The 72,089-nt window shown below is 33.0% G+C and overlaps 2 protein-coding genes across 2 annotated transcripts; one reads left to right on the top strand and one right to left on the bottom strand.

Moving 5' to 3' along the window:
• The first annotated feature begins 24,215 nt into the window (after positions 1 to 24,215).
• Positions 24,216 to 44,300, top strand: LOC129220190 (40S ribosomal protein S10b-like). The gene is made up of 5 exons (XM_054854551.1): positions 24,216 to 24,350; positions 31,614 to 31,939; positions 36,401 to 36,457; positions 39,869 to 39,927; positions 44,231 to 44,300. Exons 2-5 carry the CDS (start codon positions 31,621 to 31,623, stop codon positions 44,267 to 44,269), a joined length of 474 nt encoding a protein of 157 aa, XP_054710526.1. The 5' UTR covers positions 24,216 to 24,350; positions 31,614 to 31,620; the 3' UTR covers positions 44,270 to 44,300.
• A 3,483-nt stretch (positions 44,301 to 47,783) lies between these two features.
• On the bottom strand, positions 47,784 to 68,658 carry LOC129220201 (protein FAM133-like). Its single transcript, XM_054854566.1, has 8 exons — positions 68,518 to 68,658; positions 66,407 to 66,504; positions 61,754 to 61,832; positions 60,291 to 60,353; positions 59,434 to 59,466; positions 55,252 to 55,305; positions 51,061 to 51,141; positions 47,784 to 48,473 (listed from the first exon to the last, which is right to left on the bottom strand). Exons 1-8 carry the CDS (start codon positions 68,539 to 68,541, stop codon positions 48,420 to 48,422), a joined length of 486 nt encoding a protein of 161 aa, XP_054710541.1. The 5' UTR covers positions 68,542 to 68,658; the 3' UTR covers positions 47,784 to 48,419.
• Between the last annotated feature and the right edge of the window lie 3,431 nt (positions 68,659 to 72,089).

The following is a 72,089-nucleotide window of genomic DNA, read 5'->3' as shown; positions in this document are numbered from 1 at the left end:
TTAGATTATGATACCAGACTTAATAGGCTTAACATGTATAGCCTGGAGCAAAGGAGAGTCAGAGGGGACATGATTCAGTTATTTAAATTTATCAAAATGAAAGATGTAAATGGATTAAATTTTTGCGGGGAAAGCAGGACAAGGGGTCATTGTTTTAAGCTATTTAAATCTCAGGCCAACTTGGAAATCAGGAAAAACTATTACTTTAGCCGGGTCGTGGGCACTTGGAATAGCTTACCGGAAGAGGCGGTAATGAGCAAGGGAGTGGATAGCTTTAAGAGGGCCATTGATCTTCATTGGGGACTAATTAATTGACTAGGACCAGCCTAGCTGGGCCCAGAGCCTGTTGCTGGTCGTCACATTTGTATTTGTATTTATTTGTATAAATAATTCCTCAGTACAAAGGCGGTAAATAACAATCAGAAAATTTATTCCAATGAAACAAATACAAATATGCTTTACTTGAAAAACGGAACAACATCGAAGAAAGATTTTTTTCTTCAGTTAAAAATGACTAACGGCTCTTCTCTTGGGACCATCAACTCACAATTCAGTAAGATTTAAAAGTACGAATTTCAAATAATTACTTTTAAATTACATGTGTTAATATGGCCGAACTTGCAATTTCATAAACTAATCACAGTAAAATATTCGAGTAATTTTCAATTTCATTCTTCGCTTTAATAAAATTTTGATACAGCGAAAAGTAATTTCGTTGCCTCAACTTCAAATTTTATTTATTCACTTATTTTACCTCCAAACTCAATTTCTTTTTGGGCATTTAATATGTTTCATGGTCATGTTTAAATATTGAATGGAAAAACATCCGTAAAAAATCTAGTTTGTTTCTCAGAAAGGAGAGAGAAGTTTCTCAATGTTATCTTGAGCTAAAAATAAGACACAAACGTTCAAAAAAAAAAAAAAAAAAAAACGAATTTTTTTCAGAATTACAGCTCAAAAGTTGTAAGCTTCTGGGTACATAAGTAATCTATTATTGTTAAAAATAAACTAAAAGTTTAAATAAGATTATTAATCAAAATATAAAATGAATCTGAAATGAATCATCCCAAAAATATAAAGAGCAAAAATAAATTAATTAATTATTAATGTTCATTTTTTTCTCATCCTCAAACGGGCCTCTGCTATTTGGGAACTCCCAAATGGCTAAAACTGTATTAGCAAACGGCAAAAATTGTGATGTTTGACTACAAGGGTGCCCCGAAAAGTGTTCGGCCTGGGCCCCCCGATATCTTAATTGTCCCTATCTCTACTTACATTTATAAAGAAGTGCAAAGTTTTGGTACTCCAGAACCTAAATAAGCTTCTCAAACTAAGTTTGATTCACCGAAAAAATGTAATAAAATTGAATGAAAATAGAGCTCAAAATTTTGCAGGCCCCTTCTTACTCCGCCCCCACTACGCCCTAGTTACGCCACTGGGCTATTGGGGTTTATCCAGCTCGAAACAGAAGGTGGGCAAGGGCGGGGGTGGGGGGGAGAAGGAATTTTTATGTATATGATCGCATAGACGTATTGTGCGTAATGGATTACTGGGAGTATGCCCTCAGAAACATTGATGGGAACATCACTGCGTATTACCACAACCAGGATGGATCAATTTACTGTTTTTGTGGGGGGGGTCTTGCTTATGCTAGGGCTATTGCTTATCCAGCTTGAAACGGAAGGTGGGCAAGCGGGGGGGGGGGAGGAATTTCTCCCAAATTTTGGAAACAGTTCAACGGACCCTATTCACGGTTTGGCAACGGACACTTCAGTTGTCGGTCTGCGGGTATTTTGACTAACGACGCAGTGCTATAGTAGTGTTAAAAAAACTCATTTTATTTAATGATTATTGGACTTCCTACGCATCATGAACATGCTTAGGGCTTGTACAGACTTACGACTGCATGAAAAATGCTTAGAAAAGGGGGAAAGTAAAAAGAGAATTTGAGTTTTAACTCTATGTTTCTGATGAAGAACCATAGAGGATTAAAACCATGAAAATACGATTTTAAAGAGAAGTATTTCATTTAATGAATCGTTCATTATTCTTCTTTATACCCACAATGACGTCAGTTGAATAGGGTTCGTTATACACAAATGAATGCATTTTTTCCCCCTTATAACATGCCTTGATGATCTAGCCTTTGCCCTTCCCCCGTCTGGAAAATTCCGTAATGACGGGCCTGAGCGAGGGGGGGGGGGACCTTTTGAAATTTCAGATGCTTTTTCACTGTGCATGTGGAGGGAGTGGCGGTAATTGTAATACCACTCTTTTGCGAAAAAAAGAACATTTGGGGGGCGGGGGGGAGTTTGTGAAAAAATGAGTTTTTGTCGCTGACTTACCTTGAGTTATCAAGGGTTGGCGTTGCATTTATAATGATAAGTTATCATCATTATTGCAACGGTAACCCAAAAACAATAAACATCAAAAACTTGTCCTTTTCAATGCCTTGGGAGGAAATATACACTTTCAAAATTAATTACCAAAGCTGAACCTATCGATTTGTTTAAAAAGTTGAAAAGTTACCCTAAATTTATCAAATTTTATTTGTTTATTTATTTAGCTTTAATTTAAATAATTACTAGTAAAAAAAAATCTGTTTCGGAAGGTTGGACAGCATTCCAGCCTTGTCCCGCTCTCGATACGTCCATGAATTTATGTATAATCGCAAGCAAAGTAGAAGAGATTTCTTTTGGCGAAATGTTTGAGTCCTTGGTTTGAATATAGCAGCGGTTCCCAACTGGTGAGAGGTTTTCAGGGGGTTCGTGAAAAAAAAAATTTGTAATGACGGAGTTTTAACATGACTGTTTCTGATAAAGTCTCATGTTCAAGCTGTTTCAAGCAAATTTTGCTCCTTTTTTATTTATTTGTCTCGCACATCCAATACTCTTATCATTAAAATATTTGAGTACTTCCTGACATATTTTACATTTAAATAATTTAGTCTGTCATTGCAAAGCGCCAGTTTTAGCATTTCTATTGACAATAATAGCCATGAAGCCATGATGGAAAAGCTCTATATTTATGAATACAATGTCTTCAGACGAAATAACTTAAAAGCGTTCGTTTCCTCAGAAGCTTTTGATCGGAAAGATTGATGACACTTGATGAAAACATTATATAGAGCATATGCGATCGTCTTAAATATTTTGATGTTTGTATTCTTTACCATCAATTTGAGTCCGAGGAAGAGCTATCACTCTGCTCTTGTGTTGAATCAAAAATACGAGAAGTGAAATCACGCTGTTGTTTGTTGCTATAACTTTCGCACTACATATTCTACAATTTACTTCGAGCTTCATTGTTGAAAAAGAGAAAAAATAGCTAGCAGCCTAAAAATACCACAGGAAGTATAAAAAATTAATCACTAAAAAAACTTTTCCTGGGTAAAAGTTTTGAAATGTGAAGTAAACGCAGTAAAAAAAAAAAAAAAAATCAGCAGAATTTAACTATGCAACTTAATTTGCGCTCTATGTAAATAAGGAATTTGAAATTTGTGAAGAAAATGTCTTTTGTGATATGTGAGCAAAAAATATTTGTTTTGTTAAAAATTACCTTTTGTGTAAAAATTAGAGTAAATGCGTATTTTGAACATAGGCGCTTCTGTTCTTTTTCAATATATGCATTTTACTCCGCACTTATACTATAATTACAAGAAAGTTCTTCAGCAATCAAACGATTAATGCACGCAATATATCTCAATCAAACAGCTAGGCTCGTAGTCCTTTTCAAGAAGACTTAAACCTACAGATATTTCTCATTTTCCTGTAAGAAAATAGTTTATTTAATCTGAGACAGTTTCCTGAAAGGTATTTTAAAGGTTATTCTTTATTTGACTTTTTATTTAGTGATAATAAAGATAAATGTACCCTTGTGTCAGAAAAATTTCAGTCAAACTCTCTTTGGCGTTTTTGTTCCACAAATGTCTCATTTTCAATTTTTTACTTCCTTTTACAAAAAAGGAAGTATTGTATTCGCGAAAAAATTTTCACTCAAAAATCGCCCTTAATTTCCATTTTGCTCACCCCCAAATGAATGTTGAGTTTTTTTTTCGATTCGACCACATGCGGAAAAGTGCCTAAGAATGTATAGACACGCGAAATATCCATTTTGACCATCACCGAGGTAATTACAACGACTTTTCTCGTGACGTCTGTATGTATGTGCGTATGTGTGTATGTGCGTATGTGCGTATGTGCGTATGTGCGTATGTATCTCGCATAACTCAAAAATGGTATGTCCTAGAAAGTTGAAATTTGGTACATAGACTCGTAGTGGGGTCTAGTTGTGCACCTCCCCTTTTGGTTGCTTTCGGATGTTCCTAAGGGGGTCTTTTGCACCTTTTTGGGGGGAAATCATTGTTAATTTCGATGTAAACTCAAGTGGCGTTATAATTTGTCGGACACTTGGCGATATATCGCCAGTCTTTTGGTCGCCAAGTTTTGTCGCCAACTTGGCGACAAATTTGGCGGAGTTTTTTTTTTTTTTTTTTGTTTCAATTTGGCCGTTGTTGGTGATATTTAGAGAATAAATATTGAATCACATTAAAATAGCGAATAATGGGGAAATGACATTAAATTGGAGTAAAAGGAAGTCATGTGATGCACACATCAGCTCGTTTTTATTTTAAGTTAATTGAAGCTCAACGCAGAGCAATAACTGTGTTTATTTTTTGGTGAAATTGTTTTGCATTCATTTTTACTTCCTTTTACAAAAAAGGAAGTATTGTATTCGCGAAAAAATTTTCACTCAAAAATCGCCCTTAATTTCCATTTTGCTCACCCCCAAATGAATGTTGAGTTTTTTTTTCAATTCGACCACATGCGGAAAAGTGCCTAAGAATGTATAGACACGCGAAATATCCATTTTGACCATCACCGAGGTAATTACAACGACTTTTCTCGTGACGTCTGTATGTATGTGCGTATGTGTGTATGTGCGTATGTGCGTATGTGCGTATGTGCGTATGTATCTCGCATAACTCAAAAATGGTATGTCCTAGAAAGTTGAAATTTGGTACATAGACTCGTAGTGGGGTCTAGTTGTGCACCTCCCCTTTTGGTTGCTTTCGGATGTTCCTAAGGGGGTCTTTTGCACCTTTTTGGGGGGAAATCATTGTTAATATCAATGCAAACTTAAGTGGTGTTATAATTTGGTAAACACTTGGTGACGTATCGCCAAGCTTTTGGTCGCCAAGTTTTTTCGCCAACTTGGCGACGATTTTTTTTTTTTTTTTTTTTTTTTTTTTTTTGTGCTTCTTATAAATTAATTATTCTCCTGCCAAATATACCTAGCCATTCCTGATTTGTTATTTTATAAGAATGAGATTAAAAAAACATATATTCAGCTCAGTGGTGACTCTTTTTTACTTCCTTTTACAACAAAGGAAGTATTGTATTCGCGAAAAAATGTTCACTCAAAAATCGGCCTTAATTTCCATTTTGCTCACCCCCAAATGAATGCTGAGTTTTTTTTTTTCGACCCGACCACACGTACATATGTACCTAAGAACGTATAGACGCTCGAAATATCCATTTTGAAGTTTCCCGAGTTAATTACAACGAGTTTTCTCGTGACGTCTGTATGTACGTATGTGCGTATGTATGTCGCATAACTCAAGAACGTAATGTCCTAGAAAGTTGAAATTTGGTACGTAGACTCCTAGTGAGGTTTAGTTGTGCACCTCCTTTTTTGGTTGCATTCGGGTGTTTCTAACGGGGACTTTTGCCCCTTTTTGGGGGGAATTCATTGTTAATTTCGATGCAAACTCAAGTGGTGTTACAATTTGGCGGACACTTGGCGATATATCGCCAGTCTTTTGGTAGCCGTTTTGTTGCCAAATTTTTTCGCCAACTTGGCGACAAATTTGGCTATTTTTTTTAAAATCTGGTTTTAATGTAGCCATTGTTGGTGATATTTAGAGAGTTAGAGAGAGAATCACATTAAAATTGCAATAATAGAGAAATAACATTAAATTGGTGTAAAAGGAAGTCATGTGATGCACACATCAGCTCGTTTAGAGATCAATTTTAGTTCGTAGCAATATTTGTAATTCTAAATTTTCGCTCTTGTTATAAACTGTAAACCAGTTTTTTTTTTTTTTTTTTTTTTTTTTTTTTTTGTGCTTGTTACTTATTACCGAGTACCCAAGGGGTTCCCCAACTCCTTTCGGAGTTTGGAAGGGGTTCGCATAGGGGAAAAGGTTGGGAACCGCTGGAATACAGCAATCAGTTAACCGATCGTTTGGAGGCAAGGCACTTAGTATGCAGACTTCGACATAAATACAGTTGTAGTCAGTTGTGACTCGGAATCGGAACCGATCGTTTATGAAAACTACAGTGCCTAGGAAGAGTAGTGTGCCGATCGACGGGGAAAAAGCGAGGTCAGATCTGAAGAAAATCCAGATGGCGCTGCGCTCGAGGAGTACGTTATGCTCCTCAATCAGACTCGTTTTAAATCAGCGATTGCATGCTGATTTCGCAGTTTAAAAGCCCCGTTTTTTGGATTGAACTTATTTCTGCGTAAAAGACAAATTCTGTAATAAGTGCTAATTGTTACATGGGTGTTCATTTATTTTTTGAAGCATATAAAATTACCTTATGCTAATTTATCTTCAATGAAAATAGTAGACTATAAGGGGCCATTTATTAAATACGTAAGGATCCCGAGGGGGAGGGGGTTGGAAAAGCCTCCACGTACCCTTACTTGGGGGGAGGAGGTCAAACTCATTCTTCCAAGTCGGTATTTCACATTAGAAGTTGCGCGGTCAAGTGATTTGGCAGAGATTATGTTCCATTTGCGTCTGGATGGTAAGAAACGTGTTAGGATAAGATGTTTTTTTATTTGTTTTACAAAGAATTTATAGTGTAAAATATAATAAAATAGTCGCATTGTGTATGGCATGTTTTATTTGTAATTAATATTACATCAAAAAAAAAAAAAAATGTCGAAAAAACATTCAGTTTAGATTCTAACTTTTCATGAACTATTTCTTAAGACAAAAGGTTTAATTTAATAATGTGAATTTAATAACGATTCCAGTGTTGTAACGATTTCAAGATTTGTTATTTCATCATTTTAAAAAACGAAATGGAATCTTACGTAAGAATAGGGGGGGGGGTAAAAAATCTTACGTACCCTTACATGGGGGAGGGGGTCGAAAATTGCCAAAATCATCCTTACGTAATTAATGAATGGCCCCTAAGTATTCAATAACTGCACGTCTCTTATTTCTCTACTAATGATAAAACTGAAAGTCTCTCTGTCTGGATTTCTGTCCGGATTTCTGTCTGGATCTCTGTGACGCGCACAGCGCCTAGACCGTTCGGCCGATTTTCATGAAATTTGGTACAAAGTTAGTTTGTAGCATGGGGGTGTGCACCTCGAAGCGATTTTTCGAAAATTCGATTTTGTTCTTTTTTTTATTTCAATTTTAAGAACAGCTTCCGAAGCAAAATTATCATAAGATGGACGAGTAAATTACGAAATTATCATGACGTGGAATCGTAACATGGGAGGAGCGAATGAACATAGCCAATTGGCGAGAAATCTATCATCCATTATTTGTAAATATACAAGTTAATCAAATGACCTTTTAATTTTCTCCTCCGGGCAAAGGCGTGCGGGTACCGCTAGTTTCAAAATAAAACTGCTTCTAAATTCTTGAAGCTAATTAAAATTACCAGGGCTTCTCAGTCTGAGTCGAAGAGTCGGAGTTGCTTGAAAACCTACCGACTCCGACCTGTTTTTTTTTTTTTTTTTTTTTTTTCTCAAGGACTTTCCTTACATTAAAAAAAATAATAGGACCACTTGCTCCGATCACATATGTAACTACATACTAATTTGCAAATAACTGCAATTGGCAAACAGCTGGCTTGATTATTTGTTGAATTTTCGGTAATACTTATCAACGTCCAACTGCTAGTTTGCTTATTTTTACAACGTTCTTTAGAACCTGTCAGCAAACGGTTTTGATGTCGATAATTATCGAAATAGAAGTAGTTTTTGAATCTGACATTATCACTGTCAAAAAAAAAAAGTATTTATATATTTTTATCTTTTATCTTATATGTAAAATAGCGAAAGAAATGTATCCTTAAAAACTAAAAACAAATGGGGAACCTCCTCGTCCCTCTCCTTTGTCTAACATTGCTTATGATAGCTTTAAAATGTTCTTTTAAAAGGAAGCGCAGTTTCTGAATCTCCCTACCCTTAATCAGGAAACAACATGACAGTGTTACAATTAAAAAATCTAAATAGGTAGCGATCAAAAGAACATTGTGATACATGTTTTTGGACGCAAAAAATATTTTCCCGTTGTCGATATATGAGATTTTAAAGCCTATGGGAATTTTAAGAAAAGCGAGTCTCGTTGTTCCAAATTTAGCGAGTTTCGATGGGGACAGACATCTTTCTCACGCTCTGTAGATATGGATGTCCTGCCACATGCAGACGAGGAAATCTTCTGTGAGAAATTGGTACCTTCAATCCCTCGCCAAGTGTTTAAATTTGCCACTTTTCTTAAAATTTCGGGAGACTTAAATACCTTTTATCTCGATAACGAGGAACGATAACAATAATAATTATCAATTTTGTACAGGATTTTAAAAGGCTGAAATTCGAGAAAAAAAACTTTTTTTAAAAAATATAACTTACGTACTCGTTAATTCCGTTTGTCCGAAAGTCTTATGGTCGGTCGCTAACAGTTACCAGGGGTAGCGTTGCTGGAGATTTCCAACCTATTCTCCAGACCTATAAACTGTAGAGGTGGTGCTACCATATACCGCGCCCAAGTCGGGCTCTTTCTCATTTAGGGGCCTCATTGACTCAGGAGTCGCTCCTTTCTGCTTTAAACTCGTGCTGGCTACATGAATGGCGCTTGAGTCTCCCAAGTGGCATTAAAAACAACAACAAACTGCGCCCTAAGCCATCTCGATTGATAATACATTTGCCTTAAAATATAAGTATCAAATTTTCAGAGTCAAGTGTGTAAAATTTTGTTTTGGAAACATCCTTGTCTTTGTGTCTACTTCAATAATGATCTTTTTATCGTCAATATAATTTTCCACATAATTTCCATTATATACAAAAACTACAATATTTGGAGATTTTTTTAATTTCATACAAACCCAATATTCGTTTGGCAAATTAATATGAAACAATTTCATTTATAATAGATTTATACGTGGTTTATTTCAGTTTCATCTGCGGAAAGATCAAGTTTTTTTTTTTTTTTTTCAAATAGGAAACATTTTTTTAACTGCATAATTCTTCATGGACCTTTTCTTTGGTAATTTTTTAGTAAAGAATGTTGGCAGATTTGGGGAAATCGTCGGAATTGCCTCATCTTTCAAAAAAGTTTTCCCCGAGGAATCAAAACTTCCTCACCATTTATAATTAGGACTCGACCGATGCATCGGCGCCGATGGTTCAACACTTAGACCATCGGCATCGGCGGCCGATACTAACTTGCAGGAAACATCGGCCCATCGGCCTTAAAAAACATCGAAAAGCCGATGGAATTGGCCGATGTTTTTTTTTTTTTTTAAGGACATTTGCTGTTTTACTTTTTAATACAAAGTAAAGGTAGTTATTGTTTTCATATGAAATTGTTTACTTAAACTTCAGTATGAATTTCTATTTTAGTCACCGCTGAAAGAGTTTTTAATACAGCATTCAGGTACCAAACAAGTTAATTATTGCGTTGTTTCTTGCGGCTGGATGTACGTATGTATCTCTCATAAGTCATAACTCAAAAATGGTAAGCTGTAGAAGGCTAAATTTTCGCATGTGGGGTGTGCGTACGTGCCAGTTGTGCACTTCCCTTTTTGTTTTCGAGCGGGTGTTCTAAAAAGCTTATTTACTCATTTTTTGTCACTATTAATTACTTATTTCAATGCAAAACTAATATAGCGTCTCAGACTGACGATAATTTGGTGATATATTGCCGAATTGGAGACCATGGAAACAAAAATGAGATGGCGAAACCGGTTTTGTTTCATTTTGTAAGATTCCCGTTGAACCGATGGTAATTTTTCGATATTTTTGTAATATGAATCACAGTAATGCAGTCTTTTCTGTATCGCTTCTGCGGAGCTACAAGTTTCGGGCTCGTCGAAATACAATTTGGGACCCTATTTATCTATCACAGAAGTTGAAAAACCTTTATCATAATCATTTTTGGAACTCCTACGGTGTCCCTATGGTTATGGGGCCTCTCGTGCAATTGCAAGATTTGCTATATTTTAAATCCGCCACTGCACGTCAAAACACACTCGGGTGCAAGTTTTAAAAGGGTTTTTCTGCTCAATGTAAATGATTATTTTAAACTCTATTTTTTACGACTATTTTTTGTATTTCCAAGAACACTTGCGGGCCCCTCCACCCACTCCCTCAATTTCTAAATTAAACTCTAGTTGTACTTCTGAGTTGTTTAAAACTAACACCATTCATAAAATTAGAGATTTTTTTTTTTTTTTTTCAAGTTTTATCTATTGTTCAGGAAGAATTTAGAGCATTAATGTTAGAAATTGATTAAAGACGTTTTAAATGGTGACATAATTAAGAAATCAAAGGGACTTTTGAATTTTTTCTTCGGAAGTGCTGAAGTAGGTTCAGAAACTCTTCCGAGGCTTTGGTGGTAGCGGTTCTGTACTTAAAAAATGAGGCCGAAGTTGGGGCCAAAGTTTATTGTTGTGAGTTTCTGAAAAATCAGAGGGTGACCCCTAGGGTGGACCGAAAAAACTTTTTTTGGAAATCTGTTTTTGGATAGTGCGGAAAAGTTGCTATATGGGCCCGTTATTACCCATAAAAAATTTCGCTAAATTTGTTTAATATTTAGCCGGCGCTATTTGACCTTGAAAAACTGAAAAAAAGGGCAAAAATGCACTTTTTTCAAAAAAAAAAGGGGGGGGGGGCAAAAATAAAAGTTTGAAGCTAGTTTCAGCAAACATTAGAAGTATCTGTCAGTGAATTAGTTGAAATCCTCAAAGACTTTCGTAGAATATTTAGCTACGCTCCTTTAAGACTAAAACATGGGAAAAATGAAAAAAAAAAGTTTCGTATTAAGTAAATACTGAAATGTTACTTAATACGTTACTTAGAAAAAACTGAAAATTCAATCAATTTTATCCGACATTTGTACGCCAATTTTAAAAAATGCACACACTCAAACAAAAAATAGTTATATAAGATGCTAATTTTTTAATCTTCGGTTCCAATTGTTTCTCATGGATAATAAACGGCGCTCAACTGCTTCTATTATTCCTAAGATTATTTTAACACTATTATATATATATATGACAAATAGAGACAGACTTTGACAACGAGCCCTAACAACCCTAAACAACAAAAATATGTAGTCGATAAAAACAAAGTAAGGATAAAAAAAAGGAGCGAGCTAAGAGAAAGGGACTTAAGAGCAGTTACAGGAGCAGCTATAAAGAATTTGTATTTTGACGGCCGCAAAGATGACACCCTTAAAATGACATCTAGCCATCAAAAATTAGCACCTGAAGCACATGTAGCACTGATAGAAGAACCAGGTAGCAAATACATCGGTCATTTATCACTAACAGTTGGTGAAAGTGCAAAAGAAATTTCGCAAAGTATTATAGGCTTTGCAAAAAAGTATAATATGAGCTTACTTAACTTATCGGTTATTGGATGCGAAGGAACGAATGTAAATACGAGATGGAAAGGTGGAGTAATTCGTTTACTTGAGACATACCTCAAAAGACCTTTACAGTGGAACATATGTCCGCTGCATACTAATGAGTTGCCACTGAGGCATCTTTTTCTGTAATTGGACGGTTGCACAAAGGGGCCACATTCATATTCTGGAGCTATCGAACAACTTCTTAGAGGTTGTAAAAAAAATCCGGTGGTCAAATTTGATAAAATTGACTGCAATCCTCTGGTTTCGGACGTGGAAGATTTAAAAAAATTTAAGTACTGAACAACAATATTTGAACAGAATCTGTTTTGCCGTAAAAGATGGTAGTTGTCCTTCTAGCGTGGCTGTCAGTAGCCCAGGCAAACTCAGTCATGCGCGATGGCTGACAACTGCAAACCGTTTGTTGCGTTTGTATATAGGCACTCTAACTCCATCAGAAAATCTTACAATGCTTGTAAAGCACGTAATGTTAGTTTATGCTCCAATGTGGTTTGAAATAAAAATGAAACCGAACTGCCAGTATGGTGCCCAACATTTTTGGAAAATGATTTCTCTTGCAAGGCAGTTTCCAGACAACGTTAAGGAGATAGTTTTCAAAGTTCACTCAAATAATGCATATTTCGCTCATCCTGAACAGCTACTGTTGGCAGTGTTGTTTGACTCAAGAAAATACATTCTGGAATTAGCTGTTAGGCGCATTCTGAACTCTAGATATAAGGAGACGAAGAGCTCGGATGGTGTACGATTTTTTAAGCGTCCTAACTCAATTTTGAAGCCGTTGATTGTGTTGATTTAGTTGATTGGGCAAACTGTGTTGCAACAGAGCCACCTCTTACAATGCATCTAAAAAACCAACAATTGAAAGAAATGTGCAAAGAACAGCCTACAGAGTTCACTTTCGAGAAATTTCCCTGTCATACGCAAGCTGTGGATTGTTGTGTGAAACTAGTAACCGAAACTGCAATAAAAGTTTGTGGTGAAACTGCTCGAGATGGATACATTCATGCCAAACTTCAAGCTAGGAAAGAACTTCCATCATTTGATAACAAGGGGCAATATTATTCCAAAAAATAATATTCATTATGCATGAGGTATTATAAATCAAATTAGAACATTTCTTTCTCAAAATTTTATTATCTCTATGTGTAATTCTAGAAAATGTATGATACTATTGCGTGAAAATAATTGCTATGATTAATAGTGCTATTTAATTAATTTGTCTATGATATATTTTTGAAAAAAAATTTTCACATTTGTTTTTAAAGAATTTCAATTTTTTTCATTTTTCTCCAATTTTTGATATCGGAAAAGAGCGGTTAAATGCTAATTAAAATCAATGAAACATTTTATTGGCTTGAACTGGTTCATTATATAACATTTTAGGTTCATTACAGCAAAATATTTGGAATTTAGTTTTTTAAAAAAAATTTCAACAAAAATTCACTTTTCTCTTTTTTTTTCGGTTTTTCAGTGTCAAATAGCGCCGGCTAGATATTTTTTAATATCCAAAAAAATTTTTGTGAGTTCTAACTAGCTCACTACGCAACTTTTGCGCGCTATCCAAAAATTGATTTCGAAAAAAAAAAAATTTTTCGGCTTATTTCGGCCCACCCTAGTGACCCCCCTAACTCACCCTCGTCCTTTCAAGCAGTTCTTAAATATTTAGCGATTAATTATTTTGGTCAAGAAATGTCATTTTGCGTATTTCTTATACTTATTTCACCTATATTTCGTAATGCGCCATCTTTTTTGCATCATTAATAGGGATCGATTTTTTTTTCTGTTGTAACTATTTTTATGTATTTATATAAAATCAATGAATAAGTTATTTTCGTTTTCATCATATTTTTAATAAATAATATTATTTAGAAAAGTTTCAAGGATTTTCTATTATGCAATTTTTTAAATTTCAGAAAATTATTGTTAAATTGAAAAATTTAATTAGAACTTGTTTGTAGTTCTTCATAAAAAATTAAACAATCAAATTGTTCAATATTACGTGTGCAAACAGTAGTACAGGGTCCATTATGAAAGTAATGAGCATTTACTAGCAAAATATATTTATTGATCGTAATTTGTACAAATGTTCAATATTCTTCAAAATACATTCCTCCTGCATCAATACACTTGCGGAGACGTGTTTGCTACGCCTGAAAGGCACCCTGAAACTCTTCCAAGGGAATGCCTCTCAAGAACGTTGTAACTAGAGTCCCATAGGGACTCTAGTTGTAACATGGTGTTGGATGTTTCCCAAGGTTCCCCAATGTTTTCCTTTGTTCTCTCTCTCTCTCTCTCTTGAGTCGCGGAAACAAAAAGAAGTCACATGAAGCTAAGTAGGGACTGTAAGGTGGTGAGGGATCACCGGGGAGGGGGGGGGCATCCATAACGGGGTTCGTCAGCGACCTCCTCCTGGCTCTCTTTGAATGCCTTGTGCCACTTCCCAGACTGTGATCTTGAAATGCAATCGTCCTTGAAGGCTTTTTGCAGCATCTGGAATGTTTCGGTTGCATTTTTTCCAAACCTCACGCAAAACTTTATGGCGTATCATTGTTCAAGCGAACGCTCCATTGCGTTATGTTACAAAAGTTGAAAACATACTTCAAGCGGAGGCACTTATCTCCGCTCACACTGCTCGAAAGCAACTGACGACTGGATGCATTGAAAGGGCATATCCCGCACCACATTTCCCAGCCGGTTTTACCGTGCTGCCATCTATCGTCGCATCACAATAACATTATGCTCATTACTTTCATAATGGACCCTGTATATGTATTCAGTTATTAACTTGGTGTAAATATTGAGTTTGTTTATTGTAGCTGCGTTTTAAGAACCTCGCTCTTTTCATGGCTATTTCTTTTTTCCGCAAAATTTATGTCACTTTATAGCTTTTATGAAAAATGCAAACTTTTCTATTCATAAATTTTAAATAAGTATAAAAATATTCCTATTATGATTTAATATTGTAATTTATCTGTTACCTTTTTTGTTTAACTTGATGACTAAAAAATGTCTACGTGCAATCTTTCCACTTGAATTGCGTAATTTGTTGACGGTTTCAAAGTTTCATTCTTAATTTCTTTTTTTGATGTTTAAACAACATATTTTAATGTTTTTTAACTATGTTTAGTGTACCTAAATCCATACATTACTGCGATATTACTGAAATCTTAGTTATATGTTCAATTAAAAAAAAAAAAAACAATTATTTTGTAAACAGTCTTTTTGCTTTTCTTCCTTTTTTTTTAAGCTGTTGTTCTTTGTCTTTCATCATACAGCAGTCTAAAAAGGAGAAGCATAACTATAGATCGTACGTAGTACGATCCAAAAGTTCGGGGGACAAGCTGTATAAAACCTTCTACAGAATAGTTCACATTACCGAAGCACATCCACCTTCAAAAGGTCACCTTGAGGGACTATGTACTTCTGCCAGTGTTCATAAAACTTTTGGAAACACTCCTGGAAGCCATTTTTTGCTACCTTCTGTGATGCAGCTTTATCTTCTCCTGACGGAAGAAAGCGGCGTCCATGGAAATGTTTTTTGCTGGGAACAGGTAAAAGTCACACGGAGCTAAGTCCGACGAAACGTTTTTTTTTTTTTTTTTTTCTCATATCGGAGTATTGACCATGCATCCTTAACATGAAAGTCACCTTTTTCCCCACGATGAAGTTAAAGCAGCAGCGCATGAGGCCTTACAGGAGGTTGCGATAAATCTTTTCCAGGAGTCCTTCTAAAAGTTATACGAACGTTGGCAGTGCAGATTCGTTCAAGGTGAGTATTTTGTAGATAGATGTAGAACGAATTCCACTTTAGTTTTTCTTCATCTTGCTGGAGCTTTAAAAAGCGTAACTTTTTTCCTTGAATGTTTTGTATCCACTTCTGCACCCTGGTACAAAACAAGATGAAGCTTTATTTCTTCTAATGTTCAACTTTGATGCCTCGACTAAAAGCCTTAAACGCTGTTTCATGAAATATTCACGAAATAAAGGTAAAAAAGAGAAACGCGGAACTAAATTGTAACAAAATCCCGCGTCTACTAATGTAAACACCGCGAAATTGAACGTGCACCTCGACTGCACTGCCCTCTAGTGGTTTTCATACAATTTGTCTTCAAGAATCGCAGGGAAAAAAGCGCCGGTCGGCACACTACTCTTTCTAGGCGCGTTTATAAACTCTTGATCTTCGGTTGTTCCGTTCTCGACCGGTCGCGGCTCTGACGTCACGGTCATCAACTGAATCGAAGGAGTTTATAAACAAACGCGCGGTCGTTCCGGTCGATTTCGCTTATTTGCGCAATGGATACATTTTGAAAGTCAGTGTTAAGTACTGTGAAACTGAAAGTTCGCTTTTAAAATTCAGGAATAATAATATCCTATTGTTGTTTTCGTGCTAGTCTAAAGAAGAGGCATGTAAAAATTCAATCGGATGAATTTTAAGTATTCTGTGGCTTTCTCTGAATGTTTCTGAGAAGATGACTTAGTTTAATCGTCAATTTATAATCAGGGAAGCTTTGGGAAAAAAAAAACAAGGCTGCAAGAGCAGCTTATTCATTAGCTCTTATTTGAATTTGATCGATATTTAGCTCTCATTACTAATTTTGTTGAGTATGCATTATAGCTGTAAGAATCAAAGAAGGTTTTTTTCAAAAAGCGTTTTGTTTCAGTCTTTTTTTTTAATGTAAAGTTAGTCAATACTACGCTACTGCATCAAACGAGCTTTATTATGGAAATATCGATAACAAAATGGGCAGCAAAAGAGAGTGCTAGTATACTTTAAAATCTAACATACTCTGTTGCTGACCTTTTTTGTTCTATATGCTTCCCTTTTTTGGATTGTGACAGGTAAGTAAGAATAGTTATTGTCCAATGTTATTTCAATTATGGTGTTTTGATGTTCGTTCTATCTCATTTGCTTGCACAATGTAATAATCATGATACATTGATAATATTGTTTCGGTAAAAAGCTCAATTAACAAACAAAATTGCTTAATTTTTCTCGCATGTTTTGCTGTTTCAAGTTGATAGGATTTCATTGAAATCAAAAATAAAAAATTCAAGTACACAATAACTTCAACCAGAATCTTGATAAGATTTTAAAACTGTCTGTGATTCAAATTATCTCTTAAAAAATTTCTGCAAAAAAAAAAAAAAAAAACGCTGTACTTCTCCCGAGTCTCGAGTGCTATGACGACAGCAAAAATGTCCATAGTCGAGTTCCACAATGATACCAGCATATTTTTTCAGTTATTCTTGTTGCTTTTTCAACATTGGGAGTACCTCAAAATTTGTGAACAACCTTTGTTGCTCACCCAGAGCCGACCATAGGCCATTTCAGGAAATGTTATAAGTTTTATAGGAAGCGGGACACCCATCGACCAAACGGACAAGGGGCCCTCCTTGGCTCTCTGTGGCCCAGAGTTCGCCAAAATATGTATCTAATCATACATAATTGTTTGAAAAAATATAAGAACAGGGATCGACCCAGACCTGAATTGGGTCCAATTTGTGGATACTTCACAAAATTACACATTGTAAATGCAGCTCATTCACAAAAATTTGCATCATGAAATAAAAGTCAAGATTCAGAGTCTCCCTTCACCATGGGACACTACAGATTGAAAAAGTGGTGACCCGCAATAAAGACTTTTTGTGATTCTATAGCTTGGACATTAACAATTTCCTTCGTACACCTAATTAAAAGGTTGCACAAGCATAATTTTGCCACGTTCATAGCTATCAAATTGAAATATAACCTTGTAATTCAAAATGATTCACTTTTCAAAAATAAAGAAAATTCAAAAAAATATTTAGCTTTTTCACAAAATGGGGTCCCCAAAAAATAAAAACTGGATGGATCCCTGAAAAACTTTCTACAAATTTAGTTAGGTATCAAAATTATTGTCCAAGTAATCTCATTAAGCGGAAACTACCATATGGGGTACAGAGTAGAAACTCAAAAATTCAAGGTAATTGGGGGCTCGTATCGATGAAAACTCGGATTATCCGGAAAATTCTTCAAGATTAAATTTGCACCCTTTTTAGAGAATGTATGGAAGAGCCTCTTTTCTTTGTGCAAAGAAAAGGAAGTATTGTCTTCATGGAAAATTATCACAGATATTTCAGCATAAATTTTGCTTTAATTACCTCTAAGCAACTTTTTTTTTCTCACGAGGTCTGTACACTGTACGTATTTATTTTTAGATTTTAATAAAAATCAATTTTTTGGAACTAAACTGTATAACTGATAATATAAATTAAACACCTCAAATTAAGTGAAACTTCTAACTTTCGAGACTCCATTGTGTATATATATATATATGCAAACGTGTCTGGTTTTATGATTAGTAAATGACAAATGGGAACTGATGTGATATACCCCACCCTTGGCGACTTTTTCCTGTTGGCGCCAAGAAAGCGTCGCCAAGAAAACGATGTATGACGACATATGTCATACATCGTTCTTAGCGATGCTTTTTTTTTGCGCCAACAGGAAAAAATCAGATAAAAAACATGATCAAAGCACTTCAGAACACAATATATATAAAAACAACATAAAAGCACAACAAAAAACATCACGAATATATGCTTCAAAAATGTACAGGGCCGAGGTTTTTTGTAAACATATTAAAAAACAATGAAATAAATTATTGTATTAATTACAAGTCGAAATTAATGCATTAATTGTTTTTTCATCATTTCTCCGGGATACGAGCCCTCGGTCTCATAGTACTTTCGTAATGAGACCTCGGCTCGCCGGCCCTGCCTCGGTCTCATTACGAAAGTACTATGAGACCTCTGGCTCGCCAGGACCTCGCTTCGCTCGGTCCGTTATCCCTCCGACTGTTAATATACATTACAGTCGGAGTATGGTCACAATTATGTATATTTATGTATATTATGCATATTCATGTGTATGTACACCCAAGGGTGGCTCCTTCTGTTCAGTGTACAATAATGACACAGTTTTAAGTGTGAAATATGCACCATTATTGTGCAGATTTATTAATAAAATTCAGCATTTTTAAGAGTACAACCGAAAGAACTTTCAATTGTTAACATAAAATTCAGTACATAAAGGAGGCACGTTAATGTCTAAATAATTCGTGGCATCGATAAGAATTAACTTTTAGAACAAAATAACCGAACTATTTTTGTAAAATTAATTAACATACAGTAAAAATAAAGTTAAAAGCTACAAGAACCCCTCAAGGATTTGTAAAAAACAAAGAATTTCCGAAGTGAGAATTTTTATGTGAATTCTAAAATAAAGAACTTACCTTTTTATGGTATAAATCCTCACACTCAGTCCAAAACAAAACATCATCTGACAATGGCGCGTTACAGATACACACCACGTTGGAGTTAACTTTTAATTAACCTTCAAGTTTGAAGAAACTGGCATTTTCTAATGTTTTTACTTCAAAACACAACTACTGAATCTAAACTAACACAAAATAAGCATTCCTGTAAGGTATATTGCACAAAACAACACGTATCTCTCCTGCGTAAAACCAAGAACCCAAGTAAACAAGTTCGAGCAAGTTTGCCTTCGCGTTGCCAACCACAGGTTAGTTTCACCAGGGATGCCATGTTTAAAAATTTATCGCCTCATTGGCGAGAAAAATATTTCAATTTTGTGCAAAAAATCGGATGTCGCCAAATGGGGGGGGGGGGGGGTATATCACATCTGTACCGACAAATGTACTATTGAAAATTTTTAACTTATTAAAATGGTTTTTGAAAATTCAAAGCGTTTCTTATTGTTATGCCATACATTAACATATACAGTATGACTCTACAACAACTATCTGAATCGCTTTCAGAATTTGAGCAAAAAATAAAGGCGATTGCACTCGCTGCAATTTGGAAAATTATTATTCTGTCGGCGCATGCTATTATCCTTCTCTCTGCAGCAGCACTTGTTAGTACACTTAGCATGAAAAGCGTTAGCTTTTCTACTTGACCAATTGATAGCTCTTTCTCTTTAAAAATAGTTTTTTCTGAATTTCAACATTCATACAGTAAATACCGTTGCCTCTGCTTAATCGCATAACGGATAAACGAATACCCCGCTTATAAATAAAATATCCCGGAACCGAATATTTACCATGCCGAAGATGCAATGCTAAAAATCCCCACTTATTCAAATATATGGTGGAACTAACAATATTTGTGTAAATGGGGCCGACAGTAGATTAGAATGTACTATCGGAAAAATCCAATAATACGAATGGGTCTGGTTGATTTGGGTAACTGTAGTTTTACCGTAATTTAGAAGTTTTTTGTTGTGCTAAATAAAGCATATTCTTGTATTAAACATTTTATGTAATGCATATTTCTAATTACCAGTAAAGTTTCAAAGAATCAAAATAGAAAAGATCTTTCAAAATGACTTGTTTTCAATTTAATATTGAAAAATGCAAAGGTGGTATAGTTTTACAGTAAAATTTGGTTTATTGTATCTTTCATTTTATGCACATTACACTAAAAAATATTTAAGGGTGCTTAGTGTTCAGTCTCCATCTAAGTGATTTAAATATGGCCAGGGGCAGACTGGCCCGCGGGCCAATGTGCCCTCAAGCCTAAAAACATTTTTTTTTAAAAAAAGGTTTCTTTTAATCAATTTAAAAAAAAAAAAACATTTAAGTGCAATTTCCTTTTTTTTTTTTTTTTTGCTTTCACGAACCTGTGTGACTTCCCTTTTCTGTTTCTTTTCTTTTAACTCGTAAACCTGTGTACCATTGTTTTTTTTTCCTTTCTTTTTCCATCTTTTTGTTGCATTTTTTTTTTTTTTTTTGTTTACACCTTTTTTTTTTGCGCCCTTTGGAGGCCAAGTTGACGCCCTCTTGAGGGATCCAGTCTGCCCCTGAATATGGTTTTTGAAAATGTCCGAAGATGTAGGCAGGACTACAGAACTTTTGCTAGGGTAATTAAATTATGTGGTAGGTGGACCTTCCACACCCTGAACATTCCCATTACCTGAACCTTCGTGGTTCAGGTAATGGCAAAATGAAAAAAAAAAATTGACCATGAAAATAACTGGGCCAACTGTCAATATCTGATTTTTTTGATAAATAAGTACTGTAGGATGCTGGCACATATTCAAGATACTTTCAATCCAGGGCTCGTCTCCTAACTTGCATCTATGGATATACAGTGAAAAAAGTTTAACATGATATATGGTTAACACGCAATGATATATTAGTCCGGACAAAGTATTGTGTAATTTAATTCAATTTTTTAAACAAAAAAAATTTAGTCCCTTCAGTTTCATGTTAATTTTTTTTTACCGTATTTAAAAATAAATTTTTCAAGTTAAAATTTTTCATAGTGAAGCACAGCGATTCTCAACCAGTGGTCCGGCAGACCGGTACTGGTTAGCAAGAAAAAATCATGACCAGTCCTCAAACACTTTTTCTTCATTCATGTTTTTTTAAAAAAATCCTGTTAAGTTTCCTTTCTTTATTTATTTATTCATTTATTTTTATTACTCTGCAACAATTTTTTAAAAAAACTTTGCTGTCAACACAATCTTTTATGAAGTTCTATCGTTCCCCGAGTCAGAAGTTTTTTTTTTTTTTTTTCTAAAATAAATCCATAAATGGAAGAAAAACCACAGCCTCAAAAAAAAAGTTTCGCATGTTTTTAATATAGTCTGCAAATATAAGTTTTTTTTATATATTTTTTAAAGAAATTTAAATGGTCTGCAAACTTTTTTCAACAGCTTTTACCAGTCTGCGGGTCACAAAAGGTTGAGAAGCGCTAGTCTAAAACACTCAAATGCTTTTTATGTCACGGAAACGTGTAATGCAGTAAACCTTCATTTATCCAGACAACTGATGTCTTCACTCATTTTTCTTTGAGTTTGTACATCGACTTAAAAAAAATAAGACAAATACAGTTTAACCCCGATTTAACAATTGTCAAGGGACTGGAAAAAGATATTAAGTCAAGGATATCGTTAAATCGAGGAGCATAGACATTCAATGCAGTCAAACCCAGACCAGTGAAATGTATCCTTAAATTCAGAAAATCATTAAATCAGGTATCGTTAAATCGAAGTTATACTGTAGATTTTTACCCTCTGACAAAAGCTCCGGCTTGCTCCCCCTAGATCTGGCAGTTCAAGTATTTCAGGTGTGTAGTCAAGAGGGCATGATGTTCTCCAACTCTTTAATTTCCCAAACCAGTGTTCATTGAACATACCACTGATTCATCTGTAAGCATTATCCCCCACCTTTTTTTTCAGGACTACACCAATTAAATGCTGTAACAAAAATCAGAATATGATTTTTTGGAAATTTCATCAAAAGTTTTGTTTTGCACAAATATTAATTTATTCTTTGATGCGTTAAATGTGAATAGTAAGGTATATTGCTCAAAAAAATCAACTTTTTCTAAAAATGCTAGTCTGTTCTATTTTAATAAAAGCTAGAACAGGTAATGATACCCCCTTCCCCAATATGGTTGAACACGCAGTGCCCGACCAACCGAAAATGATGCTCAGGCTCTGGTAAAAAGTGGTGTCCCCATCCATGAGAAAATCCGCATATTTTCAAAGAAAGCTGTTGTGTACTAGAAAAGCATTGGAGCATTCACACTAAATGGTAATCAAATTCAAAAAATGCCACTTTCATCCTACTTGTGCAATCTGCAATATATGTTGAACACGTATCCTGGTATAAATTGAGAACTCATTGTTTTTTGCTATCTTGTATACATAAGTTAACAAAAGCTTAACATGTAAAATTAGTTCTAAGTAATATTCAGCTGGCAGTCCACTTTTCTATTAGTACCTTTGTAGAGATGTTTAAAGATATATCCTTTTTTGTGTTTTTTGGCAAATTTAGAGAATATTCAGTAGAGATGACCATTTAAAATTAAAAAATGGAAATTAAAAGTACTATTCTGTAATACAGCTAGAACTATCACATTTTGTTAACATGGAATAAATGCAGCTGCTTTACTTTAAAGAAAGAACTTTTTCAGTTGAAGTTTTGAAACTGGAAGTATATTGTTATATTTGATGAAACTCTTGTTCAGAAAAAAAAGAAACAGAATATCCTGTTAATATGTACAAGGAATAGAATTTAAAAGGAATTAGTGTTGACATATAAAATTTCCATTTAGCTTGAAGCAAATAAAACTGAATTTTGTTCATTAAAACCAACACACTGAAAATCAAAAGAATCTTAAATGCAGATCTAAAGTTACAAATTTTAGGTTGACAAAAATATCAACTGTAACAGCATATTAGGGCCAACAATCATGCGTTAAATATGATAACGAAGCTTTCAATCATCGTTTCAAGCTAAATACAAAAATTTACCATTATTTCAACTTTAAATTCTACCCTACATATGCATCATTCGAGCGTAAAAATTTAAATTTATTTTCTATCCCCACGTTTAAGGACCGCTGTACGAATGAATTTCTAACTTCAACATGCAATGTAAATGTGTTCCTCTAAAAGAACAGACAAAATAAAAGAGTTGATTCCGCCAAACATTCAGTGGATCAGGTTGTCAGTAGTTAAAAAAAATTAAAATGATTGAGAATTTTCGACTAAAATGCACTTTTTTTCTATTTTGTTCTAATACTCTCAATCTGCGCGGCAGCCAACAAAATGTAAATAAGAGTAGTTTCGCGGGCCTATTTGTGCAAAAACAGTATTCGACCGGTCACGTGACGAATTCGCCCGGCGAAAAAGCGCGGTCGCTCTGGTCGCGACCGAAATGACCACGATCGGAGTTTGTAAACACGAGTGGGTTTCGTTCGGAGCCCCCGAAGAGAGTTTATAAACACTCCTGGTCTCGATCGGTCGCTTGGTCGCGACCGGTCTCGAGTTTAGAAACGCGCCCTTGGAGTTGTGGACGATCCACAACCCATTCCCGACGAAGTCAGGCAGGTTTTGGAGGCGCGAAAACTGGTTTTCGAGCTCAAAATGACGTCAGATGTCCGAAAGCGGGAATCGTGTAAATCGGCACTTAAGGAGTTCAACGGTCCAAGAAATTTAAAGAGAATACAAAAAACTAGCACCAAGACTTAAAAACGCTGAAAATATACACGGAGGGACTTACAGATTTTGCTGCAGGCGAGGAGGCCCAAAATGTATAGATTCGGGCCTAACTCGGGAGGCTGTTAACTAGAAATGTTAGTTTACGAGATTGAGCGTTACTGTCGCAGGGGGGATCCCATACCCCCGTAGGACGATGGTGCACTTCCTCAACTGATACAGAGTATCTCCCTTCCCCAAATGAGTCCAAAACCCCTCTTACATTTATAACACAGCGTGAAAATTCGAGGGAATTTTCAAAATTTCTTTTCTAAAGCCCAATTTTACACCCCGTACAAATAGACTACTAATTATCTGGTCTTTATTTATTATTTTTTTTTTTCAAAAAAAAAAAAAAAAAAAAAAAACGGGGAAGTAAAGGTTTCCTGCTACCTGATTATGGTTTCTGCAATATGCATTGGTTATGATGAGGGTCGTCATACATGAGCCTCAACTATAACCAATAATTAAGCCTTGCTGGATAACGTCACGTTTCTTTCACTGCATTTTTAACTGTTGCTCGTGGCATGCGGTCGAAAATTTTAGAAAGTTGTGGGAGCTTAGACAAGATCTAATTCGTTTAATAATCCTCTGAATTGGAAAATTTTCTATCTTTCGAAGGTATTTATGAATTTTCGTTTTAATGAGAGAAAAAAATCTGTTCAATATCATATGATTGCCTTTTTGTGTAGGGTAAAAAACAAGAACAATTTTTTCAAAGCTTTGCAAATCGCCTACGTGTTTATTGTGTTAACTGATTTTGTATCTTAAAGAAAACTAATTCGTAATGATTTCTGTTGCCTGCATTATGTTAAATTTCTTAGACGACTTTTGGTCTTAAAAAATTCGTCAAGGTAATGCGTTTTGAAAGGGTAAGATATCATTAGGCTTAGTAGTAAGTTTGTAGCAAAAGCGATCTTTTTTCATTGTAATATGAGTTATTGTCTATTTTTTTGTGTTGGAACATTTTTTCAACCAGGACTTTCTGTATTAATATTTACTTTAAATATTGCTATAGTGAAAGATCAGGCCCGACATAAGGGGGTCAGTTTTTCTCCCCCCCCCCCCCTCCGGCTTTGAGAAATTAAAAGTTTTTACGTGTAAGTGGGGTGCAGGGTTCCCACGGGCCTGTTGTTTAGGATTATACAAACCCTTTGACCTTTAACAAACGGCAGAGACATTTGCTATAAAGGTCAAACCTAATAAACTGATAATTTGGAACACAGTAGATTTATCAAGAAATTGTTTCTGTCCCCCCCCCCCCATCCCTGTTGCAAATGATGTGGAGCAGGCAAAGGCAATATAGTCGTACTAATTTTTTCTGCTTCACATGGTAAAATTCCAAAAAAATATTCTGACAAAAGAAACTATATAAAATGTAATGATGAAAAAATCTGAATAAGAAACAATCAAAAGAGTATAATTACAACAATGTTTACCCTTGTTATCAATATATGAAGTTCTAAAGTTAATAGGCTGAAATAGGAAGAAAGGGTCTTTGGTTACTTTGTCCTTCCATGTGCATATAGTGAAATCGCGTAGTTCGATCCTAGCCAGTCGAAGATCCTCCGCCTTCAGTCATGGTGACTGGGGGAGGGGGACATAAATATGCCCGTGGCCACAAAATCCTTCAAGTGAAACAATACCTCTGTGGGTGCTAGACCAGGGATTAGTGTGTTTCTGATCTGGATCAAAAAATTAGCTCTCTTCAGGGTCCCATCCAACTGGTTAAACCACAAATTAATTGATTATTTGGCAGAAAGGGCTTAAGTCGCATTTTTTTCAAACTTGAGTTAGCAGTGTTTTTACCATGCTTGTATGTAGAGACATTGACTAGTCTAGCAGGGAAGTCTATTCTTGTACAACAAAGCACTTTATTTAGGGGTAACATTTTTCATTTAGGTCAGAAAGGGCGTAAGTCCCGGACTTATGCCCTTTCTGCTCTAAAAGTGAAGGAAGAAATAGTAAGATTTTTTGACGTAATGAATGAAAACCAAATAACTCCTTTGATCTAACATAGTTTTGGTAATGGTAGGTTATTCAGCTCGGTGTTGATTCAGAATCACAGAATCTGAATGAAATTTGCTAATTTCTTAGGGATTTTATTATTACTCTAGGAACTTCAAAAAAACTATGCTTTCAGTGAGATGTGCGCTGGTCAAAATAAGAACAATACTTCAGGAGACTTTCTAGAAAAACCACAGAAGAAATTTAACAAGATTGCTGATGACTTTTCTTAAGGGGACCTTCGTTTGTTCTTTGCGTCCGGGGTCTTGGGACAGAATTTTCAACAGATATGACAAATTATAGCTATGTGAAATCCAATCTCTTATAAGTGAAATCTTGAAATATTGATTCACCTTCAAATCTCTTGAAAACAATAAAATCTGTAACTGCTTAAATAGGTGTCCTTCATTTTTTGACAACTTATCTCCCAAATTGATGTTTCAGAAAAAGATTCTACTGGGGGACAAATGTTTTCAATTATCAACATTAGAGACGTACCGAGTAGCACTTTGGCCGAGTAGCCGAGTACTCGGCCGAGTTACCGAGTACTCAGCCTTTTACTACTCTGCCGAGTTATGTTTTAAGTAGAACCACTGACGCACATGTGATGAATTTTGAACTTATTGGAATAGTAGTATAGACCTCCTTGTCCATATAATAGTTATTAAAACTAAATTCTTCCTGAAATTTAACTATGAATTACATAAAAAAATTTGTTTGTGTCAAAAATTTTACAAAACTTTTTTTTTTAATAAATAAATAAAAGGTATGATAATCAAGTTGGAATTAAAACAAATTACGGTAAAATCCCTCTAATGCAGACACTAACAGGACAGTTTTTTTTGTCCGCAACAGAGAGGTGTCCACAGGACAGGGATTTAATAAAGTTATTTGTATTGGAACTGGGGAATTAAAAATTGTCTGCATAAGAGTGGTGTCCCCCCCCCCCCCCCCCCCCCCCCCCCCCCCCCGTTACAAGGAACGTCTTTTTCAGTGCATAACATGCATGGGTGCAAGACCTTCCGTCTCAGGACGGATTTCCGTCTTGACAAAATTTCCGAGACGGAGGTCGGGACGGAAAGAAATTCAGTGACTTTCTTTTAGATTTTAATGAAAAAAGAAAAATTGAGTGTTTGAAAAATATGCTTTAATATTACTGGACCGTTCCATAACCACGAATTTACATTGACATTCTTTCGGTTTTCCGCCATGTGCTTGTTTTGTTTGCAACGTGCTTTTGGAGGAGTGGCTTTTTGACTCGCGCCGTTTGACTTTTTTTAGGTATAGCTTTGTTATACCTAACTCACTGCATTGCAGACCGAGGAATTGCTCGCTATTCTCCCTGATTTTTTGAGGCAATCGGCTCTAATTGAAAATTTAGCCTTTTCTCATGCTATTTTAAATCATTCTTTCGTTTTTTTCATTTGCTTTTTTTTTTTTTTTTTTTTGCAAACTTTACACGCATAAATGAAAATTATGTACGCTCTTAAAATGTCTTAAGAGTTGAATCTGCATCACCGAATGAGAGTGATTGACAAAAATAAATGAAATATTTTCGCCAAAGCAAAGGGCGTCCACATACCAGGTAAAACAGAAACTATCAAGGATTTTGAAGATTTTAATGAAAATGAGAATTTTGGAAATAATCGGGGGGGGGGGATTTCAAGCTGGTTGGAAACACCGATGGACAACCGTTCCTGCATTTTTGACAATGACTTAAGGAATCACTAAATTCTAATGTCATTGAATCAAACACTCGCTAGAATGGAAATATGGGATGGGGGGGGGGAGAGAAAAGAAAGGGGAGAAAAATGACGGCAGCACGAGTTTGCGAAAAAACGCTGCCCTTGCAAAGTGGGTAATCTGTCCGCAAATTAACCCACGATACTGGGGTCTTAAAACGTTGATATCTTGAACAATCTGGGGGGGGTTACTCACGGGTTACAGTATAAAATATCGAAAAACTGAATTGAAAATATTTTTGATGCTAGGAGTGATTCGATATTTCTCCTCTGCAACCTCTTAAAAATTTAAAAGTCAAAAAGTTTTAGGCTGTCTGTAATGATGTAAAAGTGTGTTTTAAAAAAATCGAAGACTGGAGTCTTAAAAACACTAACTTAGGCAATCTTTGGTGAATTTATGCGAGATGGTTTTGGTGTTCTAACATGAAAATGTTTTGTAGCTGACGTATTAAAAACTATTTGAGGCTATACTGAAATGACTTAAGTTAAAGGGCATTTGCGACCCTCTCCCGAAAAGTGTTTGTAACTGAAGTCTTAAATCTTTTAGGCTGTCTTTGTCAATGTCAAGAGGGAGGGAGGGGGATCTCTTTAGGCGAAATTCCGAAACTGGAGTCTTAAAAGCGCAACTTTGGACCGTCTTGGGGTTCGGGGTTCTCCTTTCCCGAAAAATATTACAAGCTAAAGTATTCAGAACTCAGCTTTAGGTAATCTTTGGAAGATTTAAGAAGAGGGAATGCGAAGGCTTTCTCTCAATACGTTTTAGAATTTAAATTCTTAAATCTTCGGTGATGAAAAGAGGAAACTGCAAATTTAAATAAAATTTAGTGACCTTAGAGGAAAGAGTTCGGGGGAAAGGGGTCTCTCTCCCCGAAGCATTGAAATTGAAGTCTTAAAACTTTGGGTTGTCTTTGGCGATGTGTGGAAGGGAGTTGCTCTCTCAATAGAAAAATAAATCTTAAACAAAAACTTACACTGCGTTTAGTAAACACAATGAGAGGGGGGGGGGTACTCCGCACCCCCAGCCCGAAATATTTTAGTTTCTGAAATTTTAAGAGCTTTGTTTTGGGCTATCTTTGGATGACTTAAGGGGGAAGGGTGTAGGAAGATTTTTTCAAAAAGTTTCCAAAATTAAAGTATTAAAATTTTTAGGCGATCATAAGTCATGTTTATAGGTAAGAGGGGAACTATTCCAACAAAACAATTTAGAAACTGAAACTTCAAAATTGAAATTTAGGAAATTTGTGGTGAGGAAGGGGTTCGGGAGTTCTCTTCCGAAAATTCTTTGATGCTGAAATATTTAAAGCGCCACTTCAGGCTATATTTGAGTGCCTTAAGAGGGATGTGATTCGGGAACCCTGCCTGGGGTTAGGATTCAGTTCCCCTATTTCTTTTTTTAATTAATGAATGTTGGAAAGGGTATCTTGTTTAAAAAATATATCTACTTCCCTGAAGCGATTTTTTATTGCTAATTTCACCACCTGCTATCTTATAAAAGAATTCTTTTTCAAATGAAGACTTCGGAATGGTGACAGTTCATTATCATTAGTCGGCCTTACCCTTCCCCCACCTTTCCTTCTTTTCTAGTTTATTGGCGCTACCTTGGGTATGCTTTCGAATCAGAACTGATTTATGTTGCAAAAGTGAAAATCTTATGTCCTAAGCGATTTTATTGCTACAATAAAAATGTTTACGATCGGCAAAAAACTAATGGTGGTATGCTGCAAACGCTTTTACCCCTTACATTATCCAACATCGTCTAAAATTGCGTTTTTGAAACTTCAATTTCGAAATATTGCCAAAGGAGGGTTCCTGAACTCTCTCCCTTAAGTAGTGCATTCAAAAAGCGTATAAACGTTGTGAAATTTAAATTACAATTTCGTTTTTAAATCTTCAATTTCGGGGAAATCCCATAGCGTCCCCTCCCCTTCCCCTCTTTCTTTAATATTTTTTGAAGGTTGCCCAATGTTGTGATTTTGGGACTATCAGTTTGAAATAATTGATGTAAGAGTCCCTGAACCCCTCCTTTCTCTGATCTTTACCAAAATGGCCTACCACAGCGTTTTTTGGACTTAAATTTGAAAACATTTCTGGGGGAGAGCCCCCAGACCCCCCCCCCCCCACACTTTTTTTTTTTTTTGTCGGATTTTAGATTTTTTGGAATTATGATGACAAAACACTTAAATATTACAATTTTAAAGGCTTAAAATTTAAATCAAACATTCTAAAACTGGCATTGTTAAAATCTGCAACATTTATGCATACAAATTTTTTCTTAAGCCCGCATGCGGGGGGGGGGGGGGACTGAAAATATTTTCCGTCTTGAACACATCACCAAACTTGCACCCATGATAACATGTGAGTTAAAGAATGTAAAGACATTCGACAAAAAAGTCCGACTTTTGTCCGATGCCTTTAAATTCACGAGCTCCTATTTTGTGCATTGAAAAGGAATTCCTTGAAACGCCAAAACACGTGACTGCAGTGTTCCTGCACTGTGCTTTTAACGTTGTTTTATTTCCTTTTATTTTTTAAGCAAAGGTATTTTTATATTTTTTATAACTAATTTTTGTTTGTAGCAAAAATACATTTTTAATATAAAAATTCCATATTTTCTATACTTACCTTTTTTGCCTAATTTTTAATAAATAAGCTTTATTTACTTTGGGGACATTAAAATAAAGATTTATTTCATTGAAGCATTACAAACTTCATTATTCTCAAAATTTAAGTTTGACTTACAAATTTTAATTGTAAATGATTGCAGAATATAATGCTTACTCTTTTTTTTTTATAAATTTTAGTATCTGTCTTGGACAATATTCAATTTTTTGCAACTACTCGGTATTGGCCGAGTATCTGATCAGAATTTCGCCGAGTACCGAGTACTCGGCAAATTGGCAGAGTAGGCCGAGTACCGAGTAGTTATCGAGTACTCGGTATGTCTCTAATCAACATTCATGGTGCTTAAATATTCGATAGAATATCAAAGGAGCAAAGTAAGAAAAAACAACATCCGAGAAGCACAAATTCGCAGATTTGTGCTGCAAATTTGTGCTTTTCTGACATTTTTTTTCTTACTTTACTGTTCAGCACAAAGATATTTATTTATCTTATCAGAGCGGTTTCAGGCTAGCTATTTTGTATACTGTTTTCAAGAGAATATTGCAAAGTAATGCTTTTCGGTTGAACTACCTTTGCCAATATTGGGTATAAAGGCAAAATTTTCATATTGTTGAAAAAAAAAATGTCAAGATTATTCAGTGCAACAAAGTCATACTAATATGTTCATCAAACTTGGTATGCAAAACTACACAAGAGAAGGATAGAAAAAAATATTTCCATGGAGGATGTATTTGATGAATTTGAATATGAATATATTTTTATACACATGTAAACTTTTGCTTTTTAATTGTTTATTAGTTTTTGTATTCTTTTACACCAGGCTTTATTATTTCACTAATTATCAAATCAGTATGAAACAAATCTATTTCACATGATTTATATTTTCATAACTGCAAACAAGGCCTTCAGGATATTTATTTCAGAAAGGGTTAAGTCCAAATAAAAAAAAAACTAATAATAATCAATTTCAGTGATGAAATGAAACGTAATTTTAGGTGATGTAATAATCCTACTTGTGGCTAGATTTGTCATATACATTTTCGTACAGTTTAGTTCATTTCTGAATGAAATAATCACTTTTTATTGATTCCTGAAAAGTAGCATTAGTTGGACTTATGCATGGGTTTTTTAATTTCTTGTAAGTTGGCACTTTTCTAAAAATTTTGAGTCTTTTAAGACTTTATACGTTCAACTCTAACAGGAAGTTCCAAAGGACCGACTGAAGCTTTTTAAGTTATGGAATTTTCCACAGCATATTTTAGAGTTTTGGACACAATGAAAAGTTTAGAGTTAAAGGACTATTTGAGTTATGGCAAGTTGATTGTCTCAATAATGGGGGACGACAAAAATTTTTCGTCAAAAATCTCTCAATTTTCTTTCAATTGTTACTAATTAAAAAAATTTTATGTTATCACTCAATTGGTGTGGTTCCCCAGTGAGATTCTTTAAAATATAAAATCTATTAAATTCATATTTGTAATTAAAAGGTTACATTATTTTTTACCTTTTATAGGTTCATTATGTTGATGCCAAAAGCTCATCGAATTGCAATATATGAATACCTTTTTAAAGAAGGTGTTCTTGTTGCAAAAAAAGATTTCAATGCTCCTAAGCATCCTGAATTGGAAAATGTACCAAATTTACATGTAATTAAAGCACTACAAAGTTTAAAGTCTAAAGGTTTAGTCAAAGAACAATTTGCTTGGAGACACTATTATTGGTATTTAACAAATGAAGGCATTCAATATCTCCGTACTGTGTTGAATTTGCCACCAGAAATTGTTCCCTCAACTTTGAAGAGACAAGTTCGTTCTGAAACTACCCGGCAAAGACCTAGAGGTAAGATATGTTATAAATTATCAAAGCAAAATTAATATTTTCAGCATTTCTCAACATTGTTATTTGTCTTGCAAAAACCTTTTTAAAACAGTTCCAATGCTTGTAAATTGCAAGTTGTTTGAGGATTGGCAAATAATAAAACTAAAATTATTCAACATTTTTAAAACTTGTGGATTAAATTTTTAATAAGGGTTTGTCTTTTGCTTTCAAAAAAAAAAAAAAAATTCTTGCAATCATATGAAGCAGTGAGAATGAGAAGCAGGGATGTAAGTGGACATTTTCAAGTTTTGGGTATAAAAAAAAAAAGGTTTAGAGATAGCATTCTAGGAAGGCTTACATTGAATTTTTTTCTAAATCCTGCTATACAGCAGCACTTACCAGAGCTACTGGTACTATCTCTTGCCCCAAAACAAAAAACAGGCTTACCTACCATTTGTTCTGGTAATCTCCAAATTTTTAATTTTGCCTGTTATATCCCTTTGCTTCTCACTATTTCACATGTCTTATGCTTTCAGTCATCTGTCAAAAAATAAAAAGAAACAGATAAACTTCTTTGATTAATTTATCCCCAAACTTTGAAAAAGAATCTGGGTACAGTATACGCCATTTTATTGAATCAACCACTTTAATGAATATAATTATCAAAAAACAAAAAATCCAGATTTATTGAATTAGCCGCGGAACTAATGTCGTATACCCCACCCTTGACGACTTTTCCTGTTAGCGCCAAGAAAACGTATGACGACATACGTCATGCATCATTCATTTTTTAGCACCAACAGGAAAAATTCAGATAAAAAAACATGATAAAAGCACTTCAGAACACAATATATACAAAACGCAAAAAAAAACATTGTGAATATTTGCTTCAAAAATACCAGAAACTAGTAAGTTTTTGTACACAAAAAAAATTACTAGAAGGTATTTAAAATGCTTAAATTAAGAAATTACTATCACAGCTCACCTGTGTCTCATACTGTACTAAAAAAAAGAGCAAAGTGATTCAATATGCAATGTTTAAAGCGGAAAACACCCCCCAAAGTATAACTATTTTAGCCAAAAAATGTTAAGTTATTCCAATTTCCATGTATGAAAAGTAAAAATGTCTCGACAGAACATAACAAACATAAACAATACAAAAATACCATACATTAATTTGTTATTCAGAAATGCTTTCAAAATATCTACTATGTTTTACATAAAATAACACCTTTATTTTTTTTTAAATGCTAGAGTAAACTTATTTTCAGAACTTCAGTACCTAAAGGAGGCACATTTACAGAGTATGCCTGAATAGTTCTTGACATTGATAAGGATTATCTTTAAGAATAAAGTAACCGTACTATTTTTGTAAAATAAATTTACATGCAGTAAATATATAAAGTTAAAGACTGCAAGAAATCTTTGAGATTTTGTAAAAACATAAAAAAATTCAGAAGTGATTTTTTTTATGCTAAAAAAAAACGTTTTTATTGTATTAATCCTCACACTCAATCTGACACACAACACATAAAACGATTGCACCTTACTGAGACACACCCCAAGTTGGATTTTACTCTTAACTAACGGTCAAGTTTGAAGAAACTGGCATTTTCTAATATTTATTCATCAAAACACAACACAAAATAAGATTTCCTATAAGGTATATTGCACGAAAAAACAAGAATCTGTCCAACGTGGAACCATTTACAAGTAAACAAGTTGTAACAGATTAACCAAGATTGCCTTTGGGTTTCCAAACACAGGTTAGTTTTGCCGGGGATGCCATGCTTAGAAAATTATCACCTCGTTGGCTAGAAAACTATTTCAATTTTGTGCAAAAATCAGATGCAACAAATGGGGGGTATATCACATCTGTACCTTAGCCGCTTTATAGAATCAAAACTGTTTAGAACAAACGTGATTCATACAGGCGGCGGCCACTGTAGTAGGAAATTAGACAAGTTTTATGGGGGGAACTTGTGGCCAAACTGATGGGGGGAGGGGCTCTCAGTGGCCGCAAGACAACACATATTTGTAGCTAATATATATGCCCAGCCGTGAATGTTCATGCATAATGTGCGCTAGAGATGAGTTCGGGTGCATTTTTGGAAGCCCGACTCCGAAAATTTGAAGAACCAGCAGGGAATATTTTCTCGTGTCAAAATCCGAGCCCGCCTGAGTTAAAAACTCAAAATCAAACCCACTAGAGTCTAACATGGTTTCTCAGCTGTTATTTTATTTTAAGTTAAACAAAAATGGGTTCTTATATTTCAACGGCGATTGGTTCAGAACATTTTTTATAAATCTGTATATTAATAAAGATCAGTTTATTAAAACTTTTCTCAAAACTCTCTATTTCAGATGAATTAGTATATTATGTCTTGTAATAAGTAGTCACAAACAAACATGTTATAAAAAAAAACTGTTGGTTTTTTTTTTCTTATTTTTTTTTTAAATTTTCATGAGAGGCAAATATTAATTCAAATATCCTTTTTTTTTTTGAAAGAAATAGTATACTTTTGTTGCCCAACAAAAAAATTCTAAAATGAAAATTGAAATATTTTATCTCATGGTTTCAGTTTTATGCATTTTTACACTAGAGCAAAGTAGAATCCATCTTCAATAGAGAAAGTATTTGTATGGAGATTGAAGATTAAAAATCTTATCATGAGCCTGAGGCCAGAATATATTTCAAGTTCTAGCTGCCTCATCTCTAATGTGCACCACATGAATCTATTTTATCTAGCAATGATTAAATGTTGAATTAGAATTTTCATTTTTCATTCAAAGTATGAATGCATTTATTTATCTCAATTCTAAAAATCTTGTACATCTGTATTGCTAAAATTTCTGCTTATAATATATATTTTTGCAACTAAACATTCTTGTTACGCAATTTTATGATTTTCACAAAGTCACAATGTTTCAAGTCAAGTGTTCATAATTCTTGTATTGTAGACAGGGATGTGTTCCCATCAAATTTTCTGAGGCTATATTCCCAGTAATCAATGCACAATATGTGTATGATGTATGATGCGATCATATACAATATATGTCACAATATGAAATTTTTTGAAGTTTGAGGGGCACATTTTTTAGACATAAGGGTCTAAAACGTCTAAAAAAAATCTTTGAGAGTATACAGCGTACATGGTACATACTTGCCAACTCTACTGTTTTTAACGGGAGACTCCCGTTTTTTTGCTTCCATTTCCCGATTTCCCTTTTTTTACCATTTTCTCTCGTTTTTGGAGTTTTTTCATGAATCATCAAGAAGTTTACTTTCTTCTCCCTAGATGGCGCCCTGTTCTAGTATACCAATGTCAGAGAATAAGAATTTGTCCAATTAATAACTCATTTAATAAATATTAATTTTTTGGGAGCTTTCCACATTTCCATGGCTGCCACACTTCCGTCCAAGGGACGGAATTCCGTCTTTTCAAAAGTTTCGGCCATCGGTTTTTTTTCCATGTTCAAAATGATTTTTATAGATGAAACAAATCTTGACTTTTGAATCTCTCACTCTCAAAAAAGGTCTTATTCTTCTGAGGACAAAAAACCGGCCCACCTGCTAAAGTTAAAAGGATAAGCTGTTTTTTTCCCCCAAAAAATAACTAAGATACTCAATCTGTTGATTTCAACCATTCTTATCTTAATCTGAAAAGTTTCGTTAAAGTTTTTATCACAATGCATCTTATAGCCAAGAATCTCATACCTGAAATTTTTTTTAATTACTTTTTTTTGTATGAAATATGAACTATTTATGTAACATGAACTATACAATCTGAAACTTTTTTCTGCAGTAACAAATAGAAAGTTTTTTAATTGTATTTTATTATTAGGTTTTTTTTCTACTTTTACCGCCTAAAAATCTTGGAAAATTATATGTTATTTTTTATTTAGGTTTGAATTTTTACTTAATCTTACAATTTGGTTTTACTATATAGTTACAGCATCAAAAATTAGCATTATATATGTCTAAAACATCAAACAAACTAAGCGCTAACATTTTGGTGGCGAAATGGAGCCACGCGCTTTTCAGTCCTGGCCAATTTTTAGAGTGGCACCCATGCACATTTCATGTTCAACAAAGCACGTGCTTTGGTTTTTCCTTTGCACTATATTTTCTTGCTGCTACCAATTTGCTTATATCTGTCAAAAATCCCCATTTCACTTTAAATTTAGTATTAATATTATTTAAAAGCATAATATAATTCTGTTGTGAAGATGTCGCTGGTGAATCATCTATATACCTCTAGTTGAATCTCCTGTTTTTATTCCTTCGGAGGTTGGCATGTATGATGGTATGTCCTATGGGAACACCACTGATTGTAGACTGAATATTTTTTGCAGTTTGCTCTCTCTCCGCCTCAAATGCCCGTCAGAAAAATATTGCCACTTTTGTATGAACAATTTGTGCTGTAAATAGTTAAGATTCATCATTAAGAAGATTCTTACTTTGATGTTTTTATTTTTCAGCTCCAGATGCTGCACCAAAAACAGCTAGTGACAGAGAAGGATATCGATGGGCTCCTGGTAAGTTAACCAATAGTAGTTCTTAATTATATTTTTTTGTTTATTATAGTGTAAATGTTATGTAATTTCAACTTAAACTCTAAATGATTTTTTAAAGGCCGTTCAATGATTTTTCACCCTCTAATTCTTACCCAGATTAGAAGAATTTTTTGTAAAAATGCATCCAATGTCGAATATTCGGTTAAAATTCAAACCAAATATTCAGCCAAATGCTGAACATTTAGTTTTAAAAAATCTTAGTTTTAGTCTTTAAATTTTTTGTCGGTTTAAAATATAAAATGATTTTTTATTTCTTAAAATGTAAATGTATTTCCATTTAACCTTTTAAAAATTATCTACATTAAGTATTATTATTAAATTATAACAAATTTTTAAAAAATAATATTCCGAACGCAAAACAAATTAACATAGTAAAGAGCATATTTGGTTTTTGGCTTAAGTGGATAATTAATTTTTTTCCTGGTATATGATTTGATTCTGATACTCCTGGTTACATGTTATGTAATAAATAAAGAATCTTGCATTTAGCTCACTTACAAAACTTTGTATTATAGTACTATACTGTAACTTTCATTCACTGTGAAAAGTGTTTGTTTACCAATTATCATGTATTTTACTTTGTTTTCTATTCCATTTGCCGAATAGGCAGTATATCGAATATTCCGTTCATCTCTAATTTTAATTATTTGCAAATATACCTGCTGTTGCAATAAAAATGAAAAAGACAAGTCTTTGAGAACTAATTGCAAGAAAGCAGAAAATTTACTCAAAATATAGTACTATTTTACCTAGGGTTATTTGGTTTAAACCAAGTTTTTTTTTTTTTTTTTTTTGAAAATTTCATTGTTTTCCCCAAATGTTTTCACAAATTTTACATATTATTGCAAAGAGTAAATTCTAATTAATGCAAAGTAACTAGCAAAGCTTTTTAAATAAATTACAGATTTAATAAATTTAGAATTATATTTTTTTAGGTAATGTAAACTTGCTAAATAATTTTTATTTATATTTTCTTTTTCAATATCCATGCAGCTTTTCTATTAGGTACATAAATATACAAGGCAGACCAATTAAGTTTTTAAAAAAATACATGGAAAAAATCCAAGTAGCTCTTTTATAATTTTTAGTTATCATTATTTGCATTTCAAAATAGTCCAAAAAGCATATTTCAACCAAAACTTCATGTACTACCTAATTTGCTTGATTACTTTAGATTTATTAAGATAGATTGTATACCATTGAAGCGATGCATAGTGTAAATATATCTTAACACTAGAATATTTAAAGGACAAGAGAAAAAATAACGAAAGAAGTTCAAGAACACTTCGAATAAGCAGAAAAGTGTGCTTGTACCTGCACCCTTTTTGCATCCTCGATAGACGATGTAGTCAGAGCAAGAAAAGAAAATGTAAAAAATTATGTAAACAGAAAACAATTCATGTAACTCTGCCCTCTTATTAAAAAAAAAAAAAAGCCAAATTTTCACCTTTCAAAGAACTTTTTTTATTCCAATGTAATAAAAGTCATGTAGGAATGGTGGAAGTGTCAATAAACATTAATTTTTATGACAGCCTTCATTATTAAAATATGTTAACAGATTATGTAAATGTATTAAACCAGGAGAAACAATGAGGACAATAGAAAACAATGATTTTCTTAAAACTTTCTTATCCTGTTTCTATAATTGTTGTCATTGTAGGTAAATAAATTAATATGATTTGTAACTTTTTTTAAAATCTTTAAACAAAATAAGCGTTGACCTTTCGATTTTTAAAGTTGTATAATGTACATCAGACTTATGAGTCATTTGTAGACACTGCAAAATACTCTCCATGTTTAAGAATGCGTGATTTTAATTATAATTTTATACTATTATTTATAGTAGATAGCTATGATTATGAGGAAATTAATTTGCAAGAATATATACTTGGTTATTCATAGTTAATAAAGTCTGAAACTATCGCAGTACATTATTTCTTTGATTATTTATTTAACTGTTTAATAATTGTGAAGAAATTAGGTATAAATATGAATAGTAATTAACAAATAATTCATAAAATCTTCATGATTTTCCTAAAATAAAATTGTTTTTCTTTACTGATAGTAATAAAAACCAAATAAACCCAGTTTAAACAAAAAAAAAAGTTTTTATTTTCAAAAAAAACTTGTTTTTATAACAACCCTGATTTTATCACCCATTATATGAAAGGCTAAACATTTATCAGTTATTAGATTTTGCTAGCTGGGAAAGTTGGGGAAAATCAGTCAATTCTTTGTAAGTCTGGGAAAACTGACAGAGTATCCGTCCATCCTCGCCCCTGGAAAATGTTAGATATAAATGGTTTTTAGCAAAAAATGCTCAAAAAATCATGTAAATGAGAATTGGTAATCAATTTGAGTTCTAGGACATACAGGGTTAAGTGATTTAAATCGTGATTTTTAAAGATTAAAATTAAGTTCAGAAGAAAGAAGTTGATAAACATGAAGTTCAGAGTATTTATTAAAAAACCCACAAACAAACAGCTATTAATTATAAACAATCTTACCAAAAGAAAAAGTAATGATTAATATTCTTGTTGAATGAAGTAAATTGAAATTGTTGGAAAAAAAAATCATAATAGCAATAAGATTAAAAAGAACTTGCAAAGGATAAATGAAACAAGACTTTTCAATGAAATTAAGCAGAATAAACTAGATTTGATATTTATCTGTTTAGAGTTAAGCTATTTAATTTTTCATTTAAAAATTCAACTTATCATACAGTCCTTCCAACTTCCATTTAATCAAAACTGATACAAATATGCAAATCAATAAGACAAGAATTCTAAAAAAAAGTTGTCTATTTTTCAGTCTTTGATCAATTTTATTAAAGATTTAAAACAGGTGTTTTTTTTTTTCCTAATCATACATTTTGTTTCGTGCTTCTTTTTTCAAAAAAAAAAAAAAAAACATTGAAGGAAAATTACTCACTACTTGATATTTTTATTTTTCATTTCCACAGTGAACATAATTCTATTTTATTTAAAAAAATTTTTTTAGTAGAACAGGGGAAGATGTTTATTTTTGTTACTAAGAAAAAAAATGTCTGGGAAATAGACCCATCTAGGGATATGAGACTTGATATTGTAGCAAGTTTTTGTCAAACTTAGCACCTGCAGTTCATGGTTGTTAGATGTGACTAAAATTATAAAATTATCTGATTTAAAATCAACTCAAAGTTTATTTTGCTAGTATCAGATATATTTAAATTTCAAAAATCTGATTTAAAAAGATCTGATCTTTTTTTTATTTAAAAAGAAAATATGATTTTTATCAACCCTGAGATCATACATTAGTACAAGATTTATCAGATTTTATGTTGTAAATTGGTGTGGACCAAATCACAGCTCATGTTAATTTTTGTTTTAATAGGTGGTCCTGACAAGAGAGGAGATGTTGGCCTTGGAGGCGCTGAACCAAAATTCGAATTTGTAAGTTTATCTCTATTTAAAAATTTTAAGAATGAAATTGTCAGAAAGGAGAAAGTTTTTGTTTTTAAAAAAAGACAGAAGTGTGATTCCAAATATCTGAATTAATTTGGACTGGACCCCATTCGGATAATCAAGCTACTAACTGCTATAAAAACTTGCCCAAAACTTCTTTTACTTTTTTTTTTCTCTCTTTGTTCTGATCTTTAAATTCTAAATAACCATATTATTAAATCATTTTGATAATATTCCTTTTGTACATGGCTGCCACACTTCTGTCCAAGGGACGGAATTCCGACTTTTCAAAAGTTTCGGCCATCGTTTTTTTTCCATGGATGTTCAAAATGATTTTTATAGATGAAACAAATCTTTACTTTTGAATCTCTCACTCTCAAAAAAGGTCTTATTCTTCTGAGGTCAAAAAACCGGCCCATCTGCTAAAGTTAAAAATATAAGCTGTTTTTTTTTTTTTTCCAAAAAATAACTAAGATACTCATACTCAATCTGTTGATTTCAACCATTCTTATCTTAATCTGGAAAGTTTCGTTAAAGTTTTTATCACAATGCATCTTATAGCCAAGAATCTCATACCTGAATTTTTTTTAATTACTTTTTTTTTTGTATGAAATATGAACTATTTATGTAACATGAACTATACAATCTGAAGCTTTTTTTCTGCAGTAGAAAATAGTAAGTTTTTTTAATTGTATGTTATTATTAGGTTCTTTTTCTACTTTTTTACCTCTTAAAAATCTTGGAAAATGATATGTGATTTTTTTATTTAGATTTTAATTTTTACTTAATCTTACAATTTGGTTTTTACTATATAGAGTCAGCATCAAAAATTAGCATTATATATGTCTAAAACATAAAACAAACTAAGCGCTAACATTTTGGTGGCGAAATGGAGCCACGTGCTTTTCAGTCCTGGCCAATTTTTAGAGTGGCACCCATGCTTTTGTACTTTACTTACTAATGTTTTAAATCTTTGTTTAAAAACAATCAAAATGAATTTGTCACAATAAATTATGAAAACATAAGAAATTAAATAATTTTTCAAAATAAACTTAACTTGTACCATTGTACATTAAACATAAATTATTCATTGCGTCTGCTAGATTTGCCATAAAATGTGCTGCTTCTCTCCACTCACCTGGGGCAAACTTCTGCTACTAATTTGGATTTTCAAAAATTAGGTCCCTCTAGATAATCAAACAGTCTGATATTTGAACTTTTACACAACACAACTAGTATGTTGTGGCCATCACGAAACTTTCTTCTATATCTTTCTTGTGAATTCTGATCAATCCCTATGCTTGAAGAGAATGCAATATTCCCAGCAACAAAAAAAAAAAAAAATCTGACGGCCGTCCGAATTCCTGAATTCCCACAAAAGCAAAGCAAAGAACGACTTGAAAGTTATTTTAAAAGCCTTGCTTGAATTAATTAGATGTTTTATTTGTTAACAAACATAAAATGGCAACAGCTATTAATTTTAAATCATTGCGATAACATTTCCGATTATTTCCCAAAAATTAAAATCACGTGAAATAAGCAGACGACAGTATTACAATTTATCTTTCTTACTGTTGCATTTATAAAGCTATTTTTATTTACACAAAAAAAAAAAAAAAAAAAAATCAGCCCCCCATGGAGCGATTGGCGCCAAAATTGAAACAACGCCTATTTACAAATAGATTCACATTTATTCCAAATTTCATCCAGAACGTAGCATTACTTCTTGAGATATGGCACTCACAATAAAAAAAAGAACATTCGATTGCGCCACCCCCTTTTCAGCTTTCGACACCGAAATAAAATCAGCTCTTATACCCACTAAGGGCTACTTGCCGATAAATTTTTCTTTCATTCCGTTCATTATTTCTTGAGATACAGCAGTCACAATTGACGACAAAAAAACGTTCTATAGCTCAACCCCCGTTTGAGTTATTGATACCAAAATTGAATCAGCACCTGTTCCTGTTAATGGCAACATATGGACCAAATTTTGTTTGACTCCGCCAGTTACTTCCTGAGGAATAGCAAGCACGCGTAACTCAAAAAACGTCCCATTGCTCCACACCCCTTGGAGGAATTCGCGCCAAAAACCAATGGGCACAAGTTCACATACGGGCACATTATTGTATTAAATTTCGTTCGATTTCATGCGGTAGTTTTTGCTGTAGAGCGGCCACAAAAAACTGGTCACACACAGACGTGACACACACACACACAGACAGACAGACATTTTCCAAAAATAGTCGAAATGAACTCAGCACACCTCAAAACGTTCGAATCCGTCAAAATTCGGAATTCGAAAATTTGCACGAATCCAATACTTTCTTCTATATATTAGATATAGAAGAAAGTAAAAAGCTCTATTTTAATCAATTACTGTGTGTATGTTGAAAGTGAGAGAAAAGCTAGTTTTAGAAAAAAGTTTTCAATCAATCTAACAGAAAGGTAAACTTTTTCATGCTAAACATATTTACAAGTGCTGTAAATTAGCACAATATGTGCTATGTACTTTTCGTAAGTCTATGTAGTTTAATGATACCTGACCAAAATCTCAATACTGTAAATGAAAATCATTGCTTGCTGAATATCGCGGCCAAAATAAGCCGTTTGATGGGTGTTCGAATCTCAGTATAAACTAACTTCGAAAGAAGATCAAGGACTACATGCACACGTGTTCTTATAGGAATGAAAACTTAGGTTTCACCACAAGTTTCCTGCAGTCCTTACAGTGGCTTGTTGCTGAATTATTTTAACATTTTCCACCATTTCAGAATTTGCATCTCTTAATTTTCTAACCATTTGTGGTATTTGTCAGGACTAATTTAGTGAACGTGACTGCTATACAGAATTAAGTTCCGACTAAAAAGGGGTAGAGATTGCTTGTAAATCTGTTGATGATATTATTTCAGTTGTAGAATCTTCTGGTGAAATATCTGGGATGTAATCTAGAATTGTGGGTGCTAAGAGATAGATGACTATAAGAATGAGATAATTATAGGCTTATGAGTTGTAAATGATGATGCTGAATGCCATTGTTCTTATTAGAGAATAGGGTGGGAAAATAAATCATGATGAAACTAAGTTGCTATTACAGTTACAAGTTCTTACCACCAAAAATCAATGCGGTATTAGTGCAATATGGTAAATAAATTGTTTAACAACTACTTCTAAATATTTTAATGCATTGTTAAAGTGTTTTATGTATCATTTTTATTTCAAATGAAACTGTGCGAGATGTAAAAGTATGGATTTTTTTTTGGGGGGGGGGGACTTTTAAGCTCCAGCCTAATAATAATGATCACAGGAATGTTTTTGCTGGGAGCAAATCAAAATAGAGCTGGAGAATAGAGGAACTCATACCACCATCTTGGAAATTAAATACCTCTACATCTCTTAAAGCTACACCCTAAAAATAACAACACTTTGATTTTACTAACAAGTAAATAGTTTTTTAAAATTGTGATATGAAATGTTAACTGAAAAAATAAACCTAAAATCCAGTGCGAGTTCGCGCTACTTCTGACCATTGTTTGAGAGGAAACCCGGCAGAAACTTGGTCATTGAAAAGACACATATAAAGACAAGAACACATAAGTTATGAATGATATACTGTTCATTATTTTAGTACTGTAGCATATGATCAAAAAAACTAGGACTATGCTAGTGATGAGTGCAGGTGTTAATTTTTTTTTTTTTTTTGAAAAAATCTTAATTTTTGTCAGCACTTATACTGCTTTCAAAGTATTGCTCCTTTGATCATATACTGTAAGATAAATCAGTTTGTAATGCTTAATGTACATTTAAGCATGATGGTAAACATTTGGTTTTTATTAAGAAGCTGTAGGTATTCAATTCAGTGTTGGGTCATTTCACCTCAAATCACCTATCATGTCTCGGATTTTGTCCATTATTTTTTTATGAACAGATATCTATGAGAAAAGCCCAAATTATTTTATTTATTTATTTATTTTTTTTAGATTTTTTGTATGAAAATTATGCTTTGGAGTATTTTTTCAAGAATTCAATTTTTATCATTTTTCGGAGTCACCGAACAAAAATCGAATTTTTGAAAAAAATCTCCGGAGCGTAATTTTCATTCAAAAAATCTTAAAAAAATAATTTTGACTTTTCTCATAGATATGTTCGTAAAAAAAATAATGGAAAAAATCGGAGACATGACAGCACAGCCGACTATTTAATTTAGGCGATTTGACGTGGAATGATCCTGTTTTCTTTGTTCTGTGTTGCACTTGTTTCTCTAATCTGTTTCTTTTTTCCCCCCTTACAGAAAGGAGGATTTGGCCGTGGACGACAGCCGCCTCAGTGACAGACTTTAAAATAAATGTTTCTTTAAAATTGAGTGCATTTTCATTTATTTTCTTTTCTACATTAAATATACACTCACTTTTTAAGAAAACAATTTCAGTAACCTCCTTTTCTGAAACAAAAATAACCTATTGTATTAATCCTGAGCTTGCCTTTAAATGCAAAATCACTGTAGGGTTTTTACAAGTTAACTAATTTAAGTATTATTAAAGTTGTTTTGTAACAAGTACTATAAAAGAAAAAAAAAATATTTCCTACTTTTTAAAAATTTGTCTAGCTATTTTTGTTAAATAATTATAATTAATATAAAAATGTATATACATGTATATCGTTGGCACCATGCTAACGAATGAAAAAATCTCGATTTTATCAAAAGGGCCGAGAATATGATGGCAGAATCACAATATTTAGTGAAAAGTATTAATTTAGTAAATGAATTGATTGTTGAAAAAATATATACAGTGAAGCACCTTTTATACACTTTTGATGGGACTGTATGAAAAAAGCGTACAAACGAAAAAATGTATAATAGGTATAGGTTAATGTGTATTAGACTTTGCAAGGGACCAATTTTAAAAACGTATAATTGATAAAAACCATATCAAAGAGAAATGTATAAAAGGTGCTTAACTGTATATACAGTCAAACCTCATTATCGCGACACCCGGATTTCACGACACTCCGGATGTCACGTCACTTTTTCAAAGTCCCGAACTTATGCCATATTATTTTAATATTAAGTGGCTCCGGATTTTACGACAGTTTTTTTTAGTGCAACTCCGGTTACGACGACACTTCGAGCTACGCAGACTGGATCAAATATTTCTTTTCAACTGAAAAATTTTTCAGTAAAATAATGAAAACACCTGGAAATGTTTGTTGTAAGACCTTCGGACTCTGCCAAGAGATTTGACCAGGCATGACAACACTTTAAGAATGGCGGACGGGGCGAGTAGAAAAATTCTGAAAAGTACGGGTTTCAGATGTTTGACAAGATGAAGGACAATAGAAAGGAATTCAAAGCAGGTGGATTGTAATACTGGACGAGGGAAACAAAAGAAGAAAGAAAGACCATAGCTACCTGAAGCTGTCGGTGGTCACTGCAAGCTTCTCCCATGAGAAAAAAAGAGATAAGAGCTCTTCATTAGATTAAAAAGGGACACACAACTCCAAAGTGGATACAAGAATTACAAAGGGTTTTTTCACATTCGAAAGGTGAGGCTTAGCCGTCAAAAATCTAATCAAATTGCGGACAAAAGTGAAAAGTCTTGAATTGTTTTTTTTTCTTACTGATAATTTTGTGGAAAAGAGGAGTGTTAAAAATGTAATTCAAAAGTTTAGTAAAACACTTATTGGAAAGTATTTGAAAATTGAGGGGTGAGGGGGAAAAGTTAAGTTTTTTTTTTTAAATTTTTGTTATATCTACCAATAACTCAAATTTGCATTAGTTTAATCTAATTACAAAAACATATATATAAACGCTATTAATTTCTTCAATAAATCTAATTTTGCTGTTATCTAATGTTTAATTTATGAATTTTTAAACTATTCCGGTTATAACGTCGCTCCGGCTATGACGACACTTTGTTGACAGTCCCAAAGGTGTCGTGATAACGAGGTTAGACTGTATATATATATACACAGGGGTGCCCCCCCCCTAGATATTGCAATGATCCCCCAAAAATGAAAAACACCTTTAAAAATGTCAATGTCTTAGTCTGCGTCGTGCCCCCCCCCCCCCCAAAAAAAAAAAAGTTGGCACCACCTGTATATATATATGGAATAGTAGTATTAGCAGAGAAGAAAGAAAAAGCTGCCTGTAAACAAAGTGAAACAATATACAGTACATGTTGCTCTGGAAAAAACCTCTTCATGAACTTTTTTTTTTTTCATTTTATGTTAAATGTCTTGCATTGAAAGGTCTGCACTGTTGATTAAGTTTTTAACCTCCTAGACATTGCTTTTCTAGATCCTTTTCCGTTTCTTAAAAATAAATTTTTGTTGAAACAAAAGTTTTGCAGTAATCTGTGAAATGTAGGAAATTCCACACAAATAGCCTTTTATTTAATTTATAATGTAGAATCATTGGAGAAAAACAACTCCTTAATTGCCTAATAATAAAAATTAATTTTGAATTAAGTGAGATAATTTGAATTTTGTTTCTTAAATATCCATTCTTCAGTGTTTGTTTATATTTAGACCTTTTTAATAAAAATCAAAATTAGGGACTTTTTTTTAACTTTCTGGCTTGAGGATTTTTGCAACCCTATGTAGTTTGAAAATATATTTGAGTGTAATTGTTTACATAATGCAAATACAAAACATTGAAATCTGCATTGTTTCTACAATCAATTGATGCACATTCATGCTACGGGGATTTTAAAAATCCAAATATAAAATTCTGAGGATTTTGCAATTTTCCTTGAAAACCCAGATTGTGTCATGAATTTTTTTCACCTGAAAATTGTCACTCATTATTTATTACAAAGCTAGAAGATCAAAGTAACGGTTCTAAAAACAATCACCCTGGTCAGGTGTGATAGTTGAAAGTGGCATCTGATAGCAAGATATTTAATTGATAATTCATTGCTTTTTGAGCAGTGTATAAGATTGCAAAGTAATCTTAGTTTAATGATATTTGATGAAATGGCTGCTGCAAAATAACAAGTAGTCCTGATTGAATGTTAGGCAAGGACATTACGTTGATGTTAAATTAAAAATAGCCCCCACCTCGACTGCCTCTTCTAGGTTAAAATTAAACCTTGCGGGATTGAAGATAATTTTCCATACATTAATTTTTTTCTAGTCAGCATGGGAAATCACAGAAAAGGAAAGGTAATCACAGCTAGTTTTATAATTTGCAAATGACTGTTTTATTTGCATAGTTTCCAACTTGTACGATTTAGCCGTACATTGTAAGATTTTCGGATGTTTTGTACGGTCATAAGGCCAATTTGTACGAGAACTGCGCGCTTTTTTTTATCGGATAACAGCATGGAGATAACAGCATGATTCTACATTAAAAAATTAAATAAAAGGCTATTTGTGTGGAATTTCCTACATTTCACAGATTACTGCAAAACTTTTATTTTGTTTCAACAGTGCAGATTTTAATCTGTAGGAACTTACAGAAAAACTATTGTTTCAAACAAGTTGTGTGTTGATTGACAATTTTTGAAAGCCGCAAAGTCATCAACTTTTAAAAGTTTAAGTTCAAAGAAATAAAAGTTTATTTATTTACTTATTTTTAATTTTTTTTTACTTTTTGCTTATAAAAGCACAGATCAAGTAAAGGTAAAGATTTAAAAATGGTATAATACTTTAAATTTTAATAATTTTCTTTATAATGGTCAAAAAAGAATAGAAATAGCCACTGCATACATTGTAAGATTATTTAGTTGGCAGCTAGGTATTTGTTAACAAGTACAAAATGGCAATAGAAACATATTTTCAATCCCTAAGCTCTCTCATTTAACAATAAAATTGTTAAAGCTAGACCACAGAGAGATGGCAGATGACTTTAAAATGGAAACATTTTTATTTGTAGTTAAACTATAACATACATTTTTGAATATACTACACTGCTGACTTGCATATATCGTCGCTTCAGAGCAACAGTAGGATATCTTTGTTGCTTTGAGGCGAGCACCTTCCTTATTGTGTCGGGAGCTGCAAAATAAGGAAATTTCCTTCTAAAGAAAATTTTATAGACAAAAATTATTGACATTGAAAGGATTTTTTATGGTAACTTTTTATTCAACTTTTTAATTTCTTCATAATGTTTTATTTTTATTTTCAAATTATTATTAAAGAATGCAATATAGCAAGCATTTTAGTACATAACTAAGATAATATATGATCACAAACAGAATTGATTGTCATAAATATAACTTTTATACAAATTGCACAAGGAAGTGCACAAAATAGTTTTTAAAAAAAGGAATTCATACACTTATTATTCAACCTCAATACATCCAAACAAGTTTCTCTAACACTTGAAAACAATTTTTTGATATAAGAATTCTCAATAAGGTCTTTCCTATTGGATATAAGTGTGGCATAAAGTTTTCTAAAGCTTTATTTTTGTACAAATCAAACACATTCTCTATACATGATAGTGATATAATATATTGTCAGAACATGATAATGCACTATTTATCCTTCACGTGCTTCTTTTTCTTCTTTACATGACTGCCAGATTCACTCTATGGAGAGAAAAAAATCATCAACATAAAACAAAATATTTATTGAAAAAAAAAATTACAGAATGACAATCAGTGTACACATGCCACTTAAAAAAGTAGTTGAGACATGTTACAATTTTCAGTTCTATGCTGTTTTGCTAAGAAATTTCCTTCTCAAAACAAATTTACCTTTCTGAAAGTGAAATTATTTGAAATACCATACAAACCTTAAGAATAAAATGAACAATTTTAAAAATCAAAACACTTGATATCGCCATGACTTTAGGGAAATATTTTTTACGAAAATATAATTTTTGGATGCAAAAAATATATAGTAAGATATCAACAATCCGAACTAACTAGACCTGGGTAAAACATATGCTATTCAATAAACTATGGTGGTTATGCATTGTCTGGGTTGAAATTCTGACAGACGGTATCCCAACTGCCCGATATCACGTCAGGGCCGAAAGCGCCGAATGTCCAGAATCCTGACATGGTCCAATTCCCGATAAGCCAGAATCCCGACATAGTCAAAATCTCGACAAGCCAGAATCCCGACAAAAAAATCTAACTACAAATCTAAATACTAGCCGGATTCGGCTATCACCTCGTCCTTGACACAGATAGATACGCTAAGTTTTTAATATAAGTTTACATATAACTTGAAATTTAAACTTGTATTATACATATTACATTATATACACATACATTTACACATATAAATCTTAATATATAAAAATCTGCGTACGTTCATCACCATAAGGCTTTTAAACGGCTAGACCGATTTTGATCAAATTTTTTGTGAAATTAAGTTGTAGCAAGCATGGTTTCGAAGCGCGATGGATCGAATCGGAAACGTTTTTGTTAATTAATTAATTTAAACATTGGATGGTTACATCTCCCAAATGATTAATATTTATTTTAACCTACTGTTGAGCGAGAACTGAAATAAATATTTAACCCATTGCCAAAGGACAATCAGAAAGCCAGCTCTGCTTTTTGTAATGAAATTTCCCACTGTGTTATGTCAATTGAGAAAGATAAAACGTAGAGAGAGTGAGTGAAGCCTGATATTTCTGGCCCGTGAAAGTTAGGATATTTTGCAAAAATTTTATTGTGGAGGCTTCGGGGCAGTAGCCCTGCCTGTCCTCCCCTAAATCTGGCCCTGTACACGCTGAAATGAAAGTTTTGGCTCCAATCTTGGCAATGCAGCATACATTATATGCAGCAAGGTTTCCACTCTTCCAATAGATTAAAAAATAGGGCCTTTATATGGCCTTTTTCCGGCACATGTTTGACTATATAGCACCACTTCGCGCCAGTGGTGCAAAGCATATTTTTGATGGTGGTTAGAGTTTCACTTATTAATACATGCATATATAGGTATACAGTCGGACCTTGTTATCAAGGTCACACTTTGAGACTTAGTAAAAGAGACTTTTTAAGTGGGATATCCTTTCAACAAATTCATATACAACTATAAGTACACCAAACATTCACTTTTCATTTTGGGTATGTATAACTCCTGTACAGATTGTGCAATTAATTATAGAGTCATTCCACATTATTTTGGCTGTGAAATGTCTCTTGTGGAACATTAAATCTCAAAATATCATTTTTTCACCGTAATACAAATACCAAAGTTTTCCATTTTTTAAGACTTATTTTTATTTTAAAAAAACAAACATAAATATTTCGGTGTTGAGGGTTACATATATGGGACATTTCACAGCCAAACACTGCAGAATGACCCTATAGTAATATAACAAACACCATGGCATACTTGGAGCATCAATTTGACACCACTGCAGCTGCATTATAAATGATAAAAGTGTTTGTGGAAAACAATCCTTTTTTCTTTTGGTACAGAACATTGTTTTTTGTTGTAGTAAAAAAGTCAGCTCATATATGAATTTGTTTTACTCATTACCAAGATTTTCGTTTATTCGGATTGCCAGTTAGTTCGGATAAACGAGGGTTCCTGTAATAATTTTGAATTGCAGTATACCTAGTGTAATCAAGTAGCTAAAATGGCATAAAAAATGAGCTGATGTGTGCATCATATGACTTCCTTTTACGCCAATTTAATGAAAATAGTGCCTTGGAGTAAGCAAGGAAACACTAAATATTTTCACCTCTAGTTTCTTGCAAACCGAAGCAAAGAAACGTTTTACACAGATTTATTTCCCCATTACTGGCAATCTTAATGTAAGTCAGTGGTGAAACTGTTTAAATATCACCAACATTGGCCAAATGAAAACCAGACTTAAAAATTAAAAAAAAAATCGCCAAATTATTAAAAGCTTATCGCCAAGTGTTTGACAAATTACATACGGACAAACAACATACATACGGACGTCACAAGAAAAACTTCGGGGGGTGAGCAAAATGTAAATTAAGGCCGATTTTTGAGTGAAATTTTTTTTGCGAATACAATACTTCCTTTTTTGTAAAAGGAAGTAATATAATACTTGCAATTTTACCATTTTTAGCTTTAGTTTTTAAACTGCCATCAATGTAAATAACTTGTTATGATAGCCAAAATAATTGCCCACTTTAATCTTCTACTGAAACAAAGCAATTATATTCTAAAAATATAACTTACATCAGATGTTCTATGGTCCACATGCTTGATATGCTTCCTTTTCTTAGATTTCTTGTGCTTATGCTTTGAGCCAGCTTCATCCTAATTGCAATTTGCAGATAAATTGCAATGGCCATGTAATGTTTGCATGGAAGAGTAAATAAAAGGCAATCAGGTATTTATAGAATGGGAAAAAATTTTAAATATTGACAACAGGTTTTTTTTTTTTATGCAGTAACAAGTTTCAAATAAAGTGTTTACTCAATCAATACTTCTCAAATGTTGTCAAATGAAAGCAATTTTTCAAGTATATAATCCCCTACTTTAATACAAGGCAATTTTCCATTTCTTTTACTATACTTTAAATAATAACATAAGTTTGATAGTTTTTATCAAACTTCTTAACCAGTGGTGATCCCCTGTGTGCATAAGCATGAGAATCCTCAAAGAAAAATGAAGAAATAAATTTATCAGATTAAGTAAAACCAAGATTATATTATAGCTGCCAACACTGAAAGATGAAAATTAAGGAGACTGATGTATAACATACAGGAGATTTCACATGAATAAAATTCCCGACACAAGTTTTAAAAATTTAAGTAGAGATTTCATTAATATTAACCTGGTATAGCACTTGAAATCAACAACTTATAGATAAAAAAATGTTCTTCAAGCACCAGTTTGTTTTCTCTTTAAACATGATAATGAACATTCTGTTTAGCAGGTAAACATTTGAGAAGTTTGGGGGAAAAATCGAAGACGTTTTTACCACAATGTTTTGGAAATAAAAGTTTTAAAAAGAAGGAAAATATTTCAATAATGTTAAGACATATTGAAATCCCTTACAATTACTTCTGCAAAGTGAGACCATTTTACTGTGGGGATTTTTTTCAAAATTTTAATAATTAAAAAATCCCTCTCCAGGGAATCCTGCTGTTTTGGTGAAAATTCAAGAGATATTTTCCTTATTGAGAAGTTCCACAGAAGAATCAAAATTTGGGAGTCTCTCGAACAAATTGGAAGAGTTGGCGGCAGCTATGTTGTATGCACTTCCGAATTTCTGTCACTTTCATGATGAACTTCTACCCCCTCCATTTTAAATGCATTAATATCTAGCAAAGTAACTAACATAATGTATGATTGGTTCGTTTGATAGCATGTGTGGTCGAAAAAATGTTATGAAAACCAGTGGAGGTGAACAGAAGCTGCTGAAAGCACTAGTGCAGCCAGAAATACCTTCTGGATTGGGTTTTTTGATCAAAGATACCTCCTTTAATAGTCTTTTTGATCTAAAATACCTGCAGAGGTTTTTTGCTTAATAATAACTCCTGGAGGAAAGGTTTTAATCTAAAATACCATCCGGAGGGTTTTTTTTTTTTTTTTTTTTGTTCAAAATTACCTTCTGAAAGGTTAAAAAAAATCAAAACAGCCCTTTCATATGCATATACTATTAGAATTTGCATTTATGTTAAAACCAATGCCTCATGAGGGGGTACCCCCCGCCCCTCGTTCGCCACTGGCTGAATAAGATTTCTTGGTAGCCACCTTTCAGATTTGAAATCAAGTTTCTTTTTTGCTTTATTGCACAGATCAATATCATGTTTCTTGCATATAGTTAAAACTTGTCTCCAGCATTTTGCAACATTACCATCTACTTTTTTTAACAGGTTTTCATGACCCTTAGGTGCAACTGGCAGCTCAAAAAACTTTCAGTTTCATAGCAGCCATCATCATTTTGTTAACAAAATATGAATTTTGTGAGTGGAAATTTTTGTGTATTTATAAGGTTATTTTCATGTTTTACACCTAATAATGTCAAATGTATAAATTGAAAAAAAAAAAAAATGTAATTACCATCCTTACACCTAATGAATTACTTCCAACATTTTTGTGCAATTTTAAACTTTACGTTTACATTAAGTGAGTCTTTGTACGAAACATGTTAAAGTTTAACGAAGGTAGCCATATTTTATGTCTTTTCAAGTGAAATATGCAAAATTGTCATTACTGTCCAGCTCAAAAGTGAAAAAAGTGAGGTTGGTAATGATCGACTGCAGATAAAATGATAACTACCTAAGTGCATTATTTCTAATATTTTAGATGCATGACTTTATGTTATATTTTTAACTTTGGATGACAAATCTAATTAAAAGATATGTTTTTTTTTTTCGTTGTTGTTTATTTCTTTGCTGTCTTGAAACACCATTAAAGCCAAATTCAGACTACTAGGGACAATGTAATATGACTTGATTTATTTAACCTCCATATAAATGCAGTGAAGCACCATTTATACGTTTTTGAAGGGACTGTATGAAAAAAGTATACAAATGAAAAAAACTATAATAGGTATAGCTTAATGTGTATCAGACTTTGAAGGGACTAATTTAAAAAAAGGAATAATTGATAAAAACGTATAAAAGAGAAACTTATAAACGGTGCTTCACTGTAAGTATTATTTAGTACTGTTAAATGCTTGTTTTTATTATTATTATTATTTATTTTTTAAAGTTGGTGGTGACAAATAAATAATAATAATAAAAGAAATGGATAAATGATTTTCTAAGGTTGCTATGAGCCTGAGACGAGAAATTGCACCTGTCAGCCACATTTCTCCATCTTAGCTAAGTTTCAAAAATTTTATTTTTCTGTATTTACTTACCTATTACTTAATTATTCGCTTTTTTTTTCCAAAAGGATTTTTACAATATACTAAGCATATATTTACTCCTTTCTTTCAAAAACTAGTGTGGAAATAGAGTAAAAAGAATCTAATTTTGCTACAGAACAGATTTTTTTTCCCCCATTTAATAAAATAGCAGGAAATGAATCTTATCAAATAATGGAAACTTTACCGGGATGGCAAAATTAAGCCGCAAGATTGGCGATTTCTCACTCTTTATTTATTTTTTGGTATTTTCCAAAGCTTATAAAGAAAGGGAAAAATACTGATGCTGATTCTTTTTATTTATTTTCATTTTAAATCAATTATTTGCTAAATTTGCAGAAAAATATTGGCTTTACTGACTAAATTCTGAAAACTCACAAATACTGCTTGGGAAATGCTTTTTATGGTTGCTACTATTTTGAAGCAAGAATTTGCACCTTTCTGGAGTTTGTCTATATATGTCAATGTATTTTTTCACTTAAAGATGTCATGTAATTTCAAAATATGCACATGCAATTTTGATTGCAAATCTTCTGTTTTACATTAGCTTTCCTCAATTTACATAATAATCATAAAACAACATCTTAATTTTGGATGTTTTAATGTAACAGAAGAATTTAAAAGCTTAGCCAAAAATGTTTGAAAATTGAAAGAAAGCTTAGAAAAGAATTCAGACAAAGTAAACCAATTGACCAAGGAAAAAAAGAAAAGGACTTGGTGGACAAGATTTTCAAAACATTCAACAAAACAGACTACACTACTTCCTATAAATGCATGTTTTGAGTTTTCTCTTTTGGAATAAAATCAATTATTTTACCTGCAGAATTGAGGGTGATTGATTATGTAACTTTATTAATTTTATATAATTGTACGTATCTTTACATAATTGGTAAAATTAGTAAGATCACATGTTCAGTCAATATCATAAGATACTTGATTAGTTCTGAAGGAAAATGTATGATAATGAAATTCTTAAATTAAAGAATAGTGCTTTACAGAAAATAAAGTAATTTTTAAAGTAAACTTTATTCTAAAATAAAGTTCACCAGTTTGTTAAACATTTTTTAAAATCAAAAATATCAAATTTCACAAAAAAAAAAAAAAAAAACATTTATTTAAGCTATTTAATTAATCATTGATGATTCACTGCCATTTATGCATTATTTTAAGAGCTCTATATTCTACAAAGGTCATTCTATTGAACAAAATGGCTTTTTAACAGTTATGCTACAAAAAATGCAATATTTTTTACAACAGACTCTGCTCACAGATAAGCAATTTTCAAATGTAATACAACACACTGGTTAGTCTTCATGACTTCAATTAAGGCTACACTGAGACCTGAGTCAGAGTCTGAGGCCCAGAAAAGGGGTTTTGGTTTTTATTATAAGCACATAAAATACATGAATAAAACTCGCTTTTTTTTCCACCTTACATCAAGTAAAACTTCCAAGTGAAATAGATTATGAGAGAGAAAATATTGTGCAAATGAGATGTACAGAAAGACATAAGAAAAAAAAACATTAATAAGTAAGATTTAAACCTACCTCAGAATTTGAAGAATCAGGTAACCTAGATGAAGATGAAGATGAGCTTGAAGACTTAAAAGAAATAAATGTGTTACTAACTGATACTGAAAAGATTTATGCAGGAATAGATAGACTTTAGTGTTTAATAAAACACACACACATATATATATATATATATATATATATATATATATATATATATATATACAGTAGAGCGCCGATTATCCGAACACGTCGGGACTGACCCTAGTTCGGATAAGCAAAAGTTCGGATAATTGGACAGACAATTTAAAGGATATCCCTATCTATACAAAAACCTTCACACTTTATCCAGGCTTAGGACTGGCAACACTGTTAGTGCTGGCGTGTTTAAAAAAATTTTTTTTTTTTTGTCTTTTTTTCATTTTTTAAACTTTTTTTTGTCTTTTTTTCATTTTTTAAACTTTTTTTTGTCTTTTTTTAAAAAAGATTATAATTTAAGTAAAAAAGCTTTTGATTTTTTCTTGCTTCAAAGAAGACATTCTTTTCAATGCTGCCATATCTCTAATGCTTCTTAAATGCATTGCTTGAATAGGATCAGCGTCTTTCTGCCTTTCGAGCCATTTCGTAGCTTTTTCCAAGCATTCAAAGGCTTCGCTATGTGATGGACCTGGGTCATTTTCAGAGCATTCATTTTCAATTTCATTTTTATTTTCTTCATTTTCGCCTTCAATCTCAGCCACAATCTCATTGTCATTTAAAATCTGATATCCAGGGTCTTGCATGTCACAATTTAGCCACTCATTAATTTCTTTTTCCTCATAATTTAGGATTCTTCCCATCTCTTTTATAGTTTTACACTCCTCATTTTCCTTATCAGATGCTTCTGCTCCAGTATCAATTTTTTCCCTGTTTAAAATTTTATTCCAGGCATTTTTTAACGTTGATGATTTTACAAGCTTCCTGGAATCGGCAGCCATAATGCAACAATCTTTTAAATTAATGTTTTTGTCATTCTGGGAATCAGGCTCTTCAGTGTCTTCTGATAGAAGCATCTTTCTCAACATTTGCTTTCTATAAAAGCGCTTAAATGTCTCTATTACACTCTGATCCATGGGTTGTATCAGTGATGTAACATTAGGTGGCAAAAACTTTACTCGGAACTTCCCATTTTCCCGTTCAAGGGTATCTGCACACGGATGTGAAGGTGCATTATCAAGAAGTAGGAGTACTCTGCCCTCTTTCTTCATATCTTCTTGATGTGTCTTAACTTTAGGAATGAATGTGTGATCATACCAATCAATGAAACCTTCTGATGTCATCCAAGCCTTCCTTTGAGAAGTGTAAATTACTGGCAGATTTTTCCAATTATTAAAACATCGAGGCTTCTTTGAATGTCCTATCACGAACAATGATATTCGATGGTTACCGGTTGCATTTGCGCAATTAAGAACTGTGATTCTTTCTTTGTTTAATTTAGTTCCAGAAGCACTTTTTTCGAACCCAGATGCTAATGTTTTTCGGGGTAAAGATCTCCAAAACAGGCCGGTCTCATCTGCATTGTAAATAAATTCTTCTTCGTATTTTTCTGATTTTACAAATTCAATAAATTCATTTACGAATTTCGTAGCAGACTCTGTAGATGCAGATAATTTTTCACCATGCAATCCGATTTCACGTATACCATGCCGTAGCTTAAAATTTCTAAGCCACCCAGAGCTTGCTTGAAATGTATTAGTATTTTCTCTATTCAACTTTTCGTTGAAAAATAGTGCCTTCTCACATAATAAGGGTCCAGAAATGGGATGACCAGATGAGCGTTTCTGCAAAAACCACATGTGCAAAGCTTCATCTACTTTATCATCAAAGGATTTTTTCATCGATTTTCTATCTAAGCTTCCTTGCTCATTTTCAAGTCCCGTTAAATACTTCATAATTGATTCTTCATTCTTTTTTATATCTGATATTGTAGACTTTCCTAAACCAAACTCCGCTGCTAATTTTGAAGCGGCTTCATTATTTTTCAGCCTCTTCAATATCTTTCCTTTGTCTCCTAGCGAAAGAACAACTCTTTTTCGCTTTCCAGACATCTTTTCACCTTCGTTGCAGAAAAAGAAATGAGCTAGATCGCTGGTGTAATCAACAACCGCTATCAAGAAACCTTTAGTAACAACCACTAACAACTCTATTAACAACAAGAATTAACAGCGGCTAGCAACCGATATCGACGATAACAAACTCTAAAAAAAGCAGAGCACATGATTCTGAGCAACTCACTTTGTCAACGTAGATACGTCACACAAACCAGTTTTTCCCCACGTGTCCACAGCGAGGGTGGGGGGAGAAGAATGCAAATAGGAATTTTGTGCTTTGACCTTGGTTTCTCAACCCCTTTCTTCAAACCTTTTGTGTTCTCTCTTCCCACTAACAAAACTCCCCAAAAATACCTTGCAGTTTCCGGATTAAAATTTGTATGCCAAGAAAGAAAAGAAAAAAGATAGATAACAGGGTGAAAAAAAGAGTACGTACGTAATTGAAAGCTTGGTTGGAAGGGACAGAAAAAAAAAATTAGGTTTTGGATGAAAAATGTGCCGTTCGCATAAAGTTCGGAAAAAATTTTTAAAAGGCGAAAAACACGGTTCGGATAATTGGAAGTTCGGTTAATTGGAGTTCGGATAATCGGCGCTCTACTGTATATATATATATATATATATATATAATGCATTTACCGATTAAACAGAAAAGGGAGATTCAGAAATCTACAACAGAGTAAGTATATCCCCCCCCCCCTTAAGTGAAAACCACTAACAAACTACCAATATATTTTTAGACATTTTTCAAAAATTTCGTAGCTCAAAAACAGTAAACTCTAATGTTAGGGCAAAATTAAATAGCGGGGGGGGGGGGGGGAATAGTAAAATGCCAGCTATCACCTATCTAACAATTTTTAAACTAAATTCTTAAACATATACAGTCAATTTGCAATAACTCGAATCTAAAGGGGCCGAGGAAAAAATTCAACTTATCGGAAGTTCGACTTACCGCTAGTTTCGGTATTCAACATTTTAATATTAAACCCATCGAATATTTTAATTAATATGTACATATAACAGAGAAAATTACAGAACTAAAACGTTTTTAAGCAAAATATGTACAGTTTAATCAAAAATATTGAGAGAAAAAAATCAAAAGCATGGTTTTGATTTCGATACTGCTGGAAGAACTTGAATGGAGCTGATTCTACTTCAGGAAAGGTGCACATCTTCATTCGTTTCAAGTTCGGATTCATGGATTCTACGCTTTAGAAGTTTCTCTTTTTCTTTTAATATCATTGACAGAGTACTTGCTTAGACATCTTTAATAGTAAAGAAAACTCACTCTGTCTCTCAGGAACTTATCAGCAAATGATTGAACTAAAGAATGAAGGGGAATGTATCTTAACTTAGGTCAGCCTTTAAATAAAGTTACAATCAGTTGAATTGACTTGACAACTTGACAGCTTAAAAACAAATTCGTAATCCAGCAATATTTCAAAGTGTAAACAGTACAGTACAACGAAAGAAAACAAACTAACTCATTTCCGCACGTATAACTCCTTTATCGCTCATTGTCTCAACAGATGCTCTTCTTGCTTTATTGGTCTATTGTGCAGGAATTGCAAGTGAAGATGAATTAATTTTTCTCTTATAGTCACTTCTTTTTTTCTTTTTTTTTTTTTTTTTTGTTCTTTTGAACTAAATTTCGAGTCATCTTTGAAAAAACTTCGTGTTAAAGGAAATTAACTTCGAGATATTGATCATAATAATTCCATTCGCATGGAATTAAAGACAAAGAGGTTGGGACTTGATAAAAACTTAGAGTTATAGTAATATTCGAGTTATCGGGCTTTGAGCTATCGCGAATTGACTGTAGTTTAATCCAGTCAGAAAATAAACAGCTCTAAACATAAAGGAAAATAATAATATAAGTCATTTTCAAAATATGATACACATATTGGATAATTTTGTGGTTTATCAAAAATAATTTTTGTTATTATGAAATGATAAATTTTTTGTAATTAAGATTCTACTTTTTAATCAAGATCTACTCTACATGTAATTGATATAGGTTAGGGTATCATGATAAAATTATAAAACTTCAAAGGGTGTCATGAATTGGAAAAGTTTGGGAGTCTTTGTTATAAGTCATTAAAATGAATAAGAAAAAAAAACCATAACTCACCCTCTTCTTTTTCCTTTTCTTATGCTTCTTCCTCTAAAGAATGCAGATAAAAAAAATTATATTAAAACATAAAACAGTAATTAATAAAATACAAAATGGGGCTCATTTATAATGACACTGCTTGTCACAACACATTGCTTATAACAAAAAAAAAGATCACTAGTCCAAGGAAGTCCCAATCAAAAATAACATTACACCACTTTGCTTTAAACGTCATAGTTTAAGTAGAAACAATGCTTTCAAGAACATTTTCCCCATCGATTAACTTTTGATTTTATCACTTTTAAATAAAATTAAATTCACTAGTCCGAGGAAGTCCCAATCGAAAGAAATGTTACTCCACCTTGCTTTAGGTGTTATCGTTTAAGTCGTAGCAAATTCTTTAAAAAAAAAATTTCAGTTAACAAACTTCAGCAGAGAAAACTTTTAACTTACAGTACATAGAAATAAAAACTTTCTGAGTTGAGTATATTACTCACGTGTATTGGCAACAATATGGTTGATAGCAAGTGTAGAGCACAATATTTGATTCGCTTGTTGATTATTATAACATGGAAACGTTGTAGAAAAATGCGCCAAAATGCATCATTTGTGATGTCATCAAAACCACGCCTTATTTGAAATTGGACATTTTTAAAAAAATAACTGTTGGGAAAATGAAATTATTTTCTTGGTCTTTTTTTTTTTTGCTGATTTTACCAATTTCAATGACCAAAAGTAGTATTTTTGACTGAAGGGAACCACCCCATTCTGGTCCAAAATGTGCAAATACCAAGCATTAGCAAAATACAATTTCTGACGCATTTCATTCAAATAAATAAACATTACACTTGTATGTATAACAAAAATCTTTTTACCTCAGATGATGAGCTCTCACCCAACATTTTTTCTCTGTGGTATCTTAACTCTTCTTTGAATTTCTGAAAGGGAAAAAAAACATTTCACGATATCTGCTGAACTTTGAGTTTTCAATTTCATGATTTCTACCAGTTTTTTTCTGTGACTTGCACTTTTTTTTTTTATAAAAAAGATTTTTTTTTCTCTAAAAAAAGAGTATCTACAGGGCTTATGCTAGGGATTTCAAATTGCTGGCCAACAAATTAGCAAAATTTTAATTGTTTCAGCCAAATTCCAAAAGTTTTAGCCAAATACTTAAGGGGACACTGGACCTTGAAAACAAAATTTTTTAATTATGGATGGATTTGCATAAAATTTTATTCATATACTTTAAACACTGGTAAAAAGCTTAATTATAAAATTTCATTACAAAATTTTAATTAGAAGACCAATTATTTTAAAAAATGTAAGTAACCTTAACGATAATTAACAAAACTTTGAAAAGTCCCTTGCGGAATTATTTTGATTTTACAACACTGAAACTTATTTTAAGTCATTCTCTATACTATAATAAATAAAACAAAACTCATAAAATTGTCCTCATATTCAAATAAATTCAAAAAAATAAAAATTTCAAAAATTTCTTCCTTTTGAACGTCCAGTGTCCCCTTAAATCTTATAAAATTTAATTGTAGTTTTTTAATTTTTTTTAGAAAACTTCAATTAGATAACAAAGGAATAATTTAATAAAATATACAATACAAGTGCTTATATGATATATCTTAAATATGCAGAACAACCTTAAGTTTGATAAATAATTAATAACAATGAATAAGACATTGAGTACCAAGACTTTTGCCAAATCTGAGTTTCTTTGGCCGAATTTATGATTTTATTGCATTTGGAGTGATGGTGAATGCTTAGAGCGGGCCCTGATATCTACACCAGTTTTTTATGAAAGCGGAATTATATCTAAGCTATGGTTTATAAATTTATTTTCAAAGAGGCTAAGAAAATCAATAATTTGAATTTGTACCATGACAAAAAAAAAAACAATTAAAGCAATTAACACCATAAAAGCACTATTTTCATGACTTTCATTTCTGAGGTTTTTGAAAGCCCTTTGTAATAGCAAAAATTCAAGCCTCATAAAATATTTCATGTTAATATAAAAGATCAATTTTTTATGGCAAAGAGACTGACTTTGTTTAATATAAATAGTTAAATAGAGAATAAGGTTTAAAAGAAACAACAAAAACAAAAGGAATTTTGAAAATACTTCATTAAAAAAAATCAGCATCGAAACTTTTATCTTTGTGTAAATTAAATAGTAATAGTAATCAAAATTATGGTCTTTAAATTGTAATTTTAAAAAAAGAAAAAACTGGACCTTTTAAATATTTTTGTTATTAGAAATGTTTTCTACGAAATATAAAATAATCTGTACATATTAATTTAACCGCATTGAATAGTAAAAGTTTACTTCATTCATTCGTTCTTCCCATGCAGCAAGTGTTGTAGAGCCTTGCTTTTTCTTTTTTAAGATTTCTTTGACTTCCTCCCTAGAAAAATCGACAAAAAGCACAGTGAAAGGATTTTAAATAGTGTTTTAACAACATATCTAAAACTACCAAGAACGAATCTGTCATATGCAGGTAAAAGGCAGTAACTGTAAGTTTTTCATTTTTTTTCATTTATGTCAATCATTGTACGTTTGCTTTATGGAACAACCTTGCTTATTTGGTTTCCGCTTAAAAACCTCTAATTCAAATATTTCTCTACTGTTAATATTGTATCTAAAACATATCTCTTCAAACATGAAGAAAACTAATTTCTGCACATACTGCCATTTACCTGCTCACAGCAGAAATGTTGAAAACAAAGACATATAATGCAATTAGTATTTAATTTCTTAAAAAGAAAAAAAAAACACACAGACAAATCGGTAATCAAAGTTTGAGAAGATCTCATTTGGAGTACATGCTGTTCAGTTTTGGTCTCCTTATCTCAAGAAAGCTATTTCTTTGTTGGAAAGTGATCAAAGAAGGGCTACTAGACTACTAAGGGGACTTTCAGATTTAGATTACAATAATAGGCTAAATATGCATAGCCTGGATTAAAGAAAAATCAGAGGGGGTATGATTTATCATAGGCGCCCATATAGAGGGGCAAGTGGGGGCTCAAGCCCCCCCCCCCTCCCTAGAAATCGGAACTTTCTTGCTGTACTTTTTCCTTTACAAAAATTTAAATTTACCAAAATAAAAGATGTTAATGGGTTAAATTTTTGCCCGGAAAGCAGGACAAGGGATCAAATCTCAGGATAACTTGTAAATTAGGAAAAATTACTACATTAGTAGGGCTGTGGGCCAGTGGCGCAGCAAAGGGGTGGGGTGGGGGGTTAAAACACCCCCCAGAGACCTTGGTATTAGCATAAATGTGTATTCTAATACAGTAATTTAAACATATGAAAGGACTGTTTTGACCAAAAAACCCTCTTGAGAAGTTTTTTTTATAAAAAAATCCCTCCAGAAGATTTTTTGATCATAAAATCCTTTCCAGAAGGTTTTTCTGGCTGGGCTAGTGCTGTGGGCACTTGGAACAGCTTACTGGAAGAGGCGATAATGAGCAAGGGGGTGGATAGCTTGAAGAAGGCCATTGATCTTCAATTCTACATTGTGGACTAATATAATGACTAGGAAACAGGGTTGGCTTTCTGGCGGCAGAAACTAGTTTTTGCCGTTCCAGTGGCAGAAACTGGTTATAACCGGTAAAAACCAGCAAAAACTGGCAAAAACTTAAAAGCATCTTTAATTACTTAAGTGATTGCTAAATGATATTCGTTTAAGTAAACTAAAAAATTGGACTTCATTTCATCATTTTAAAAAATAAAATCCCATGCTAATGCCCTTGATTTAGTTCGAGAAGGGAATTTTTCAATTGCAGATACTCATAATGTTTGGATTAATCTAACAAAGGACGAAAAATCATATAGGTGTTTTGGAAAGAGTAGCGACATACAAAATTAAAAGGCATTTCAGATTTTAATTTGCTCACTTACAGGCTTCATCTAAGTTGTTTGTGATCGAAATTATCATGTGCTTCAAGAAGAAAGTGCCAGAATTTTACTTGCCAATATTAACATAGATTTTTTACCCAATGTCACAGCTTTGCAATACAATAGAAATACAAAAAAAAAAAAAAAAATGCAATAGATGAAAGTTTCACGAACATTGCTTGTTCCTTCATGTATTGCCTGCTAGCTCTTCTGTTACAGGAATATTCTAAAGTTTCTCATTCGTACATATTAGATTGAGAAACTGATCAGATTTTAGAAACCACCTTTTCTAAGAAGCAACTGCAGGGTCCAAACAATGTAACATTTGATTTTAAATTGTGGTTATATCATAATTAAATTGTGCTTTGGTTAATAATTATTTTTTCCATGCACTTCCTATTGCATGTTAATAATTTAATTTTTTTTTGATTTTGTGAGTTTTTGCCAGTTTCTGCCGCAAATGTGGCAGAAAGTGAATTTTGCCATGCCGGTTTTAACTGGTTTCTACCAGTGGTTTTAACCGCCTCGGCAGAAAATTGCCAAAATATGCTAGGAAAAGCCTTGCTAGCCCCAAAGCCTGTTGCTAGTTGTCACATTTGTATTTATATCACTTTACTTTTTACTTTAAAAATGACCCTTGTAACTTGTTTAATACCAAATCAGACTTGACAAATAACATCATAACGCAGTAGCATATCAGGTGACACCAACAGTGGATCTTAAAAGTGTTTGTGCACTTACTATTTTCAATGAAATGTTTTAATGTTTCGGAACAGGTATTTAATTATAAGATCTAAGATCTATTTTAACAAAACTACATGAAAAGTGTAAATAAAATAATACTTGATTTTCAAGGAATCAATTATCAAAAAGACTTAGAAACTTGAAACTTTTTCTCACAAAAGGCTTTGTACGCTTTTTAAAATATCTACATATTACTAAATAATCTACCTAATTGTCTATTAAGACAATATTTAGTAGAATATCATGCAACATCCAGAACAGCTTTTGAATGTCTTCGAATAGATTTCATTGTTTTTTTTTTCTTTTCTAATTTCTAAGAGAGTGTTCAACCACACTTCAAGCCTTTCACTGTTTTTTGTTCACTTTTTGTTTCGATGTCATATTTTCGTAATCTAACCTCCAGCTATCTGCAAATATGTTGCACTAGGTTTAAACCTGGCAATTGAGGAGATATTTTCAAAACTCGAGGACAATTTTTGAGGCACCATACACAAACGTCAAAAGTCACGTGCTTCTTAATGTTATCTTGATTAAAAAACAACGTTGTTTCGAATAACCAAATTTTAGACTAATAGTCTAAAATTATCTTTTAAAATAACAACACAGTTCATTATTTTAACGATAAATTCCAAATTGCCAAGTCCTGATGCTGATATGCACCCTCAAACACAAGAACACCTTCACCTCCCTGATTAACAGACCTATCTAATTTCTTAAGATTAAATTCCTCATTTTTTCTTCTCTTCATAATTATACAACATTGGAACAAAAAATGTTGAATTTCTTTCTGTATGCAAATAAAACATTATTCCAGAATGTTTCAGGCTTATTTATCATTCATATTGCCATGGAAAGTTTCCTGCAAATGAAAACTTTTCTGCAGGAAAAGCTCCCATTTAATCTAGCTCCTCTGAGAACTTGACACAGTTTCAAAGTAAATTAAAACGCAAATTTTTTTATTAAACTCAGGAGAAACTTTTACAGCACTTAAATGTGTTCATAAATTTTCTAATTGTAAATCTATGACGACGTTTTGTTAACTTTGCTGGTTTACCCATTCTTACCTTGGTTTTAATCTTTTTTCTTTAAAGCATTCTGTCACATACTACGCTTAAAAAGGTAAAAAGCAACTAATTTTGTGCTATTTTGAACCAATTTACCACTAATCTGAGGGAAAAAAATCAAATTTTGATTGGTGTTAGTTGTTTTTTTAGGAATGCCAGCCATTTTTAAATAATAAACAGAATATTACAGACTAAATAAACAAAAAAAAATGATTTTTAAGTGTCGACACAATGCAAAAATAGTAAAAAAAACAAAACAATATATGATAATTTTAATCATAAATGTATTCAAAAAATTTGAATGTACAAAGACTTTTATGGCGTGTTCTTTCTCTTTTTGACCCATTTCAAAAAGAAACTCAGACAATATTAAAAAAAAAAAAAGAAAACTACTGGGTTTTATTTAGAACTAGGGGCACCCGCATGGCTTTGCCCGTAGTAGAAAATTAAAAGTTGTTTTGGTTCGCCTGTATATTTACATATAATGTATGATGAATTTCTCGCCAATTGGCTTGCCCATGTTGCGGTTCCACGTTATGATAACTTGGTAATTTACTCGTCCGTCTTATGATAATTTTGGTCGGGAAAATGTTCTTGAAAATGGAATAGAAAAAGAACAAAATCGAATTTTCGAAACATCCCTTCGAGGTGCACACCCCCATGCTACAGACTAATTTTGTGCCAAATTTCATGAAAATCGGCAGAACGTTCTAGGCGCTATGTGCGTCACAGAGGACTGGACAGAAATCCAGACAGAGAAACTTTCAGTTTCATTATTAGTAAAGATTAGAAAGTCGCCCGTCAAGGTATGACTGGTGAAAATTGCTTTTACTCTCCTACGTTTGAACGAAGCAGTTGCCTGTTTGGTGATATTCTGATATTTGAAATTTCAACCCTAACCCCAGTGGATTAACCCTAAACTTCATTAGGTAGCGTTCATTGTTGACCATTTTTTCATTTCTTCATTCTCCTAAAATGACTGTCATACCAGTAAAACAGTTAAGTTACCGGATCGAGTTCAGCCTTGTCACAATAAAGCCTTCCCCTGCATGTTAAACATTGCCAAAACATATTATCAAATTATCATGCCAAGGCGGGAATTTCATTGTTGAAACTCGAGGGTAACTCGATCATTGGCTATTATTTATATGAGGTTGACATAGAGATGATGAGAAAAAATATTTAATTTCATTTTTTTGGGAGCCACAGTAGGTCAGGATACTGTTGAATAAGGTTTTTTGGGTAGTTGTTAAGATTTATGAGGTTGAATTACCATGAAGGACGTTCTCTGTTTAGATAATCCCTAATTGACGGACCTCCACTTGAAACTGGGCCACGAGCTCTTGCCATTGCTATAGGATTCATAAATGCCTACAAAATAAGAACATTTGTTATTAAATCAAAAATACAGTTGAACTTGGTTAATGATATTGTTTATAGTGATAGCCAGATGTAAATATTAAGTCTGGAAAAAAAAAATTCTCCTTAGATATAAATTCTTCCCAAATCCCAAAGTTATTCCAAGCTGGCTTAACACTAAAGTAGCAAGTCTTATTGCAATCAGTCAAATTTTCACGACATCATATATTATACTGCATACACATACATCACTACCACCCAGTGGAACAAGCAAGAGTTTTGAGGGGGGGGGGGTTTCCAGGATCGAAATTCCACCATTCTCATATTGAACTAAAACACGCTGCCTAACATATTATTTTTATTTTATCGATAATTGGGAACAAAAAACAGTAAAAAATCAATCATAGAATAACTATTTAACATTAATTATCAAAATAAATTATTAATAAAAAATAATCAAAATGTAAGAAAGTTCATGAATCTATGTATACAGTGAAGCACCGTTTATAAGTTTTTGAAAGGACTGTATGAAAAAAGCGTACAAACGAAAAAACGTATAATAGATATAGTTTAATGTGTATTAGACTATGCAGGGACCAATTTTAAAAACGTATAATTGATAAAAACACATAAAAGAGAAACATATAAACGGTGCTTCACTGTATTTACTTTTATCATTATTAAAAATAAAAACTGCAATGCAAAATCATCATTGTAGAACAATTTATGTTTGCATACAATTTTGATTTTATTATTTGACAGAAATGATTGTCTATAATGGCACTCGGCTATTTAGAGTCATGAATATTATATAAAGGGGAGCTTGGACAACATTATAACAGTTTCCCTATGTACAGGGATGCTCACCCACCCTTAAGAGCAAGCCCACCCCCCTCTGGCTAAATATTACAAAGACCTCTCCAGAAACAAGAGCCTTCTCCAAAAAAAGTGGAAAATACCCTCTCAAAACACCCCCCCTCCCCCCAGGTGGGCACCCCTGCTATGTAACATAAAAGCTTTTAGCTTTTTAAGTGTTAATCATTAGATAAAAAAATTTGTACTCATCAGATAAAACATTGCATGCTCACTTAAGTCATTGTCAGAAATAAGCAAACGCTAGGGTATTTTATGATCAAGATCGAGAATTTTAATCTAGCATCTTATTTCCTAACATAGAAACCAAACCTTAAATCTTCAAACCTCATTGGACGTTTTCATTCATCGTGAACAGGATCAGCTATTGAGGAGTTAAATTAGAAGTTTTACCATTTTGAAAAAAGGTGGACAAAATGATATTTTGTCTGGGGCACAGTTTTTTCGTGGGTGGAAAAAACTTGGCAACACTTATTAAGGCTGATGGAACTTTGATCCAGTCAATGCAAAAAATCATGATAGGCATTGCAAGAATGGAAAATGTAGTTGAAGATAGTGCTCGGGTTTCCCTTCAAACCTCCTGCTTTTTTTTTTTTTTTTTTTTTGTAGTTCAATTTGTCATCAAATGTCATTTTCCTTATGTGCATGCAACAGAATTTTTTGGAGATATAATATTTATTTTGTTCTACTGTATCCTGCATACATAGAAAACTTAATGAAAAAATTTCAAATTATCTTTGATTTAAAACAAATGGAACTAAGACTTTTCATTTTGTGATGCATAGAAAATGTATCCCTGGAATCCTAGTGATTTCTAAATTGAATCTGGTCAAGTAAAATAAAAAATGCAAAGGTGTCAAGAAGCTTCTTAAGGTAGTAAACAACGCACTCCTTAAATGGTCACGTTTTTAAATATAAAATCCCCCTCCCTCCCAAAGAAAGGTCACTTTTACCATGATTCGATACGTTTATTTTTAAAACCCCAATGATCCAGCGATATCCAAAAAGGATAACAAGAACTTCAAATTTTGAAACTAGTTCACAACAAAATCTCTAATGTAATATTAATATTTTCGCTTGAAACTTCAAGAAAAATTATTTTAAAAAATTAGATGTGGAGGAAATAACTTATAACAAAAACACAAAACATACATAACGAGTGTCCCGTTTCCCCATGATGAGCAGTGTACACAAAACAGATGAGTGAGAAAACAAAAATGCAGTAAATTTTCGTCAAGCTGGAAAAACTAAAACGTTTCCCATAAAAACATTTTTTTATGATTTTTTTTTTCAATATTTATCAACATTCTTTGAGTGGTTAAAATCAGCCAAGTCTCTTAACCTGTGCCGTCATAATCCAAACACAGCAGTTAATGAAAAAAAATCTGAAAATTACGGTATCTGCTGCCATCTACTGGCTGGTTACACAAGTGGTCAAAATATTTGAAAGTTTGTTTTCTGGGAAGGGGAAAAAAATTAAAATAATTACTTATTCATCATCCAATTTCAAAACAAAGTATTAAAAATGACTATGAAATATGGAGAAAGTTTTTATGCTCATTCGTTAACTTTTGCTGTGCAATAATATAAAATGAATAAATAAATAAATAAATGGAAGACTAAGAAAACCTTAAATACTTGGTATTAACGAAAATAACTAGCACTAAAAGCAAGGAAGTTCTCTTTTCTGGGGGGGGGGGGGCTTGCGTTCCCACTTGCCCTCCTATATGGGTTCCATTGTTTTTAACCATGGTGACGAAAATCAGACCCACTTTTTCTTTTACATTTTAATTTAGAAGCAGCCAGCTTCTAAATTAAAATGCATGAGTCAGCCAGCGTAGACGATTTAAATCGTCTACGCTGGCTGACTCATGACTACTGCGAAAAATACTCCTCTTGATAGGCCCAAGAAATAATTAAAAAAGAAAAATTAATTTGAATTTTAACATCTTGAATTCAAATAGTGTTTGTCGCAATAACGAGTGTGTGTGTGTGTGTGTGGTAGTGGTGAGTGTGTGTGTGTAGACGCGTGTGTTTTTGTGTCTGTGTGCAGGCATGAGTGTGTGTGTGTAGACGCGTGTGTTTTTGTGTCTGTGTGCAGGCATGAGTGTGTGTATGTAGGGTATGGACGCAACCAGGAGACGATTTCTGCTAGAGGAGAAGCATCGGGAGGGGCCGGTCGACGGTGGTGCTGCAGAGGAAGGCGGAGGGGGGGGGGGTAAATCAAAGGAGTCAAATCAAGTGAGAACAAAAAGCAATGTGAATTTTCAAAAAAAAAAAAAAAAAAAAATTGAAAATATTTCTAAACTTTTTTAATACTATGTATTTGTGATGTTTCAGTAAAATTTATGCAAAATCGGAAATTCAAAAACATATGTACAGCCTGGAGCAAAGGGGTGTCAGAGAGGACATGATTCAGTTGGTTAAATTTATCGGAATGAAAGAAGTTAACGGGCTACATTTTTGTACGGAAAGTAGGACGAGGGTTCATTGTTTTAAGCTATTCATGTCTCAGACTATAACCTGGAAATTAGGGAAAATTAATACTTTAGTAGAGTTGCGTGGGCACTTGGAACAGTTTACCGGAAGAGGCAGTATAACGACAAGGAGTAGATATCTTTAAGAGGGTCATTGATCTCCATTGGGGACATATAAACTGACTAGGACCAGCCTATCTGGGCCCAGAGCCTGTTGCTGGTAGTCACATTTGTATTTGTATTATTTGGGAACATCAGCAAACTTTAGATAAATGATGAAATTATCTCATAAGGAGCAGAGCCCGATCATCCTGATATTTAACATGGGGCACATTTCTATTTCAGGCCCCCCCCCCTCCCAGGGCTGACTAAGATTTTTGAAGACACTGGGCATGAAATTCATTTTGTCCCCCCCCCCATTCCCACTCATTCTATATAACGAGAAGCTATGAAATATTTTGATAATTGCATATTAACACAACCATGCTACATTTTGCGGTACTTCATATCACAATATAGTATACCATACATTTAAAAAGTGAAAGAGATTTTGTATACAATAATTATATAAGATGTGGTTAAACTTTGCCGGTTGCAGTAAATTGTAAATGTCAAAATTATCTATGATGTAACTTTTAACAGTAAATACAAACTGAACTTGGAGTGGTTTTGGAATTTGCAAAGAAATCAAATTTTTAAGGAGAATTTTTATCAACAAAAAAAAAGATTTTTTCCTTATCTTGGCATTCGCAAAATTATCAATGATATCATTGTACTCTAGATTCTGAGTGAAATCATTGTTATTTTTAATTAGCATGATAAATTAAGGGGATTTTGGGCCCCCTTGAAATTTAAGAGGAGTTCCCTGTGCCTCGCATGCCCCTGCCGTAATCAAGCTCTGATAAGGAGCAGTCAAAAATGTACATCTCAGTATATATTTTCAATTGCGCCTTTTGAAAGTTTAATGCTGAAAGTCGATAAAATTGTGTTGCATTTTTTATTTATTTATTTTTTAAATATATTTTCGTTCTTATTTGTAAAAGTGCCTGAGTGAGGATGAAAAAAAATCAATGAATCATCAAATATAGCAAGTGTCTGCCCCCAAAATATGCAAAATATGCAAACGCGCGTCACTCAGCATTATTACACGGAATCGGAAGCTTGCAGTCTATACATCAAACCAAGCCGTCTTAGTTTTATACTGTGCTATTTCATTTTAGTTGCGGTACACATGTTAAAAGTCAATAGAATTATGGAAATTTTTAAGTATGCGTTTATGTTGATTTGTAACTGAAATTTAGTCATTACATCGATCAGACCGCAGGCATTATCATCAAAACGATGTTATTTTAAGCTTCAACCGAAATTGCAAAATGTATTCAAAGACGAATCCCCCCCCCCCCCCCCTTTTTAAGCCTAGAATTGATAATACCCCAATGGGTATTTTCTTTTTTTCTCTGATCGAAACTATTGCCCGTTTTTCACGAGAAGGCACTTAACCACGCCTTTTCGAACGCAGAGTTCCATTTTACGCGGGAGTGATCGGTAAACATATCCACGCACTTTTAAATGGTTTAACCAAACAACTCTAACTTGGGCGTGCATCCTAATGTACAAAAAAAACTTAATGTCCGTTACATCACTTGCATGTTTCTGTTTTCAGGGCCTGATTATAGCACAGGCCAACTAGGCCTGGGCCTGGGGCCCCGTCTTCCTAAGGGGCCTCAAATTTCCTAAAGAATTATGCATAATAATTACAAAAAATAATAACTTATTAATCTCCAAAAACTTCCTTAAAGGAGAATTTTTATTCATTTTGCTATTAGCAAATTTACCATGTCCCAACTATATGAGGGGCCCTGAAGGGATTCATAAATGCACATGGTTAATGATTTACGTGATTCTGGGACAGACAAAGAGGCCCCAAAAATGAATTCCGACGGGGACCAAACCTGTAACCACCGTATTCCGCTATAGAGTCTTGAAATGGCCTCCAAATTATTGTGGGCCTAGGGCCTTTTAGTTAGTCGGGCCCTGGCTGTTTTAGTTATTCTTACCATTTTAAAAACTGCTGCTTTTACAACAAAATGCTATGATCCGAATATACCTTCTGCCGAAAACAGCGAAATAGAATCATCGGATACCACGTGACGAAGGGGGAGTCAAGTACCTTCTTGTGAAAAACGGACTTTGGCTCTATTTGACTTTAATTACCGAAGATCCGATCCGAAAAAGTAGTTCTTTTCG

This window comes from Uloborus diversus, chromosome 4, assembly GCF_026930045.1.
Source record: "Uloborus diversus isolate 005 chromosome 4, Udiv.v.3.1, whole genome shotgun sequence".
NCBI classification, from domain to species: Eukaryota; Metazoa; Arthropoda; class Arachnida; order Araneae; family Uloboridae; genus Uloborus; species Uloborus diversus.
This window is presented reverse-complemented; position numbering and strand designations above follow the sequence as displayed.

Excerpts from the sequence above, each read along its gene's own strand:
- LOC129220190 (XM_054854551.1), top strand. The coding sequence starts at position 31,621 with ATGTTGATGCCAAAAGCTCATCGAATTGCAATATATGAATACCTTTTT. Across the intron at positions 31,940-36,400 it reads TACCCGGCAAAGACCTAGAG|CTCCAGATGCTGCACCAAAA; the intron begins GTAAGATATGTT and ends TTTATTTTTCAG. Across the intron at positions 39,928-44,230 it reads CTGAACCAAAATTCGAATTT|AAAGGAGGATTTGGCCGTGG; the intron begins GTAAGTTTATCT and ends CCCCCCTTACAG.
- LOC129220201 (XM_054854566.1), bottom strand. The coding sequence starts at position 68,541 with ATGGGGAAACGGGACACTCGTTAT. Across the intron at positions 60,354-61,753 it reads GGGAAGAACGAATGAATGAA|AAATTCAAAGAAGAGTTAAG; the intron begins GTAAACTTTTAC and ends TTTCCCTTTCAG. Across the intron at positions 55,306-59,433 it reads AGAAAAGGAAAAAGAAGAGG|TCTTCAAGCTCATCTTCATC; the intron begins GTGAGTTATGGT and ends ATTTCTTTTAAG.